Source organism: Pipistrellus hanaki (assembly GCF_964339955.1).
Source record: "Pipistrellus hanaki genome assembly, chromosome: X".
Classification (NCBI taxonomy): domain Eukaryota; kingdom Metazoa; phylum Chordata; class Mammalia; order Chiroptera; family Vespertilionidae; genus Pipistrellus; species Pipistrellus hanaki.
Window position 1 is genome coordinate 47461240 of NC_140524.1, and position 60948 is coordinate 47522187.

General features: G+C 42.1%; 2 protein-coding genes across 2 annotated transcripts; one reads left to right on the top strand and one right to left on the bottom strand.

Annotated features, from left to right (window-relative positions):
* Positions 1 to 10398: 10398 nt before the first annotated feature.
* LOC311615232 (large ribosomal subunit protein eL32-like) lies at positions 10399 to 12583 on the top strand. The gene has a single exon (XM_084870550.1). It carries the CDS (start codon positions 10614 to 10616, stop codon positions 10983 to 10985), a length of 372 nt encoding a protein of 123 aa, XP_084726676.1. The 5' UTR covers positions 10399 to 10613; the 3' UTR covers positions 10986 to 12583.
* Positions 12584 to 17725: 5142 nt separating this feature from the next.
* PRPS1 (phosphoribosyl pyrophosphate synthetase 1) lies at positions 17726 to 60731 on the bottom strand. The gene is made up of 7 exons (XM_084870501.1): positions 60456 to 60731; positions 34534 to 34717; positions 31622 to 31720; positions 29146 to 29270; positions 25024 to 25197; positions 20143 to 20302; positions 17726 to 18823 (listed from the first exon to the last, which is right to left on the bottom strand). The coding sequence occupies exons 1-7, from the start codon at positions 60575 to 60577 to the stop codon at positions 18731 to 18733; spliced, it is 957 nt and encodes a 318-aa protein (XP_084726627.1). The 5' UTR covers positions 60578 to 60731; the 3' UTR covers positions 17726 to 18730.
* Positions 60732 to 60948: the final 217 nt, after the last annotated feature.

Sequence of the window (60948 nt, forward strand, 5' to 3'; positions counted from 1 at the left end):
TTCCTTTTTACACTTCCCATCTACTTTTAATGTTCAGAATAGATCATGTCTATTGTTTTATGTGTGAATTCACTGACACTTTCCTCTGGCCCCTCCACTCTGATGTTTAGCTTATTCATTGAGTTTTTGCATTTCCAATTATCTCTTTATATCTCTACTAGTGGCTCAGTGCATGAAATTTGTGCACATTGAAAAGAGATTAATTAGAGTAAACATTTTAATATTGCTATTTGCCCTTTCTCTATAATAGAAGTGTCAGAGATGAAAGAAAATTAGTAAAATGTTTATGAAAATCTTCCTCCTGTCAGAGTCTGGAGCACACCATGGGACCCAAAGTCAAGTCCCCACCCACCCACGTGCGCCTCAAAATTGTACAAGACCCAGACCCAGCTGCCTCCCTCCCCCCTGCATTGAGCTAGATCCAGACCCAACTGGTCCCATCTTTGTCAAGCCCCGCCAGGTGCGGGGGGTCGGCCCAGCACTGGGGCGGGGGCGTGACCTGAGGTCCCCAACCCGGGCTGGGGTCGGGGGCACACCTTGAGCCCCCCCCCCATCAAGCCCCGCAGGGCAGGAGGTGTGGCCTCAGGTCCCCCCGCCAGGCACCAGGGCAGAAGGCTGGGCCTCAGGGCCCCTGTCTAGCCCTGCCGGGCTGGAGGCATGGTCTGAGGTCCCCCATCCAGCCCTGCTGGGTGTGTGTGTGGGGGTGCAGCCTGAGGTCCACCGGCTTGGTGCCAAGGCAGGTGGCACGACCTGAGGTTTCCTCAGCCTGGCACCGGGGTGGGGGCGTGGCCTGAGGTCCCCCATCAAGCCCTAATGGGTGGAGGGCATGGCCTGAGGTAGCTTGGCCTGGTGCCAGGGTGTGGGACAGGGCCTGAGGTTCCCTGTCAAGCCCCACCGGGGGGGAGGGATCGCAGCCTCAGGTCCCTGCTGATTGCTAGTTAAGGCTTGTTACAGGAACTCAGCCTCCACTGTGGGTGCAGCCATCTTGTGTTATGAAAACACCCCCATCACCACAGCTGCCTCCTCTGTCAATTAGCATATTCCCTCTTTCTTATATAGGATTTCCTTGTTGAGACTTTTTATTTTTTTCCATTTCTTTCAAGCATGTTCATATTTGTTCATTGACACATTCTTATGATGATGGCTGCTTTAAAATAATCTCTTATTCTGGTGTTGGCATCTATTGATGATCTTTTTCCCAATCATTTTGAGATCTTCCTGGATCTTGGGAAAGAGTTTTTTGTTGTTGTTGGTTTGTTTTTATTTTTTATTTTTGCAGCTTGGATATTTGGAGTATTATGAGATCCTGGATCTTCTTTAAACCTTCTGTTTTAACCATCCTCTTCAGACACATTGCTGGTGGAAGAAAGGGGGCATGGCCTCATAACAGCCATATAAGATGGAAGTCCAGAGTCCCCACTCAGCCTTGGTTGACACCCAGAGGTCAAGCAAGGGTGAGTCCAGGCTCCCCATCAGAGTCCTACTGAAAGGGGTGGGATGTACCTCCACTGACACTATGGGGTGAGAGGCCTCTTTACCACCTATTGGTAATGAAAGCCCCAGCCCTATGCTAGGCTTTTTCTGAATCCACTCTAGTGGAGATTCTTGGAACCTCCTTACAGCTTAGTGAGAGTGGACATCGTGGCTTCCCACTAGGTCTTTGCTGGCATGGGGCAGGCAGGGCAGGCTTTCTTTCTGGTGTTTGGTTGCCATAGAATGATTATTGTCTATATGTTTTCTGTCTTTTTAAGGGTTTGTGGTTTTTTTTTGTTTTGTTTGTTTGTTTTTTTGCCAAAACCAGTTTGGCTCAGTGGTAGAGCGTCAGTCTAGGTTCGATTCCAGTCAAGGGCATGTACATCAGTTGCGGGCACATCCCCGGTAGGCAGCTGGTCGATGTTTCTCTCTCATCGACGTTTCTAGCTCTCTATCTCTCTCCCTTCCTCTCTGTAAGAAATCAATAAAATATATTTTTTTTAAAAAGGTGGGGTTTTTTTTGTTTGTTTGTTTTTACTGCTCCATTACCTAGAGAGAGGTGGATTTTGTTAGGGCCTTTTTGTCTGTGTCCATTGGCATTTCTGGGTGGCCTGTCTTTCTAGCACCCAGTCCAGGATATATAAGGCAAAAAGAAAATCCAGGGAACTCACTGCTATGCTGTTTCTCAGGTCCTTAGAACCCTAGCTGGTCTGCCTTCCTCACTCCATCTATCTTTTTTTAAAAAGACATAATGTCCAGTGTTGCTATTTGACATCACGTATCATTTTTTATCACCACTTATCCTCCCTATTCCCTTCTCCACTTCCACCCTTCCCCTCACAATTACCACACTGTTGCTCGTGTCCATGAGTTCTTTATTTTCTTTTTTGCTCAATCTCTCCACTCCCCTCACCAGAGCTATTAGCCTGCTTTCTATCTATGAGTCTGTTTCTATTTTGCTTGTTAGTTCAGTTTGTTAATTAGATTCCACATATGAGTGAGATAATATGATACTTGTCTTCCTCTGACTCACTTATTTCACTTAGCATAATATTCTCCAGGTCCATCCAGGCTGTCACAAAGGGTAAATTTTTCGTCCTTTTCATGGCAGAGCAGTATTCTATTATGTAAATATACCATAACTGTTTTATCCATTCATCTACTGATGGACATTTGATCTGCTTCAAAATATTGGTTATTGTAAATAACTGCAATGAACATAAAGGGGTGCATATATTCTTTCACATTAGTGTTTTAGTTTTCTTCAGATAAATGCCCAGAAGTGGAATCTCTGGGTCATAAGGCAGCTCCATTTTTAATTTTGTGAGGAAACTCCAGTGTTTTCCACAATGGCTGCACCAATCTGCATTCCCAGCAACAGTGCATGAAAGTTCCCCTTTCTCCACATTCTTTCCAACACTTGTAATTTGTTGATTTATTGTATACTAGAGGCCAGGTGCACGAAATTCATTCACTGGGGGGGGTGTCTCTCAGACCAGCCTGCCCCCCTCTCACAGCCCAGGAGCCTTGAGAAGATGTCCTACTGACGGCTTAGGCCTGCTCCTCTGCAGGTGGCAACTGGGCTGATCAGGGGAAGGTGCCACCCCCATCGCCCCACTACCAGCCGCCACAGCTGCCAAGGTGTTTTCATCAACACATACTCAAGTCCCTTCACCACAAAAAAATGACAACTTTCTTTAGGCATTTTCAAGATGTCTCTTTCATAGGATATGACATTTCTTCTTTTTTTTTTATCCTCACATGAGGATATTTTCCCATTGATTTTTAGAGAGTGTGGAAGAGAGAGGGAAAGACCGAGAGAAACATCAATGTGAGAGGAACACTTTGATTGGTTGCCTCCTGCATGAGCCCTAAGAGAGAGATATGTATATTGACAATATTACAGATGTCCCTCATTTCTCTCCTTTTATCCTCTTTTGTCCAGCCCCCATCCACCCAGGCCTTCACCACGTTATTGTATATGTCCATGGACTATGGATATCCTATATAATAAAGAGCTAATATGCAAATGGTTGTCATGCCCTCATGCTATAATGGCTCAGACACACAACACTGGGGAGAGAGGAATGGGGACCAGCTAGACACAAATGAGCTCATGAGGAATGGGGACCAGCCAGGCTACAGCCTGGGAGAGGGACAAGCCACCCAACCCCCGAGAGTCCCGGGCACCAGTGGCCGTGCCTGCATCTGCACCTGCAGCCCGGGAGAGGGACAAGCTGCCCACCCTGTGGTCCCAGGCACCAGTGGCTGCACCTGCATCTATGGCCCAGGAGAGGGACAAGCTGCCTGCCCCGCAGTCCCCGGTGCCTGCGGCTGTGGCCTGAGTGAAGCCACCAGCCCTCAGTCCCCTGTGGCTTCCACCAGCCTGGGTGAAGCCGGCCCCGGTCCTGGGTGCCTGTGACCAGTCAGAGGAGGGAATCCTGGGTCCTGGATGTGGGCTGAGGCAGAGGCGGTTAAGGGCAATCAGGCCAGCAGGGTAGCAGTTAGGGGTAATCAGGCAGGCAGGTAGAGGTGGTTAGGAGCAATCAGGCAGGCAAGACAGGCAAGTGGTTAGGAGCCAATGGTCCCGGATTGCAAGAAGCAGTCGGACATCCCCCGAGGGTTCCCGGATTGGAGAGGGTGCAGGCTAGGCTGAGAGACCCCCCACCCCCGCCGTGCACAAATTTTGTGCACCGGGTCTCTAGTAAGTAAGTTCCTTGGTTTATTTCTTCTTGTCCCCCCAACCACCACCCTGAGATATGTCAGTCTGTTCCATGCCTCTAAGTCTCAGAACTTATTTTATTGGTCAATTCATCTTGTTCATTAGATTCCACAGATAAGTGAGATAATGTGATATTTGCCTTTCTCTGTTTGGCTTATTTAACTTAGCATAATAATCTCCAAGTCCATCCATGCTGGCCCAAAGGCTAAGAGATCCTTCTTTTTCACAGCTGCATAGTATTCCATTGTGTAAATGAACCAGTTTTTTTTTTTGTTTTTTTTTTTTAAATCTATTCATCTACTGATGGGCACTTGCACTGTTTCCAAATATTAGCTAGTGTAAATAACGCTGCTATAAACATAGGGGTGTATATATTCTAATTGGTGTTTTGGGGTTTTTAGGATATGTTCCCAGAAGTGGGATCACTGGGTCAAACAGCAGTTCCATTTTTAATTTTTTGAGAAAATTCCATACTGTTTTCCATAGTGACTGCGTTAGTCTGCATTCCCACCAACAGTGCACTAAGGTTTCTTTTTCTCCACATCCTCACCAGCACATGTTTGTTGATTTATCAATGATAGCCATTCTGGCAGGTATGAGGTATCTCATTATAGTTTTAATTTGCATTTCTTTGATGATTAGTTGAGCATCTTTTCATATGTATATTAGCCATCTGTATGTCCTCTTTGGAGAAGTGTCTATTCAGGTCTTTTGCCCTTTTTTTTTTTTTTTTTTTTTTTTTTTTGTGTGTGTGTGTGTGTGTGTGTGTGTGGTTGAGTTTTATAAGTTCTTTATAAATTTTGGATATTAACCCCTTCTCAGATGTATTATTGACAAATATGTTCTCCCATTTAGTAGGTTGTCTTTCCATTTTGTTGATGGTTTCCTTTGCTGTGCAAAAACATTCTAGTTTGATATAGTATCATTTTATTTTTTCTTTTGTTTCCTCTTGCTTGAGGTATTATATTAGAAGAAAAATATTGCTGAGAAATGTCCAAGATTTTACTGCCTATGTTTTCTTCTGATATTTTTATGGTTTTGAGTGATTAATTAGAGTAAACATTTGATACCCTGTGTTTTTCTTTCTTAAATCTGGAAACTCTACTCAGGATTCCTATTACAAGTTGAGGCAGTGAAGATGACTTAGGAATTTTGGATGAATTTTCAACCACAAGGAGTGGAACACTTAGAAGGTTCTGTGTAACCTCTATTAACTCAGAAAATTTTTAAGGGAATTAAGCTGCATAGACAATTTGCTTTCACATTTCTGTTCATCAAAATTTTACTGAGCTTCTAGAACTTTGGCAAGCTTCCCTTTCCATGTATTTGCCAGTGACATTGAGTTTATGCTAATGAGGCCCTCTGCTGTCTGCAGAGAGAAGGACAATGCCTTAAATCTAGAGGTTATAGCAAATTTCTCAACAACACAAGATGGTTGGGAGTTCATAAACTACATTCAATTATGAGAGTGGCTAGCTGACCCCCAAACTTTGGAGAGCTGTAATGCCTTAATTATGTTTATCTTTAAGATACTATTTTGCCCTAACCAGTTTGGCTCAGTGGATAGAGCATAGGCCTGCAGACTCAAGGATCCCAGGTGGTTCAATTCTGGTCAAGGGCATGTACCTTGGTTACGAGCACATCCCCAGTAGGGAATGTGCAAGAGGCAGCTTATTGATGTTTCTCTCTCATCGATGTTTCTAACTCTTTCCCTCTCCCTTCCTCTCTGTAAAAAATCAATTATATGTATATGTGTATATATATATATATATATATATATATATATATATATATATATATATATATATAATTTCCTTCTCTTCTCACAATAATGTGTGATAACATAGTTTGAAAATGAAGGTAATATCAAATCACATTTTGGATATTTAGTGACAAACTCTCCCCTTAATCCCTAAATTCAGGTACTGGGAACCACCTTCTCATTTCACTGAGGCAGGCCTGGGCAAAGGCAGCTGATACCATTTTCCAGAGAAAGGAAAGGATTCATAGGGGCCAAGCTAGGACATGAAGTTATATTAGCCTAGGACTCTTCAGGAACTTTACTCCACCAAAGTAAGAGGAAAGTAGAATTGTGTTTGAGCTAGGGGCCATGAAGAGAGGATGGCTTTCCTATCAGCATTGCTTTCTGCTCCATGTAGTCCTTCATTAATAAAAGTCCTCAGTAGGGGCATAAATGAAGACAGTGGAAGCTGACCTTGTTCCTGAGCAAGGGAAGGAAATCTGTCAAAAGGAAACACGTTGCATATTCCCAGAAGCCCTGAGCAGGACACTAAAGCACAGCTACTCTCCCCACTGAAGTTTTTCTCAACCTCCCTCCAACCCATAGGCTAAAGTTACAATTGATACAACTCCTTGTTCCCCTGCAGGTAGGAAAGAAGAGAACAAAGACTGAGTGCCAGGACAATTTACAATAGATAAAATCTGGAAACATCCCAAGTGCCCATCAGTAGATGAATGGATAAAGAAGCTTTGATACATTTATACAATGGAATACTATGCAGCAGTAAAAAAGAAGAATTTCTTACCCTTTGAGACAGCATAAAGGGACCTGGAGAGTATCATGCTAAGTGAAATAAGTCAGTCAGAGAAAAACAAATATCACATGATGGTGCTCATATGTGGAATATAAATAACAAAATAAACTGATGAACTAAGTGGATCCAGAGACTTGGAACCATGGAAGACATTGGGGAATCTCAGAAGGAATGTGGGGGAGGATGGCTAGGTGGGAAGTAATTAACCAAAGGCCTTGTGTGCATATATGCATAACCCATGGACACAGACAATAGGGTGCTGAAAGCCTGAAGGGGGGGTGTAGAAAGGGCAGGGGCAGGCTGGAGGGAGTCAATGGGGGAAAGGAGAGACATATGTAATACTTTCAACAATAAAGAATTATTAAAAAAAAAAAAAAAAAAGATTGAGTGCCAGGAACTGTATCAGGTACTTTACATAATTTATATCAGGGGTCCTCAAACTTTTTAAAGTGGGGGCCAGATCACGGTCCCTCAGAGAGCTGGAGGGCCGGACTATATGAACTACTAATTCCTACTGTAACACCTCGGCTGCGCTCACTGCCCAAAAAACCTGGCGGGCCGGATCAGACTCCTCTGTGGGCCGCATGTGGCCCGCGGGCAGTAGTTTGAAGACCCCTGATTTATATCATTTAATATTCACAAGGGTCCTAATACTAGTAACAGTAATTCCTACCATTGATTGAGGGTTGGCTTATATACCCAGCACCATTTAAACAGCTCACATGAGCCTGGCTGGTATAGCTCAATGGTTGAGCACTGACCCAGAAACCAAAAGGCCGCCAGTTCAATTCCGTCAGGGCACATGCTGGGTTGTGGACTCAATCCCCTGTGGGGGGCATGTAGGAGGCAGCAGATTGTTTCTATCTCTATCCTTATCCCTTCCTCTCTAAAAAATCAGTTAGAAACATATTTTTAAAAAAAGAGAGAATCACTTGAATTTAAAGACTTAATAAAAATAACTAAATGAACAAAAAACAGTTCACATGAGTGTTAATTTAATCTTCATGACAAAACCACAAGGTTGGTACTATTGTCCCTTTTCCTAGAGGGTCCCATCAGCTGATCGATGATTCTCTCTCATCGATGATAGAATTGGAATTTGTACTCGGTTTGACTCCAAAGCCCATGCTCTCAGTCACTACACTGTACTTTTTAAAAAATATATTTTATTGAATTTTTACAGAAAGGAAGGAAGAGGGATAGAAAGTTAGAAACATCGATGAGAAAGAAACATCGATCAGCTGCCTCCTGTACACCCCCTACTGGGGATGTGCCCGCAACCAAGGTACATGCCCTTGACCAGAATCGAACCTGAGACCCTTGAGTCCGCAGGCCGATGCTCTATCCACTGAGCTAAACCGGTTAGGTCACTACACTGTACTTTTGGTAAACAATGGAGCCCAAATTTGAACCCGGGTGTCAAGGAATTACAAGCCTAAGGTGCCTAGGCAAGAAAATCAAATTGATAGTTTTTTGCCAACAACCACAGGCCTATGCTCAACACACGAGAGAGAGCTTTAAGCCAGTCAGAATAGGTTGCAAGCTTTCAATGTCCTTCTTTTAAGAGGTAGAAACTATTCTAGTGTGGGGAGTTGTGGCTGAAGGTTGTGAAAAGGGACTTCTGGGGTGCTGGTAATGTTGTTTTTGGATCTCAGTCTATGCATGCTTGTGAAATTTTATTGAGCTATAATTATCAAATATGCACTTTCTTGTGTGTTTTATGTCAATATAAAGTTTTGGGGGGTTTTTTGTTTGTTTTCAAAAGCATTTTGAGTCTGGGAAGATGGAGTAGTCGTACTTTTTCCTTTTCCTTCTACTAAATACCACAGAAAACTCTGGACAGTATATATGAAATAACCATAGAAGACCCTAAAAAGTAGAAAGAAAGCAGACTAAAACAGGGGTTGTGGAGCCAAGAAACAATATGATGGTGAGTTCCCTGGGTTTCCTTCTTGCCTCATATATTCCAGACTTGGTTGAAGTGGCTGACAATCTGGAAATACCAATGAATGCAGACAGAAAAAAAACTTCAGCAAAAGTTGTCTCTCTCTAGGAAAGGCACAGCCTAGGAAGACAGAAAACTATAGATATTAATTTCTCTGCTGTAACGAAACACTACAGGAAAAACTATGATCCCACTCCTGCCAGCAAAGGTGCTGGTGGGGAGAAGATACTTCAATTTCAGGCTGAAAAGACACCCTGCCCCCCAGCTCCCTGCCCTTTACCCCTATCAGGGAATGTTAGAACAGTCCTAGTATGGAGCTGGGACTTTCATCCCTGATGAGTGGTATCAAGGCTTCCCTCAAGGGGTGTCATTGGAGACCTCATGGCAAGCTAGGAGATTTCCACCCCCACTAGGCAGTTACAAGGTGACTTTTCCCTTCCCGGCTGGGTGGTGTCAGATCTAGTGGGGAGCTGAAACCGGTTTGGCTCAGTGGATAGAGCACATGTGTCAAACACAAGGCCCCCGGGCCAAATCCAGCCCGCCAGGCCTTGCAATGTGGCCCGCACCGCGCTGTCATCACTGCACTCCGCTGTCAGTTTATGACAGTTCAGTAAACCATTCGGCCCGCGATTTAGGCTGGATTTTAGATTTTGGCCCCTTCTCTGATTGAGTTCGACACCCCTAGGATAGAGCGTCAGACTGTGGACTGAAAGGTTCCTCCCGGGTTCGATTCCGGTCAAGGGCATATACCTTGGTTGCCTGCACATCCCCAGTAGGGGGTGTGCAAGAGGCAGCTGATAGATGATTCTCTCTCATCGATGTTTATAGATCTAGTGGGGAGCTATGACTTTCATCATCACCCAGCAGTAATGAGGCCATGCCCTCCTCATCCTGTGGTGTCAGGGGAGGCTGTGTGGGGGCAGTAATGAGGAACTCCTATCCCTCCCATCCAGGAAGTATCAGTTGAGGCCTAGTGGAGGCTGGGACTCCCATCTTCTCCTATCAGTAACAGGGAGGTTCCTAACTTGGTTATCAATGGGGACTGAGTGGGTACCTTTAATTTTGGACCCCCAGCTGGTAGTCATGAGGTGGTGCCCCACCCCCTCCTTCCTTGCTGGAGTGGTGTCAGAGGGAACCAGTTAAAACAAAAGGCTTAAATAAGATCCAAAAACATTTGACAGACACTTCATCAAAGAGGATAGAAAGGATGGCAAATAAACACATGAAAAAATTGTTCATCATCAGCCATTAAAGAAATACAAATAAGCTATAATAAGAGATTGCAATATACCTATCAGAATGGCTCAACAAAAACTAAAAACAACAACAACAACAAAACAGCAACACCACCAAAGGCTGGTGAGAAACTGGACCATTCTGGGCTGGTAGGAATATAAAATAGTACAGCCACTGTGAAAATCAGTTTGGCAGTTTCTTGAAATAACTAAGCATGCATCTACCATATAACTCAGCAACTACATTTTTTGGTGTTTATCTCAGAGAAGTAAAAACTTATATTTACACAAAAATCTGTACATCAATGTTCATAGGAGTTTTATTTTTTAATTGATTTGAGAGAGAGCAATGGGGGGAGAGAGAGAGAGAGAGAGGGAGGGAGGGAGGGAGGGAGGGAGGGAAGGAGGGAGGGAGGGAGAGAGAGAGAGAGAGAGAGAGAGAGAGAGAGAGAGAGAGAGAGAGAGAGAGATTGTTCCATCTACTTATGTATTCTTTGGTTGATTCTTATATGTGCCCTGATCAGGGATTGAACCCACAATTTGGCATATCAGGATGACGCGCTAACAAATTAAGCCAGGGCCAGTTTTATTCTTAACAGTCCAAAATTGGCTTCTTCCTCGGCGCTGCCTACGGAAGTGGCAGCCATCTCCTACTTGGCACCATAGCTGCCCTCAGACCCCTCATGAAACCCAAGATTGTCAAAAAGAGGACCAAGAAGTTCATCTGGCACCAGTCAGACAGATATGTCAAAATTAAGCGGAACTGGCGGAAACCCAGAGGCATTGACAATAGAGTGTGGAGAAGATTCAAGGGCCAGTTCTTGATGCCCAACATTGGTTATGGTAGCAACAAGAAAACAAAGCACATGCTGCCCAATGGCTTTCGGAAGTTTCCGGTCCATAACGTCAAGGAGCTTGAAGTGCTGCTGCTGTGCAGCAGATCTCACTGTGCTGAGATTGCTCACAACGTCTCCTCAAAGAAAGGCAAAGCCGCAGTGGAAAGAGCAGCTCAGCTGGCCATCAGTCACCAATCCCAATGCCACACTGCGCAGTGAAGAAAATGAATAGACAGATTGTGTACACATTGAATTTGTGTTAATAAAATCATAAAATTCTGCCATAAAAAAAGTCCAAAACTGGAAACACATATGTCCTTCAGTGAATGAATTATTAAACCAACTGTGGTACATATATACGATGGAATTCTATTCACACTAGAAAGGAACAAACTATTGATATATGCAACTTGGATAAAACTACAGAGAATTAGCCCAGCTGGCGTGGCTCAGTAGTTGAGTGTAGACATACGAACCAGAAAGTCACAGTTCGATTCCTAGTCAGAGCAAGTCTGGGTTTTGGGCTCGATCCCGTTTGGGGCATGCAGCAGACAGCCAGTCAATGGTTCTCTCGCATCATTGATGTTTCTATATATCTCTCCCTCTCCCCTCCTCTCTCTTAAATTATATATATATAAAGAGGGAATTAGATTGAAAAAAAAAGGTAAATCCCCAAAGGCTACATGCTCTGATTCTTGAAATGACAAAATTGTGGAAATAAAGAAGATTAGTAGTTATCAGGGGTTAAAGAGGGAAGAGAGTAGGAGGGAATGCTGTGGCTGTACAAGGGTCAGTGGGGGCTCCTTGGGGTGATGGCACTGCTTTGTCTCTTCTGTATTGATTCTGCAAGATGTTACAATTGGGAGAAGTCAGGTAAAGGGCACATGAGACAACCGTATGCGAATCTGTACATATCTCAAAGTAAGCATTTTAATTTAAATAAAGGCATGGGGACTCTCTGTTCTGTTTTTTGAAGCCCTTGCCCCTCTTTTCATTGAGGCCCTGATTGCCATTCCCTATCTGGGTTACTGATGTAGCCTTCCAAGTCTGACCTTGGACCCTGTTAAACTATTACCGTAGATTTTCTTTGCTTAACCTGCTACCACTCTTGCTTCACTCATGCATACCTTCCAAATACATCAAAATAACCGTCATTGTAATGAAGCATCAGATTATGGGTTAAGGCTTTTTACACAAGTTTCCCAAATTGTCTGTAATGCTATTGTAAACTGTCCACAGTTCAAAAAAAGACCCACATCTCTTCTAGAGCCTTCTTTGTTGGCTTCTATTTATCTTTATCCTTTAGGTAACCTGTAATTCGGATTTTTATGTTATGTGTTTAAAAGCTTTTACCTTTCTTTATTATTCCCTAGTTTTATTCCTGTTCCATAACCTCTCCCACTTTTACTTGTCCTTTGCATTAAAACACCCAGGATACATAAAGCAAGCCCCACCATTTCTTGACTATCTGGAGAGGATGTTTGCAAAAATGTATTGATGACCTTAATCTATCTGCTGACTGCAATGGCTGCTGGTTGAGTCCTACTGGTGAGGTCCCCTAGACTACTTAAACTTAGCATCATCCCTCATATTCCACAGTACCAGCATCCACCAGGAACTCAGGCCAGAAAAAATAGAAACTGTCCTGGTCTACTCTTCCCTCAATTCCTACATCAACACATCACCAAATGCTGTTACATTTTCTTCCAAAATATATTGTATATTGGTCTCTTCACCAGCACTTCTCTTGCCCTTGTTACCCTCATCTCTCACTTGGAAAACTGCAGGGCTTCCTAACTGGTCTGCCTTTCTTCACTCTTGCCCCCACCCAATCCATTTTTCATATTATTGCCAGTCAAGTTAAATACTGTCTCTCCTTTCCGTTCCCTCCACCCTGACAGTGCCCTGCATAAAACTCTTTCTGGCTCATTTGCTCCCATGATAAAGTTGAAACTCCTTAGTTTTACAAGTTGGGTTACCATATCATCCAAATCAGGACACTTAAGAATGAAAGTGGATGCTATTAATAAGTATGCTGGGACAATAGGTGTATGATCACTCTATTTATAAGATCCTTCATGATCTGGTCTCACAGCCCCATCCCTCATCATAGCTCAGATAGCTCAGCCTACCCCCCCCCACACACACACACTCACATTCTAGCCACATTCTTTTGGGTGTCCAGATAAGCACACACTGTTCTGTTTGCCTGAAATACCCTTCTCCCCACTCCATCTTTGGCTAACTTCTAATCAACTGCTTCAAGAGTCAAAATAATTTTCTCAAGGAAGCTTTCCATGACTCCCAACACTGGCTTAGGTGCCCCTTTCCTGTGCTCCCATCAGACCTCGCTCTTCCCTAATCATAGTCCTTATCACACCAAGTTGATGTCCTGTTCCCCATTTAGACAAGAGAACCACAGATTATACTTACACTTTATGGACTTTCCTTCTGCTGAATGAGTAAGAATTGGCCCTCCTGTTGTCACCTGGGCTTCTGGCAATGTAAAGAGGAAGAGGGAACCTGGACTGAGGCTGCTCCTCATGCCACATCTCAAGTCCCAAGCCATTTTTTCCCAGGTGTCCCTACCCTCCTCACTAGTGGCAGTTAGGAAGTAGTGACAGGTCCCATGGGCCAGGGGGTGGATGCAGGAAAGGGATTGGAGGGGAGTGTCCTCAGCCAGGCTTCAACTGCTGGGCAGCCCTCCCCTGGATGCTCCTCCCTTGCTTTGCTGCAGCCCCTTCCACACCTCAAAGTTCCCATCCACTACATCATTAGAGGCTCTACCAGGAACTTTGACAGTGATGACTAAAGTTGGGTGGTGTGCCTCTAGGCTGATTTATATACTGGAGGTCAAAAACCTCTGGTCAAGGTATTGCCCAAGTGAAATCAATTGGTCAATCCTGGCTGCTCTGTTTTGTTTTATATTCAGTCCGTGAATCAAAACCACAAGATGTGAGTTAGCTCATGGAACTATACGGGTGAAGCAACAAGACCCAGCTGCAGCAGTGAGTGAACAGCTGAGGTTGGCTATGGAAACTTGAAGAATATAAGAATTGAACCAGTTGGGGGGGGGGGAAATTGAGGGTGAGGGGAATGGGAGTAAGGCCTATTGTCACACTGCACAGTTTCAGATATTTTTGCTTCAAAATGAGCTTCCCCTCCTTTCATGTTTAATTCTATAGTTGCTAACTGGGCTATTGGAGAAAATATGTTGGGGACAAGAGCTCAAGAAAGAGAAAAGATGGAAGAGCCTAACTTAGGTGGCCAGTGGTGATCCACTGGTTTCCCTTAGGGCTTGGGGCAGTGACATCAGGCTGTCACCAAGGGGCGAACAATAGGCCAATAGTAAAGAGGATCACACCTGCATGGACTCAGGAGGAACAAGGAGTTACCCAGGTTTCTGAGGCTCTGGAGCTGGTAAGGTTACCAAGGGTTGGGATGGAAAAATCTACTCTGCCCCTTTGTCTCTTCTTCCCTTTCACTCCACAAGCAAAAATCCAAGGAAATATCCTCTAGAATAGAGGGCCTATGAAGCTTTTTGGCAAGATCTACTTAAGAACATCAAAGCTAAGGGCATCCAGGCCTCAGAGCAAGAGAGTCTGGGAGAGAGAAATAGAAGGTGGTAGTTAGGAAGTGTCTTCTTTCTCATGGCCCTCAGTGTTAAGACCATCAGTCTTAGGAAGTGTGAGGCAGTAAGGATCTGTCCAGCACCTGAAAGCCCTTTACTTTGCAATCTTGGGGGGCATGTAGAGCAGCAACTGAACAACTGTTACCAAAGGTCTGCTGGATCTAATGAACTTCCTGAAGTTTTAAGGAAAGACCATTACTTCTTCAGATTACTCCTTATATTCCTTACCACATTTCAATTCCACACTCAAAACACATGGTTATCCCGTCCCCCAACTAAATGTGCCCAGATCCTAAAGCATTGTTTGTCTGAATATGCCCATTAACACCTTAGCTCCTCTGCAGTTGTTCCTTCAATCACCTAGACATTAAAAAAGGTGATTCGGAAGAAATGTTTAAACCAAGATTCTATGAAACATTGAGCCCATCATAATTTGGAGAGTAATTTGCTCTACTCTTAAACAAGGAGTCTCAGACTGGTGAAAAAGTTCTTTAAGAGAAAAATATGCCTCAAAACATAGCAAAAAAGTAAATTCTTTAATTCTAGCACCCTTTGACTTTAAACCATGACAAAGGCCACCCGTTTCAAGCAAGTGTCCAGGGGCCAGTGAACAGTTCTCAGGGGCAGGAGACTGCCTAGTGTGTTTTTGAATAATCACCTGGAAAAGGCTGCAAATGATTAACCCTTTGCACTCCGAACCATTCTGGACATTGGCTACCAGCTACTTGACGCTACTTTGCGGCGGAAACTCAATTCCCCGTAATCACTAATAAACTGCAATCTCCCCTGAGAGGGGACATCCAAGTGATATGCTAGAATTCCAATGTCCCCTGAGAGGGGACAGCGGAGTGCAAAGGGTTAATAGGCACATGACTGGTCAATCCTCAATCTGGAAATAAGGTATTCCCACCCTATGGTGGTGTTCATTCTAATCCTCTCTTCTCTCATTTGAAGCTATGAATAGGAGGACTATATAGATGACCCTGGCAACCTTAGTTACTACATGACATAGGACTCCAAAGACACATGGCCCTCCTATAACAGAACCTATTTTGGTCATTTTTATTTGGTCATTATTATGCACTGGGTGCAAAAGCCTTGTCACAGACAATGAAAGCAAATCCCCTGCAGAGGAAGCACAAGGACAAACCAAAGGCAGAGGAACCCATGGCTCCAGGAACCAATCAACTGAAGAAGCAAGCATCTGGCTAAAGGCTGGAGGTTCAGAGGCTGGCTCCATTTCCTCACCAAATGAAAAGAAATGGGTCTTTTCACAAATAGGGCACTTATTCCCTCAGTGGTCTCTATCTGAGTGGTGGGCCCTGGACAATAGTACAGAGATTTCTTACTTCATTCTCACTTTAGGAGTTTGTGGGGGGAAGTGCCACCAAGAAACCAGACTCCTTTCCTGGGCAGTCTTCTCTATCCCCTACAATCAAGAGCTAGACAAAGGGAAATACAATGCTTTCTTATTGAAACTCATGCTTTTCATGATTCTAAGAAACCTCGTGTTATTAGACTACATAATATTAATGGGCAAGTTAAAGAAACCCTTTAGTAGAAAATGCTTCCATTCCAAATTGGAAATGGGACTAACAGCCCCAATTTGAGATGAAATAAATATTTTATTAATGCATTAGCTTGGGGACTTGATGAGCTAAGCTTTGGTCCAACTAATCCCCTCTTCGTTGGTTCTGAGGCTGGGAGGAGGTAAAGGAATGTGAAATAGAACCTGGTGATGCCTTTTGCTTAGGATTAATCACACAGCTATCCTGGGGTAGTTTCAACTGTGCTCTTACTGCAATTCCATTCAGCCCACAAGTTCTGTTCCTGTTACTGTTCCCCAGTGAAGAATCATTTCCTATCCAGGACACTTGAGTCTCTCCCACTGGAGAGAAAAAAAAAAGGAATGACCTTGGAGGTACTTATGGCACTTTGCTGAGTGTCACAAGAAACTGAATAGTGACCTTCCCCCAGGCATAAGGATCAAAGATGAGGACATAAGAACTTTCTTGAATGACCTCAAAACCTCATCCAAGGAACTGGATTACCCAAGGGGGCCCACAGTAGAGGTTTTATGACAAAATTTTCTGACATGGTCAAACTCTAATAAATGAATCCAATACTTCAGGAAATAATCAGCAAGTTATGGCATCAGTGTGCCATACCAGCTTCTCCCAAAGCAAATATTTTTGGGTAAAAGGGTGCTAGAGGGTCATAGGTCACTTTGATCCCTTCTGAACCACTTTTTTTCAAGACTCATTGTAAAATGACTATCCCAATATTCAACATAAAACAAATACAAAGGAAACAAAACCAGAACCAGGATAAAGGAGCACTCTTTATAAAGGTCCAGAAGAATATAGCTCCCCCCCCCCCAAAAAAAAAAGAAGAAAAAAATGCCCTCATGCGGGACCAGTTTGGCTCAGTGGATAGAGCGTCGGCCTGCGGACTGAAAGGTCCGAGGTTTGATTTCCAGGCAAGGGCATGTACCTTGGTTGTGGGCACATCCCCAGTAGGGGGTGTGCAAGAGGCAGCTGATTGATGATTCTCTCTCATCGATGTTTCTAACTCTCTATCCCTCTCTCTTCATCTCTGTGAAAAATCAAAAAAATATATTTTTTTAAAAATGCCCTCATTTGATAATACATAAACTCACTTAAAATTTTGCAGTGCATTATAATTCATTCTTAATTTTTGCACATTTACCTTTGGAAGGGCTGAAATCAAATACCAAATGTGTGTCTCAACTATTTTTTTTAATATATATTTTATTGATTTTTTTACAGAGAGGAAGGGAGAGAGATAGAGAGCTAGAAACGTCGATGAGAGAGAAACATTGACCAGCTGCCTCTTGCCTACCCCTTACCGGGGATGTGCCTGCAACCAAGGTACATGTTCTTGACCGGAATCGAACCTGGGACCTTTCAGTCTGCAGACCGACGCTCTACCACTGAGCCAAACCGATCAGGGCTCTCAACTATTAATGTAGAGAAATTTCACATTTGGCAAAATTGGTTCAAAATAAATTATAGAAGCTATTCTCTTTCAATAAGAAAATACATAATTCCCAGTAATAAGAACTAGAGATCCCACAGGCATTAAACATCCTACAATTGAGGTATAATGCACAGAATTACTATAGACATATAGTTCTAAGTAAACCCTAGACATCTTAAGATCTTACAGCTGAATAAAGTTGCTGGCCAACATCTTCTTTTGGCTTAACAGTACAGCTAATAGTTTGGAAACAAAGAACAAGAACTATCATTGGGCAGCAAGATACCTAAACTAATCCTGTGGCAGAGAGAGTAGTACAGACATGATATAGACCCACAATCACACACAGATACTTTATTAGTTTCCTCTACAAGAGTTAGTAACATCAATCTTTTAACAGAAACCTCAGGTCATTTGAGCGGCCAAACAGATCCAAGGAAATAAGATGAAAATTAAATAATCAAAAGGCAGTACAAAACCACCTAGAACCTTCTACCACAATGATAGTGGGCTGAGATTAAGCTACAGCAAAATAATCTCATGTAAATGTTAAAGAATACACAGCAAAAAGTGAGGTTTGCTTTCCAGAAGACTATGGTACACTGATCATTTGGGCCCAAGAAGGTATTTAATCAGGAAAAGGTCAAGATGGTTGAAGGTCAAACCAAATGGAAATGGAACAGGTACAAAAGAGACTAAGTGACAGCTTCCTAGCAGAGGTTGAGGGATCAGGCTTTTTTCCTCCCAAGAAGCATCTGCTGCACTGTGTGCTGCCTTCCCTCAGGCTCCTACCTGAGAGCTGCCTGCCTTACAGGGAATCAGCAATCAGAGCTGGATTCTGGGCTGCCTAGGGCTCTTATTTAGTATAGACCTTGGGGAACTTGTCACATGTTAAGGGGGGTAGGGAGTTAGTTTGGCTTTGTTCTTTTTATTTTGTTTATTTGGGGGGAGGGAGGTTGGCTCTGTTGCTAGTAGTTCTGAACCTAGGAATCCCAGAAGCATTCACATGAAAAGCAGTCTGAGCTTTCTCAAACACATTCAAACACCCCCACACAACACCCTTCAGTCTGAAATCTTGCAAAAGTTGAGTTATAGTTAAAGCTGCAAGGCCCACAAAATCAAAAAAGCCAGAATGAGACAATGCAGGTAGGAAATCTGAGTAGTCTCAATCTGTCTTTCCCTAATTTTGGAGAAAAGTTAATATTATACCTGGAATGGGATGTAGAAAGCTACTGGAGCAAGCTGGGGCTTCTGCTGAATTTTTCATCAAATACCAAGGGAAAACAAGGGAAGGGGTTCATTTTATTTTTTAAAAGCCTCAGTAGATATTCTATTATAAAGGGACATGGCTGAACAGGTAAGAAACAGATTCCCCATTGTGAGTTCTCCTGATGGCTTCTGCAAGAATCATGGAAATGTCGATCACCTAGAAAGACATGCAAAACACCAAGTTAGTATCATATAGACAGAGATGACTGGCCAATTTGCAGACAATGATGAGAAGTCTAATGCGAGTCCTTCACTGTCCTGTTTCACCTCATGAGCCTGCACCCAGCTATTTTTTATAAAATTTTTTTTTTAAATCCTCACCTGAGGACATGCTTAAGAAAGAGGAAGGGAAGGAGAGAGAGGGCGAGGGCGAGAAACATCAATTTCATATGTGCCCTAAGTGGGGATTGAACCTGCCACCCAGGTATATGTCCTGGACAGGAATTGAACCTATAACCTTTCCATGCATGGGACGATGCTCAACCAACTGAGCCCCTCTGCCCAGGTGATAACATTTTTAATATAACCACATAGTATAGAGTTAAAATGCGAACAGAAGAAAATTTCTGACTCAAACTCACCAAGATGGTGGTAGATTGACATTTAAAAATTTTTTAAGAATGAATATTTAAGCTGGAAAAAAAACCCTTTAAGAATAATATCAACGCTCCAATTCTACATATTTCAGAAAGCTAATATTGTATATATTTTTAATTAAACAAAGGCCTTCTCTTAGTGCAGCAACATCCAAACTAGAGTGGCCTAATAATTACTTGGGGAATTACTTTAAAGTAGTGGTCCCAGAACATCTGGTTTTGTAGATCTGGGATGGAGCAAAGTAATCTGCATATTAAGAACCCTAGGTAATTAACTTAAGTTTGATTCCAGAGCAACTTTGAGAAACACTGGAGTTCTAAGGAATATGCCATCAGTTTGAAGGATTCACATTATGTCTGCAAGGGCCAATAGTTAAGAGTAACACACATACACATACTATAAAACTTGAGTATCATGATCACTGGAAGAGCCTGTTAAAACATGGACTTCTAGCCCTAACTGGTTTTGCTCAATGGATAGAGCATTGGCCTGTGGACTGAAGAGTCCCAGGTTTGATTCCAGTCAAGGGCATGTACTTTGGTTGCGAGCACATCCCCAGTAGGGGGTGTGCAGGAGGCAGCTGATCGATGTTTCTCTCATTGATGTTGCTAACTATCTCTTTCCCTTCCTCTCTGTAAAATCAATAAAATATATTTTAAAACAAACAACAAAAATGTAGACTTCTAGGCTCCATCCTCCAGAGATTCTGAGTCCAGCAATCTGAGTTTTTAAGCATGTGATGTTTTACTTTAGGAACACAGATCCTGATGATAGACTAAGCCCTTAAGAGAAAAGGAGAAACTCTTCTGGTAATTCGACACATATAACCACCTCCTGAATACTTAGTGGAGTTTTGTTTTACAAGAATCTCATCCTCACCTGTATTTTGGAGCAATGCTTCATCTTATCCTCCTGAGGTATGGTATTGGTGACCACTACTGCTTCAAAGCATGCATTGTTAATGCGAGAAATGGCAGGGCCAGAAAAGATTCCGTGAGTCAAGATAGCATAAACCCTGGTGGCTCCGGCTGAAAGAAGTCTATAGGAAAAAGCAGAGTTGATTTTGATTAATCTTACCTGTCACTATAGAACACAGGTGGGGAATGTCTGGCCCGCGAGCCATATAACACCCTGGAAATCATATGGTCTGGCCCTGCCAAAGCATGAGGAATGAGTTAATTAAATGTTTGACCAAATATAGCAGGCTAATTTTTAAGTTGATAATTTTGTATGGCCTGTGAATGAAGTTATAAATATCCAAATGGCCCTTGGCAGAAAAAAAAGGTTTCCCACTCCTGTTGTAAAACCTGATTAAGAAGAAGTGTATTGGAGAAACCAAGATGGCGGCATAGGGTAGACACCCGAATGCAGCCTACCACAACAAATTTGAATTTAGAACTGAAAAACAGGGGAGGCATTGTCCTGAAGTACCGGATGGCTAGCTGAGAGGAGGCTCGGCCATCTAGGAAGGAGAGAGAAGATGCACTGACCATCAGAAACTGTGAAGATATGGAGAACTGTGTGCGCGAAAAGGCGCTGGCTTACTCCTAGCGCACGGAGAGGGAGGGCCAGGCCAAGATTGCTGCTGGCCGAGAGATTGCTGCTGGCTGACTCCCAGTGCGGTGCGTGGAGAGGGCGGGACGGGCTGAGTTCACTACTGGCTTACTCCCGGCGCGTGGAGAGGACGGACAGCTAACACGCAGCTGGCTTTCTTGTTCGAGAGGAAAACAGAATCACCCTATTGGTCTGATAGATGGCCCCAGTCAGGGAGAGGCCAGACTGTCAGGCAGAGGGCAGAGATCTCTCGGAGGTGTGTGAAGCCAGAAGCCATTACTATGGGACTTGGGGAGGAGCCAAAGGGAAAACAAAGATTGTCTGCACCAACCCGAGACTCTGCCCAATCCAAGCTGAGCACAGAAGCTCTCCCAGAGGCTGGCTTTCTCTAAGGAGGACTGGCCGGAATCCAAAGCTTGTCTGTGCCTTTACCAAAGAGGTGCACGCCTGCAACCAATCTTGAGAGACTCACAGAGAACAGGACTTTTCTAAGGCAAGACTGAAAGGGAACCAAAGATTGTCTGCACCACCCAGAGACTCCTCCCCATCCAAGCGGAGTACAGAAGCCCTCCCAGCTGAGATACTGCTGATCCTTACAGCCAATTGGCTTAGAGATCAACACTTCCCAGTGATACCAACAATAAGCAAGGCTTAACAACAAGACTGCACACACAGCCCACAAAGGGCTACACCAAGACTGTCCACCGCAGGTAACTGGAAGGCTGTGCTACTGGGCTCTACCAGAACACCTGGCACACAAAACTATTCCATAAATCAGGAAAACAACTAAAATGCAGACAAGAGGCAGGACACAAAGGAAGGAGATGGAGGAAAAGAAAAGAATGGACATTGAGTTCAAAACTACAGTTATAAGGTTATTCAAGAATATCCTAAAAAAGGCCGATAAAATAAATGAGACCTATGAGGATATGAAAAGGGAGTAACTACAAATAATAAGGAATCAACTAGAAATGAAGAAAACATTGTCTGAAATAAAAAATATTACACAAAGTCCTAAAAACAGACTGGAAGATCGCAAGAATCAAGACAAAGATTTAGAACACAAAGAGCCAGAGGACATTTTTCCACAGAAGCAAGAAGATAAGAGAATCCAGAAAGTTGAAGATAGTGTAAGAAACCTCTGGGACAACTTCAAGTGAACCAACATCAGAATTGTGGGGATCCCAGAAGAAGATAGAGAGCAAAATACTGAAAGAATATTGGAAGAAATAGTGACAGAAAACTTCCCCCACCTGGTGAAAGAAATAGACTTACAAGTCCAGGAAGCACACAGAACCCCAAACAAAAGGAATCCAAAGAAGACCACACCAAGATACATCATAATTAAAATCCCAAGAGCAAAAGACAAAGAGAGAATATTAAAAGCAGCAAGAGAAAAACAGGCAGTTACCTATAAAGGCACACCCATACAATTATCAGCTGATTTCTCAACAGAAACCATGCAGGCCAGACGGGAATGGCAAGAAATATTCAAGATGATGAATAGCAAGAACCTACAGCCAAAAATCCAAAAATACTCTACCCAGCAAAGCTATCACTCAGAATCGAGGGCCAGATAAAGAGCTTCACAAATAAAAAAAAAAGCTAAAGGAGTTCATCTCCGCCAATCCAGAATTATATGAATTGCTGAAAGGGGTTCTTTAGGAAGAGGAAGAAGATAAAGATAAAAATTATGAACAACAAATACATAACTATCAACAAGTGAATCTAAAAACCAAGGGAATTAAAAAATCTGATGAACAATATTAACTGGTGAATATAATAGAATCAGAGGTATGGAAGGGGAGTGGACTGACGATTCTCAGGGAAAAGGGGAGTGGGGGTGCGAGAAGAGACTGATCATAAACTGTGCACCTATGCATGAGGACAATGGGGGATGGGGAAAGGACAGAGGGTGGGGTGGGAACCTGGTGAGGGGGAGCAATGGAGGGGGGGAAAATGAGGAACATTTGTAATAATATGAACAATAAAGATTTAGTAAAAAGAAGAAGAAGAAGAAGAAGTGTATTATTGATCAGCTTGGTTACCATACCACAAACTGGGTGGCTTAAACAGAATTTTTCTCACAGTTCTGGGGGTTGCAAAGTCTACGATCAAGGTGGTAGCAAGACAGGTTTCACTCCGTGGCTGCCTCTCCTTTTTTCTCCCTTCCTTCTGAATCTTGTCCTTTTAGCTTATTAATGACTGCCATCTCGCTGTGTGTTCACATGGCCTCTTTGACCTCCACATACATCAGGGAGGGGGGGTGGAGAGCAAACTCTCTATTCTCTTAAGGACATTAATCCCATCATAAAAATCCTACCCTCGTTACTTCATTCAAACCTAAATACCTCCAAAGGTCTCACACTGGGGGTTTGGTTTTCAATGCATCAGATTTTAGGGAGTTACCTCTCAGTCCATATCAAGGAGAGAGAACTGAAGTGTTCTTCAGTTGGTTGGAGTGTCATTCCATAGACCAAAAGGTGGCAGTTTTAATTACTAGTCAGATGACATACTTAGGTTGTGGGTTCGATCGCTGGTCTAGGCGCATGCAAGAGGTAAGAAATGGATCTCTCTCTCTCTCTCTCAGGTAAGAAATGGATCTCTCTCTCTCTCTCTCTCTCTCTCTTTCCTTCCCTCTCTCCCACCCTTTCCTCTCTCTAAATATCAATTTTTAAAAAAAGGATAGAGAACCAGACTAAGAACTTACTTCAACAGATCTGGATTCTTATAAAAGAACTGTGGTAGACTGCTTCACTTAACAAAAGCCATCACCTTTTCTTGCTGGACACACAGCTGGACTACATTTCCCAGCCTCACTTGCATAGTTAGGTGTGACCATGTGACTTAACTCTGGCTATCAAAATGTGGGTAGCTACAATGTACACTACTTTTTGGAGCTTATAAAAATCTTCCATAGGCCCTGGCTCAGTTGGTTGAGCAATGTTCCTTGCATGAAAAAGATCACTGGTTTATTTCCCAGTCAGGGCACATGCCCAGGCTTCGGGTTCAGTCCCTGGTCAGGGTACGTATGGGGAGGCAACTGATTGATGTTTCTTTCTCTCTCTCTCTCTCTCTCTCTCTCTCTCTCTCTCTCTCTCTCTCTCTCTCTCTCTCTCTCTCTCTCTCTCTCCCCGCTCTACCTTTCTCCCTTTCTAAATAAATAAATAAATAAATTTAATTTCATTACCTGGGTAATCAATCTCTCATGCTCTTTTCCCTTTCTGGCTATCCAAAATGAAAATGTCTTTCAAGGTAATCTTAGAAAGCACATGTTAAAGATGCAGTGCCACATGACTGAAAGAGGAATACTCACCTTGGAATACAACATGAATGAGAAAGAAACTTTATCTTGTTAAGCCACCGACATTTCAGGGAGTTGATCTATTATAGCAATTAGCATTACCTTACTAATACAAAGAGACATAAGCAAGTTTATGAATGTACATTCCAGGATCCAAATCAGAACTCATTGAGCACACAGATATTTTTAAGCACCCATTATATGCCAGGCCCTGTGCAAGGCACACTCAAAGGTAAAAAAATAAATAAAATAAAAAAGTTATGAGAGACAATGCTATCCATAGTGGCTTGGACAATGGGAGCCACTTAAGGTTTCAAAGCTGAAAAGTGATGAGATTTAGCCTTAGCTTTAGAAAGATTAGCAAGTGGGAAGACATTGTGAAAGATTGTCTTGGAAGGTAATAGACTGGTGACTGGTAGCAGAGAGAACAGAAATAAGGCAATTTAGAACAGGCAAGAGATGAGAAGTAATATTGAATAAAGGTAGTAACAGCTTAAAAAGGGAAAGGGAGAGAGAGAGAGAGAGAGAGAGAGAGAGAGAGAGAGAGAGAGAGAGAGAGAGGTGTAAGACCAGGGTTTCTGGTTTAGGTAAAGTATAAATATGTCTATTCCAGCCTGTGGATTTCTACCTGAACTCACTATATACACTTAAAATGTTTAAAAATGGTAAGTTTTTTATTATATACAATTTAGCACAATAACAAGAAAAAAAATAAGGAAAACTGGGGGGAAAGGAATAGTCATCAACTTATACATATTGAAATTCAAGCCTAGGGTGATGAAAAACTCCCAAAGCTAGTTATCATCCCTCCATTCAGTTAAAAAAAAATCAGCAGGCTTAAGACAGTCAAAGAGCTGTCAGCTTTTGACTTCTAACCATAGGCCCCACTACTTGGCACTTACTTGTCAGCTGCATGGCAGATTGTGCCACAAGTGTCAGCCATGTCATCCACTAGAATGGCCACCCGATCCTTCACGTCTCCTACCAGTACCATGCGGTCCACTTCATTGGCCTTCTTCCGTTCTTTATGAATCAAGGCAAAGTCAACATTCAACCGGTCTGCAATGGAGGTAACTCTGCAAAACAGGGTGTCTGCAGTTAAAATCTGGGTGTGTGTGGCTTGTAAGACCAAAAGAAATGGACTAGCCCTGGCCAGGCAACTCAGATGGTTAGAGCATCGTCCCAGTATGGTAATGTTGGGGGTTAAATTCCTAGTCAGGGCACATATAAGAATCAAGCAATGAATGCACAAATAAGTGGAACAACAAATCCATGTTTTTCTTTCTTTCTAAATTCAATAAACAAAAAAAATTAGAAATTCAATAACCTAGCCAGTGTGTCTCAATGGGTGGAGCACTGACCTATGAACTAGGAGGTCATGGTTTGATTCCTGATCAGGCACATGCCCGGATTGTGGGCTTGATCCCCAGTAGGGTCCATATAAGAGGCAGCCGGTCAATGATTCTCATCACTGATATTTCTCTTTCTCTCCCTTCCTCTCTGAAATCAATAAAAATGTATTTAAATTTTTTTTTAAATCAGTAAGTGGACTAAAGAATGGGCTTGTTTTCTGGGGGAGAATACTTCTTGAAACCAAACAGTTCCCAGGGCTGGAAGAAAGCAACTAATTTATTAACATCACAAAATGGGTTTTATAACTAATGCCTCTATAACCTGAGAATAGTTTATAAATGTATCAAACTTAAGTGAATTCATTCTGAGTTACAGTAGTGGGTAGACAATGTCCTCAATGTTCCAAGAAGTAGTGTAATGTTAAGGGACATTCATTTGGTGGATTGCCAGGAATGGAGACTGTTCCAGTTTGACATGTCGATGAGGTGAGAAGCGAACCTGAACCTGGCTGGAGAGTAGTAGTACTCAGCCTGTTCCAGTGCCCAGCCCCTCATCACACTCCCCTCAGTGATCCACAGATTTTCAATGTCAACTATACCTGGATATCAAGCTTGGGAGCTCTTTAATGCTAGAAAGAAAGTCATGTATTAATTAACCAGGCAAACTGGACATCTCAATGTATAGTCAAAGTATCTCCAAATCAAAATTGATCAGATGCTCAAACCTCAGAAGGAAGCTAAGGGAGTGTGGGGGTAAGGAGGAAGAGATCAACTAAAGGACTTGTATGCATGCATATAAGCCTAACCAATGGACACAGACAATAGGGGATACCTTAATCAATAAAGAAAGAAAAAACAGATTCTTTTAAAAAATTACAAGATAATATGCCCTAGCCAGTTTGGCTCAGTGGATAAGAGTGTTGGCCTGTGGACTGAGGGGTCCCGGGTTTGATTCCAGTCAAGGGCACATGCTCAGGTTATAAGCTCAATCCCTAGTGGGAGGCCTGCAGCAGGTAGCCAATCAATGATTCTCTCTCATCACTGATGTTTATATCTCTCTCCCTCTCCCTTCCTCTCTGAAATCAATAAATATATACTAAAAAATAAAATAAAAATTACAAGATAATATAAAACAGACTAAAAAGTAGGATGGAAGACAAATTTGATGACAAAATACCATATCATTCACTCAAACAGAAACCCATTCAGTGCAAATGACAGTGTACTGCTCCACTGTGCCATCCTTTTATCATGTGTGATGAGGCCTGTGCCTTTTATTTTAATATACTATTCCAACCAGATCATTACGTTTTGTTTCCCTGGTGACAACAGTCACATATCTGAGTCTGTGCTAGATATGGGAGAACCTGTGATCATATAATAGAGAACACACAAGGTTTGAACCACAAACTAGGCAACACTTGTACCCTGACCTAAATGAACCACACCCTGTGTTCATTTTACTCTACTCCGTGGGCACACAACTTCAAGACTAACCAATCTGGCCGAAGCCGGTTTGACTCAGTGGTAGAGCATCGGTCTGAGGACTGAAAGGTCCCAGGTTCGATTCTGGTCAAGGGCATGTACATTGGTTGCGGGCACATCCCGTTAGGGCGTGTGCAAGAGGCAGCTGGTCAATGTTTCTCTCTCATCGATGTTTCTAGCTCTCTATCTCTCTCCCTTCCTCTCTGTAAAAAATCAATAATATATATATATATATATATATATATATATATATATATATATATATATATATATATAAAAAAAAAGACTAACCAATCTGGCCCAGTTGGCGTGGCTTGGTGGTTGAGCGTTGACCTATGAGCCAGGAAGTCATGGTTCGATTCCCAGTCAGGGCACATGCCCAGGTTGCAGGCTCAATCCCCAGTGTGGAACGTGCAAGAGGCAGCTGATCAATGGTTTTCTCTTATCATTGATGTTTCTATCTCTCCCTCTTCCTTCCTCTCTGAAATCAATAAAAATATATTTTAAAAAATGACTAACCAATCTGCTTGGAATGATTACTTATCCAAGGCAAATTCATGATCAATTAGCTCAAGTATCCCAAATTGTTAATACAAAAAAAAGCCAACAAAGCATAAAGGGCTAGAAAAAGTCACTCCCTATGTCCCTGAGGGGAAAACTATGAACAAGTCATAAATACACAGGGATCTCTCCCTACTACAAAAATCTAGCCAACACAGAAGGGATAAAGACTCACTTTGAATATAATCCATCACTGTAAGAAAATTATAGCCCGGACAGTGTGGCCCGGTGAAACACAACCTAAATTTTACCTATGAATCAGGAGGTCACAGATTACTGGTCAAGGCACATGCCTGGGTTGTGGGCTCGATCTCTAGTGGGGGGGCATGGAGGAGGCAGCCAATTGATGATTCTCTCTCATCATTGATGTCTCTCTCTCTCTTCCTCTCTGATATCAATAAAAACATATTTTTAAAAAAAGTTATCCTTAGCCGAAACCGGTTTGGCTCAATGGGTCCCAGGTTCGATTCTGGTCAAGGGCATGTACCTTGGTTGCGGGCACATCCCCAGAAGGGAATGTGCAAGCGGCAGCTAATCGATGTTTCTAACTCTCTATCCCTCTCCTTTCCTCTCTGTAAAAAAATAAATAAAATAGTTATCCTTAAAAAAAAAAAAAGAAAGAAAGAAAACCACTCCAAACCATGCAGCAACAAGTCATCTATTAAAGGTAGCTTTTCTATAACCCACTTTGGAAAGAAATTCCTGCTTGATTATTTATTTCAAATGAGACTATTTTCTAAGTCCCATGGCAAGATGTGAAAATAATGCACAAGTATGACAACTACTATTAGGGTGATTTTTAGGTTCTGTCTCTAGTATTACAGATGATAACTGACAATTACATAAGCCTGACAAAGCCATACATCTGGCTGAATAACAGAACTTAAGTTCTCAGCTTATCAGTGCTGTTGAAGTTATTGAAAGAAAGAGCTTGCAAAGAAACAGTCACTGAAGATTTGTATGGCTCTTAGAGAGATCTGAATTAGCTTTTCCTAATCATCTGTGTTTTGTAGCTCTTCATTCTATTTCCACAATAAGAAAAGCATGTGTCACACTTTTGAATGCATTACTAATGAGTGACCCACTAAGGAAATCAAAAGCTCTTAGTCAGCACCATGTGAGCTGTAAAGCTCTGCAACTGGCAATTCCTGGCAGTTTGTTTAAAATGTTAAGATCTTTGGTTTACACAAAATTACCACACTTTATTTTCCTTCCTGCATAATACTTTAATCCAAAGGATCAAAATGGTCTAACCAACAACAGTATTTAGAAGTACATAAAAGCTTCCTAGTTCATTATTATCATGTGGTTTAACAGCAGGTGCCACTCATTAGAAAACCAAATTTTCTCCCCTTTCGCATAGGCATCTAGCAGTGTTGCTAGCCCTGACTGCAAAGTTATTAATGGGTAACAGGGCCACAATACCAGATCCAGAGCCCCTCTATTGTTGCCTTAACTTGCAGATAGTGACTCAGGCCAGGAAGAGGAATAAAACTATACCCAGCTATCAGTACATCCATTCTGAAGTACTTAAAAACTGCCACTTGGATAGAAAAATATTACTTTCTGACAACTATCTGAAAGAGTCTCCCAATACACTGAGAATAATATGAATTTTGACCATACCTCTTAGCTCCCCCCGCATCGGGTGAGACAATAGTGCAGTTCCTCCACTCAGATATATTCTCCTTTATCCACTTCAGGACAGCTGGTTCTGCATACAAATTGTCCACAGGGATATCAAAAAAGCCCTGCAGGAAGGAGCTGGGTTAGTTTTGCTTCATTTTCCTTCTCTTGCATTTATGTATTTATTTTATTTCAATAAATTTAGCATGTAACATTGTGTGAGTCTAAGGTGTACCCTTCTCTTTTATTATAAATGACTAACAAAAGAATAGTGATTTGCCCAAAGAACACCTTACTGCAACATTCAGACTGATTAGAATGTATGCCCAATGTGGGAGACTGTAAAAACAGCCCCTTCAAATCCAGGCTGTGCAAGAGAACCCATCCATAATGGCAAAGTCAACCCTCAGCTAACCCACAACTGACCATAGGCAGGAATGAGCTGTTGAGAAAAATGACCAAGTTCAGTTGGGACCACAACTATCCAGCCAATGTGCATACTTATGAAATGATAAAAATTTATACTGCTTTTTGCTAAGGAGCAAAAGCTAATTGGTAAACCATTTAGAGATGCTATCTTATATAATAAAAGCATAATATGCAAACCTACCGAAAAGTGGAACTATCTGTTGCTATGACACACACTGACCACCAGGGTACAATGCAATAGCTGCTCCCTGGTGGTCAGTGTGCTCCCACAGGGGTACTGTCACTCAGCCAGAAGCCAGATTCAAGGCTGGTGAGTGCAGCCGCAATGGTGGGAGCCTCTCCCACCTCAGCTGCAGGCAGGCAGTAAGGAGCAAGGGGTCTAGGACTGTGAGAGCCCTGGACTGCAGGAGAGATGTCTGACCATAGGCGGACATTCCCAAGGGTTCCAGGACTGGAAGAGGGTGCAGGCTAGGCTGAGGGAAACCCCCTCCCCCCATGCCAGTGCACAAATCTTGTGCACCGGGCCTCTAGTAGTATATAAACTTAGTGGGAGATGTTTATAATAAACTAGAGGCCCAATACATGGATTAGTGTACTGCTAGGGTCCCTCGGCCTAACCTGCACCCTCTTGCAATACAGGACCCCCTTGGGGGATGTCAGACTGTCAGTTTTGGCCTGATCCCCATAGGCCAGGTCAAGGGACCCAACTGGTGCATGAATCCATGCACCAGGCTGGTTTTAGCCCAATCCCCATAGGCCAGGCCAATGAACCCCAGTGGTGTATGGGCCTCTAATATGCATATAAGATCTTTGGTTAATCTCTTCCCAACCTCCCCTCTCCCTTCTGAGATTCATCAGTCTGTTCCATGTTTCCATGCCTGTGTGTTGATTGTCTGCCCCTGGTGGTCATTGCACGTCATAGCTACTGGTCGAAGGGTAGGATGGACGCTTAGGCTTTTATATTTATAGATGATCACAGAGAGTAAATAGAAGCCAAATCTGTGTTCTAATATTAGTTACTACAGAGTACTTGTGTTTCTCTACTAATTTGTCCCTCTTCTATAAAATGGGTATAATCACATGTCTTATGTACCTCACTGGATTGCCATAGCCTCTAATGATAATGATTTGAAAGTCTCTTTAAAAAGTATAAAAAGTATAGACGTAAGGTAGTATTCTGCACCTTTTATTCTGAATTTATGCTAGAAAGTAGGTTCTAATACCTGTGGCTCTAAATGTATTAAAATTTTTTAATGTTTTTTTAATTGATTTTAGAAAGAGAGGGAGAAATATCAATGAAAGAGAAACATCAATTGGTTGCCTCCTACACACCTCCTGGATCAAGCTCACAACCTGAGCATATGCTCTGACTGGGAATCAAACCAGTGTCCTTTTGGTGAAAGGGATGATGCTCAACTAACTGAGTCACACCAGCCAGGGCTCTGTGGCTCTAAATTTAATGATGAAGCCCTGACCAGGTGGCTCAGTTGGTTAGAACATTGTCCCAATACACCAAGGTTGTGGGTTCAGTCCCGAGTCAGGGCACATACAAGAATCGACCAATAAATGCAAAAATAAGTAGAACAACAAATCGATGTTTCTCTCTCAAATCAATAAATAAAAGATAAACTAAATGATGACAGTAAAAACTTCCATTTATTTGGTTTCTGTCAGGAACCAGGCATTATCTTATGAATTTATTTAATAATGTCACTTAATACTCACAATAACAAAGCAGTGTATATTTAGATAAATTAAATAACCTGCCCAATGTTACAAAGCTCATAGGTGTTAGAGCCAGTATTTCCATCTAGGTTTGATCCCTAAGCCTACACTCTCCCGAGAATACATGACTGCCTCCCTTTTCAACCACCCCAAATGACTAAATCCATGAACTAAGGTCAATGTGAGGATGCTTAATATGTTGTCAATGTCTAGCTTATTTGAGCTGTACTTGGGCAGCATTATGCTTCTCTGCAGTCTTCAGCATTATTAGTCCTCTTCTCCCCTTCTAACCTCTAAGGTAATATTTAGCTTCCTTTGATACCTGAATTTGAGAAGCATGAAGGTCCATGGTAATAATATGATCTGCACCTGCTACGGAGAGCATATTTGCAACAAGCTTGGCTGAGATTGGAGCCCGGCTCTAAATGGAGGGGACAAAAGAAAAAATAAGAGTGAATTTGAGAAATAATTCATTTTTCCAAGAAGCAAGTATTTATTGTGTACCTACTATGTTTAAGGCACTGTGCTACCAGGAAATTCAAAGAAAGAGACATGATTACTAATTTTTTAGTATATCACAATCTAGCACAATTAAATGGAACATCACTTTGCTAGCTCAAGATACGTAATAAATGAAAGAAAATGCTTTTCTACCTTTCATTTTCTTAACTTAATGTACAGATTTTCAGCCTTTCCAATATTCAATTTAAATTAGACAATCTTTTTCAAAATATTTTTATTAAAATCACTTAACACATACATACTCAAACCTGTATAATATCCAATATATAACTCTATAGTTAATTTTGTAAATTATACCATTCCCTTACTAATCTGAAGGTCAACCTTCCAGCAATCTCAAACCCTTAAATAATAGGCAAACACACCTGCTGCACTACAAAATGGCCAAGACCATGCCTTCTACTCTGTACTCTGCAGGAGCACTATACTTTATTGGAATTAAAAACACCTGGACTTTTTTTTTTTTTCAGTTTCTCTGCCATTAAAAAAAAAAAAAGTATTTTCATTGTTAAGAGTATTATAGATATCCCCATTCCCTCCCATTTGTCACCCTCTGCCCAGTTCCCATCCCCACACCAGGTCTTCACCACACTATTGTCTGTGTCCATGGGTTATGCATGTATGCATCTAAGTTCTTTGGTTAATCTCTCCCTCTTCCCCCCATTCCTTTTGAGGTCTGTCAGTGTGTTCTATGCTTTCATGTCTCTGGACCTATTTGTTCATCAGTTTATTTTGTTCATTAGATTCCTCATATAAGTGAGATGATGTGATATTTGTCTCTCTCTGACTGGCTTATTTCACTTAGTATAATAATCTCCAGGTGCATTCATGCTGTTTCAAAAGGTAACAGATCCTTCTTTTTTACAGATGGATATGTACCAGTTTTTTTATTATACTTGTCTACTGATGGGCACCTAGACTGTTTCCAGATCTTAGCTATTGTAAGTAATGCTGCTATAGATATAGGGGTGCATATGTGACCTTCTCCAATGCACTGTAAATTTTTGGCATTGATTACAATAAATAAAATAGACCTGGAAAGTTTTATGTATATACCTTATCCTTTAATATACCACATAAATAAGGCTAGGGGTGTGTGTGTGTGTGTGTGTGTGTGTGTGTGTGTGTGTGTAATGAGACCAAGTATTCATGTAACAGACTTCAAGTTTTACGGAAAGGTCACAACTATAACCTTATGAGGGTCCCAAATGATCTACAATAATTTAAAAAATATTCTATTCCATGGGACTGGTGCTTAGTCTTACTGATATAATTAAATAATAGCAGTGAGCTAAATGAAAGTCACAAATGATGACTAGAACAATATACAGTCTACAAATGTGTTGCTTTTTACAAACCAATCACATGACAACTGTTTTAAAGATCAGGTAATGCCTAAGAGAATGTGATTTGAAAAATCCCCTCTAAATAGGAATATAATAATCAACATAATTTGATGAACAAGAATAGATCCAGAGACAAATGGCAGTGTAGGGGGGTTACAGAACAACCAAAGGACTTGTCTGCATGCTATTAGCATAACCAATGGACACAGACACTCGGGCAGTGGGGGCTTGCCCAGCATGGGAATGGCTTGTGGGGGGGGGGCGGTCAAGCGGAGGAAAAGGAGACATATGTAAAACATTAGAGAACAAAAAATTACCCTCTAAATACATATCTGATGGGCAACCCACTTTGGGCCCTCTCCCTGCTGCTCCCTGTTGAAGAATCCATCTATTTCTCAATAAACTTTGTTTCTGCTTTTAAAAAATTAAAAATAAATAAAAAGATATATACCTGATGATTAAGGAATATTTTTGTGACTTTGGGCAAGTGCTCATGATTGCCCTGTTTAAAAACATTTTTTTAAAAAATTTAAAGTCTTTACTGTTTAAAGTCTTACATAAGTCTCCTTTTATAAACATCCTATATATAAAGAGGTAATATGCAAATTGACCATCACTCCAACACACAAGATGGCTGCCCCCATGTAACACAAGATGGCCAGCAGGGGAGGGCAGTTGGGAGCTACCAAGCCTGCAGGGGTGGGCAGTTGGGAGGTCCAGGCCTGTAGGGCAGGGCAGTTGGGGGCGACCAGGCCTGCAGGGGAGGATAGTTGGGGGAGACCCAGGCCTGCAGGGGAGGGCAGTTGGAGGCGATCAGGTCTGTAGCAGAGGGCAGTTAAGAGGTGACCTGGCCAGCAGGGGAGGGTATTTGGGGGCGACCAGGCCTGCAGAGGACAGTTGGGGATGACCAGGCTGGCAGGGGATGGCAGTTGGGGGCAACTAGGCCTGCAGGGGAGGACAGTTGGGATGACCAAGCCAGCCGGGGAAAGCAGTTAGGGGCAATTGGGCAGGCAGGGGAGGGAAGTTAGGTGCAACTAGGCTGGCAGGGAAGTGGTTAGGGGGTGATCAGGCTGGAAGGCAGAAGCAGTTAGGGGCAATCAGGCAGGTAGGCAGGTGAGTGGTTGGGGGCCAATAGTCCTGGGTTATGAGAGTGATGTCCAACTGCCCATTTAGGCCTGATCGCACCAGACATCTCTTGAGGGGTCCCAGATTGGAGAGGATGCAGGCTGAGCTGAGGGACACACATACACACACACACACACACACACACACACACACACACACACACACACCTTGTGCACGAATTTCATGCACCGTGCCTCTAGTTTTTTGTTTTTTTTTTTATCAAAGGAGATTCTGCTCCTACCTTATCCTTCTTATCCTGCCGAGCATAAGGGAAGCATGGGATGACTGCAGTAACTCGGCTGGCTGAAGCAATCTTACAGGCATTAATCATGATCAAAAGCTCCATTAGATTGTCATTAATTTCACCACAGCCACTCTGAACTATGTAGACATCCTCTCCACGGACACTTTCGCCAATTTCAACACTACAAATAGGAATGGACAACAAAAACAATAAATTTTAGAGTACTATACTTCTACAGACAGTAAGGTCTAAAAGCCATAGCTTTTTACCAGTATGCTATGAATGATTTACAACTGCATGTGAACAGTTATTGCCTTGGACTTCTGGAGGGCCCTTTTTGCAGAAGCAGTTTACTGCCTCAGTTTACTCCAGTACACTATACAAATATTACCTATTTTTTATATGGGAAATGGCATGGAAAAAAAAGTACTCACAGGTAATTGAACCATAATTTCAGTAGGCAGCCTATATCTCATTTTAGGTATAAGACATGAATGCAAATTTGATATTCTAGTGGCATCTGTGACTATCACAATCCACATATAACAAAAGTAGAAAGGTCATATAAGGAATGAATTACTTCTGTTCTATAAAGATTCCTTCTATAGAAGACAGTATCACATCTACTATATTGGCCAGTTCACTCATAAAACACTAAATGTTCCATTGTCAATCACTGTGCTAGGTGCTAGGGACACACTGAGAAGAAAACACATTTGGTCTTTACCCTTATTCTATGCTAACTATACTCTGGTCCAATTAGTAAATCTTGTTTTAAAATTTTCCACAGGAAACACTGGCTGTTATGTCTCAGTTGGTTAGGCATCATCCTGTGTATCAAAAGGTTGCTGGTTCGATTCCTCGTCATGGCACATGCCCAGGTTTCAGGCTCGATCCCTAGTTGGGGGCGTGCAGGAGGCAGCCAGGCAATGTTCCTCTTTCACATAGACCACATGTGTCAAACACAAGGCCCGCGGGCCAAATCCAGCCCGCCAGGCCTTGCAATGTGGCCCGCACCGCGCTGTCATCACTGCACTCCACTGTCAGTTTATGACATTGTCAGTTTATGACTGTTCAGTAAACCATTCGGCCCGTGATTTAGGCTGGATTTTAGATTTTGGCCCATTCTCTGATTGAGTTCGACACCCCTAACATAGACGTTTCTCTCTCTCTCTCACTCTCCCTCTCTAAAATCAATAAAACATATTTTAAAATGACAATTCCACAGGAAGTTACTATAATTGTGGGGCTATCATTTACCATAAAATGAAAATTTTAATGTCTACTAGTATACTTGGATCATTAACAATAATAACTTAGAATTAAAAAATAAGCTCAGGTCAGCCTGTGGAATGAAGGATTCTGGGTTCGATTCGGTCAAGGGCATACACCTCAGTTGCAAGCTCAATCCCTGGCCCTGGTCAGAGCACATGTGGGAGGCAACCAATCGATGTGTTTCTCTCACATCCATGTTTCTCTATCTGTCTCTCGCCCTGTCCCTTCCACTCTCTTTAAAAATCAATGGAAAAATATCCTCGGGTGAAGATTAACAAAAACAAACAAAACAAACAAACCAAAAATAAGCTCAGTATTAACAACAACTCAAAACACCATTTTCCCTATTTATTCTTTGGTTGGGGGTGTTTGTGGGTGCGTGCGTGTGTGTGTGTGTGTGTGTGTGTGTGTGTGTGTAGTATGTGTAAACAAGTATAAATCAGAATGGTTGGTAACATTAAGAGAAAAACTTCAATAGGCGAATTCCATTGCCAGAAGGAACTAATACAGGTGTAATTATTATTTAATATTTACTTCTTTCCAATTCAAATAACAATGAAAAGAAGCCCACTTCTTAAAAAGTATGGGGTTAATTTACATAGTAAAGCCAGAAAAATAAAAGCAAATGTTAAAAAAATCAAAACAGAAAGAAATTACAACAGGGATGTTGAAATTCCTGGAAATAAACCCTCTTTAAGCACTAAATTCAATAATTATTTTAGTCTCCTTCCATAATCACAACAAAATTACAACTAAACTACAAAACAATGATCATTGATAACCTCCTGAAGTCTAGCTAAATAGAAGTCTTATAACTAAGGATATGCAAAAGAAGCTACAAGATTGATAGAAGAGGTGAAGACAGGACACTGAATGGATTGGAGGAGCAGGAGGGCGGAGTCCCAGCCCCATGCAAGCCTCCTCAGCACAGGAAGAGAAGTGCTGGGAAGAAAAGTCCCCACAATTTCTGGTTGTGAAAACCAGCAGGGGGAGAAACCAAGATGGCAGCATAGAGTAGACACCCGAATGCAGCCTACCACAACAAATTTGAATTTAGAACTGGAAAACAGGGGAGGCATTGCCCTGAAGCACCAGACGGCTAGCTGAGAGGAGGCTCTGCCATCTAGGAAGGAGAGAGAAGGCATGCAGAACCTCAGGCACTGTGAAGGTACAGACTGAGAACGGTGCGCGCGAAAAGGCGCTGGCTTAATCCGGCCAGCAGAGAGGGAGGGCCGGACTGAGATTGCTGCTGGCTGACTTCCGGTGCGTGGAGAGGGCAGGCCGGGTTGAGTTCACTACTGGCTTACCCCCGGCGCGTGGAAAGGGCAGACAGCCAACGCACAGCTGGCTTTCTTGTTCGAGAGGAAAACAGAATCACCCTATTGGTCTGATAGATGGCCCCAGTCAGGGAGAGGCCAGACTGTCAGGCAGCAGGCAGAGATCTCTCGGAGGTGTGTGAAGCCAGAGGCCATTACTATGGGACTTGGGGAGGAGCCAAAGGGAAAACAAAGATTGTCTGCACCAACCCGAGACTCTGCCCAATCCAAGCTGAGAAAAGAGGCTCTCCCAGAGGCTGGCTTTCTCTAAGAAGGGACTGGCTGAAATCCAAAGTTTGTCTGCGCCTTTACCAAAGAGATGCGCGCCTGCAACCAATCTTGCGAGATTCACAGAGAACAGGACTTTTCTAAGGCAAGACTGAAAGGGAACCAAAGATTGTCTGCACCACCCAGAGACTCCTCCCCATCCAAGTGGAGTACAGAAGCCCTCCCAGCTGAGATACTGCTGATCCTTACAGCCAATTGGCTTAGAGATCAACACTTCCCAGTGATACCAACAATAAGCAAGGCTTAACAACAAGACTGCACACACAGCCGACAAAGGGCTACACCAAGACTGTCCACCGCAGGTAACTGGAAGGCTGTGCTACTGGGCTCTACCAGAACACCTAGCACACAAAACTATTCCATAAATCAGGAAAACAACTAAAATGCAGACAAGAGGCAGGACACAAAGGAAGGAGATGGAGGAAAAGAAAAGAATGGACATTGAGTTCAAAACTACAGTTATAAGGTTATTCAAGAATATCCTAAAAAAGGCCGATAAAATAAATCAGACCTGTGAGGATATGAAAAGGGAGCAACTAGAAATAATAAGGAATCAACTAGAAATGAAGAACACATTGTCTAAAATAAAAAATATTACATAAAGTCCTAAAAACAGACTGGAAGATCGCAAGAATCAAGACAAAGATTTAGAACACAAAGAGCCAGAGGACACTCCTCCACAGAAGCAATAAGATAAGAGAATCCAGAAAGTTGAAGATAGTGTAAGAAACCTCTGGGACAACTTCAAGTGAACCAACATCAGAATTATGGGGATCCCAGAAGAAGAGAGAGAGCAAAATACTGAAAGAATATTGGAAGAAATAGTGACAGAAAACTTCCCCCACCTGGTGAAAGAAATAGACTTACAAGTCCAGGAAGCACACAGAACCCCAAACAAAAGGAATCCAAGGAGGACCACACCAAGACACATCATAATTAAAATCCCAAGAGCAAAAGACAAAGAGAGAATATTAAAAGCAGCAAGAGAAAAACAGGCAGTTACCTATAAAGGAGCGCCCATACGATTGTCTGCTGATTTCTCAACAGAAACCATGCAGGCCCATGCAGGCCAGATGGGAATGGCAAAAAATATTCAAGGTGATGAATAGCAAGAACCTACAGCCAAAAATCCAAAAATACTAGCAAAGCTATCACTCAGAATCGAAGGCCAGATAAAGAGCTTCACAAATGAAAAAAAGCTAAAAATGTTCACCACTGCCAAACCAGAATTATATGAATTGCTGAAGGCGGTTATTTAGGAAGGGGAAGAAGATAAAGATAAAAATTATGATCAACAAATATGTAACTATCAACAAGTGAATCTAAAAGCCAAGGGAATTAAAAAATCTGATGAACAATATTAACTGGTGAATATAATAGAATCAGAGGTATGGAAGGGGAGTGGACTGACGATTCTCGGGGAAAAGGCGAGTGGGGGTGCGGGAAGAGACTGAACAAAAACTGTGCACCTATGGATGAGAACAATGGGGGATGGGGAAAGGACAGAGGGTGGGGTGGGAACCTGGTGAGGGGGAGCAATGGGGGGGAGCAAAAGAGGAACACATTTGTAATAATCTGAACAATAAAGATTTATTTAAAAGAAAGAAAGAAAGAAAGGAAGGAAGGAAGGAAGGAAGGAGGGAGGGAGGGAGGGAGGGAGGGAGGGAGGGAGGGAGGGAAGGAAGGAAGGAAGGAAGGAAGGAAGGAAGGAAGGAAGGAAGGAAGGAAGGAAGAAAGAAAGAAAGAAAGAAAGAAAGAAAGAAAGAAAGAAAGAAAGAAAGAAAGAAAGAAAGAAAGAAAGAAAACCAGCAGGGGTTGTGGCTGAGAAGGTTTGTCCAAGTGAGACTGAGGGCTGCTGGAGTCCCAGGGGGTCCTCTTACAGGCCTGCACATTAATTTACTTGCTGACGGACTCTGAGCTCCAGCACTGGGGCAGCAGCTAGAAAAGCACCAGGGACTAACAGGAACTATCTGGCTTCAAGACAAGGACTTGGAAGGGAAACTTTCTCCAGGACAGAAGTGTGTAAGTAGCCATTGTTCCTTCTCTGAGCCTTCTCCCATCTAGCCTGCAGGCATAGGCAGGTGCCAAGTCTGAGTCTCCACCAACCAGCTAACAAGGTTGGTTTTGTCCCTGGTGATCCCCTGAGATTCTGTCCCATCCAATTTGCAGGCCCACCCAAGCCACTTCCAAGTGCTTTTCATCAATGACACACCCAAAGGGCAGACTTAGCAGACACAAGAATGCCCCACTAATGTGATTCCTGTTCCATACCGTCAGCCACCAAATAGCACCTACACTATAATTATGGCCATTCCTCACAGCAAATCACCTGATGGTCAATCCCTCCCACTGACTTGCCAAAAGCAATCAAAGCTCAAGTTCAATAGGAGGGTACACACAACCCACACAAGGGACACACCTGGAATACCCACTGGCCTAATATGCAAATCGACTGAATGGCAGAATGATCGGTTGCTATGACATGCACTGACCACCAGGGGGTAGGCGCTCAATGCAGGAGCTGACCCCAGCTCGCAGACCTCAGGCAAGCCAAGGCAGGTGCCAGAGAGAGGTGACTAGTGGTGGTGACAGGGGGCAGGGACTCTAGTCTACTATATTAGGCCAATCTACCAATACCAGAAGACATGGCACCTCTACCTAACACATAGAATCAAATACAGGGAGACAAAGAAACATGTCCCCAAATGAAAGAACAAAACAAAACTCCAGAAAAAGAACTAAACAAAATGGAGAAAGCAATCTACCAGATGCACAGTCCAAAACACTGGTTTTAAGGATGTGCAATGAACTTATGGGAAGAATAGATGATCTCATTGAGAACGTCAGCAAACAGACAGGAAACATAAAAATGGAGATAGAGGCCCTGGCTGAGTAGCTCAGTTGGTTACAGCATCATCCCGATACCCAAAGGCTGTGGGTTCAATCCCCAGTCAGAGCACATACAAGAATCAATTAATGAATGCATAAATAAGTGGAACAAATCCATGTTTCTCCCTCTCTCTCTCTCTCTCTCTCTCAAAATAAATATTTTTTTAAATGGACATAGAAAACATTTAAAAAGTCAGAAATGAAGAATACAATAACTGACACATCATAATTAAAATGACAAAAGTTAAAGAGAGAATCTTTTTTTTAATTTTTAGACAGAGAGGAAGTGGAAGAGAGAGAGAAACATCGACTTATACTCTATTTATTTGTATATTCACTGTTTGCTTCTTGTATGTGTTTAAACTGGAGACTGAACCTGCAACCCTGGTATATTGGGAGGATGCTCTAATCAACAGAGCTACCTGTCCAGGGCCAAAAGAATCTTTAAAGCAGCAAGGGAAAAGCAGTTAGTTACCAACAAAGGAACTGCCATAAGACTGTCAGCTGATTTGTCAACAGAAACTTTGCAGGTCAGAAGGGATTGGCACAAAATATTCAAAATGACAAAAAGCCAGGATCTATAACCAAGATTCCTCTAGACCCAGCAAAGTTAGAATCGTTTAGATGGAAGGACAGATAATTTCCAGACAAGAAAAAAGCTAAAGGAGATCAACACCTAACCAGTATTATAAGAATTGTTAAAGGGATTTCTTTACGAGAAAGAATAAAATGATAAAATATATATATATATATATATATATATATATATATATATATATATATATATATATATATATGAATAATAGTCCTGGACAGTTTGCTCAGTGGTTAGAGCAGCGTTTTTCAACCGCTGTTCCGCGGCACACTGATGTTGCCTGGTGTGCCGTAGGTGCAGACAAGACAAGAATTTTATAATTTTTCACTATTTTGTTTACTTAATATTTCATAATAAAGTAATTATAAAATACTTTCTTTGTGTTTATTTGATTCCTATTCAAGAGAATTACTTTATATATAGTCAATATAGGCACAGAGTTAAATTTTTTAACATTTTCTAATGGTGGTGTGCCTCGTGATTTTTTTCATGAAACAAGTGTGCCTTTGCCCAAAAAAGGTTGAAAAACACTGGGTTAGAGCATCAGCCCCTAGACCAAAGGGTTGTGAGTTCAATTTCTGGTCAAGGGCATGTACCTCTGTTGCAGGCTCAAACTTGGCCCAAGTCAGGGTACAAATGGGAGGCAACCAATCAATGTGTCTCTCTCACATGGATGTTTCTCTTTCTCTCTCCCTGCCTCCCACCTCCCATCCACTCTAAAAAAAATAATGGAAAAAATACCCTTGGGTGAAGATTTAAAAAATATGAATACTAAAATGGCAATAACTATATACCTATCAATGATCACTTCAAACATAAATGTGTCAAATGTTCCAATCAAAAGGCATAAAATGTCTGAATGTATATGAAAACAAAACTCATACATATACTGCCTACAAGAAAACCACTTCAGACTGAAAGACACACAGCCTGAAAGTAAAGGGCTAGGAAAAGATATTTTTTTCCTTTTTTTTTTTTTTAATATATTTTATTGATTTTGTACAGAGAGGAAGGGAGAGAGTCAGAAACATCGATGAGAGAGAGTCATCGATCAGCTGCCTCTTGCACACCCCCTACTGGGGATATGCCCGCAACCAAGGTACATGCCCTTGACCAAAATTGAACCCGGGACCCTTCAGTCCCCAAGCCGACGTTCTATCCATTGAGCCAAACCGGTCTCAGCAGGAAAAGATATTTCAGATAAATGGAAACAAAGAAAAAGCAGGGGTAGCAGTACTTAATATCACACAAAATAGACTTTAAAACAAAGCCAAAAACAAGAGACAAAGAAGGACCCTGCAATTCCACTTCTGGGTATTTATCCAAAGAAACACAAAACATTAATCTGAAAAGATATGCATTTCTATGCTCATTGCAACATTATTTACAATAGTCAAGATATGGAAGCAACCAAGTGTCCATTGATAGACAAATGGATAAAGTGGTACAACCTTAAACTAATACAAAATAATACTGAATGTAAACTGTAATTGAAAAATAAAATGTAAAGATATAAATCTTAAAATAAAAAAAAGTGGTACATATATACAATAGAATATTATTCAGCTATAAAAAAGAAAAGAAAAAATCTTGCCATTTGTGGCAACATGGCTGGACCTAGAGGGCATTATCCTAAGGCTGTGGTTTGCAAACTGCGGCTCTCAAGCCACATGCTGCTCTTTGGCCCCTTGAGTGTGGTCTTCCACAAAATACCACAGTCTGGGTGAGTCTATTTTGAAAAAGAGGCATTAAAAGAAGTTTAAGTTTAAAAAATTTGGCTCTCAAAAGAAATTTCAATCGTTGTACTGTTGATATTTGGCTCTGTTGACCAATGAGTTGTAGTATAAAAAGGATAACTACAAAGGAAGGGAAGAAAGGTGGTTGTGGCTACAACATGGCAACAGGAAGAATCCTTGATATAGATGGTTTTATATCTTGGCTGCATCAATGTCAATATCCTGTTGCATCGTAGTTTGGAAAAACTATGCTTCAGAACTTTGGAAAAACTGGGTAATGGTTATACCAGGACTCTCTGTATTACTTTTTACGACTGTGTGTGATTTTACAATTCACACTCTTCCTACTACCTGGAATGCTCTTCTACAACTAGCTCATTCATTTCTCAGGTCTACAATTAAAATATCTTCCCTTAGCCCTGGCTGGTGTAAATCAGTGGTTAGAGTGTCAGCCTGTGCACTGAAGAGTCTCATATTCAATTTCAGGTCAAGGGCACAAATTGGTTGCAGGTTTGATCTCCTGGCCCTCGTCAGGACACATTTGGAAGGCAACCGATCAATGTGTCTTTCTCATATATATGTTTCTCTCTCTCTCCCTTCCTCCCTTCCACTCTAAAAATCAATGAAAAAAATATCCTTGGATGAAGATTAACAAAACATATATACATATCAATAGTTATATCTTTGCTCTGCCCTAGCCGGGTACCTCAGTTGCTTAGAGCATTGTCTATACCAAGGATGTGAGTTTGATCCCCAGTCAGGGCACATATGAGAAGCATAAATAAGTGAAACAACAAACCGATGTCTCTCCCTAAAATCAATAAATTAACATTTAAGGAAAAAATACCAACCAATTGTACTGTATGGACTTTATTTGCATACTAATTGAGCAAACTAAAAACAAACCCCACATTTAAGAGTAATTTGAACACTGGTTAGTTATTTGATATTAAGAGATAACTATTATTTTTAGACAATAAAATGTGGCTACTGAAATATATACGTATATGGGTGATATAGTATCAGGTTTGCTTCAAAATAATTAAATTGTGGGGATGTGTATGGAAGGGAAATAATAGATGAAACAACATTAGCCACAAAATGCCAACTACTGAACTGGGTGATAGGTACATGGAGGACAGGTAGGGTGGGTAGGATCATTATACTATTCTCTCTACTTCTGTATGTTTGGAATGTTTCATAATCAAGCTCAATAAATAAAGTGACACGGTTATTTTTTCATCACCCTGGTTATTCCCTTCAGAACACTTATCACAATTTCTTATCACCCTATTTTTTTAAAATATATTTTATTGATTTTGTACAGAGAGGAAGGGAGAGAGATAGAATTAGAAACATCAATGAGAGAGAGTCATCGATCAGCTGCCTCTTGCACACCCCCTACTGGGGATATGCCCGCAACCAAGGTACATGCCCTTGACCGGAATCGAACCCGGGACCTTTCAGTCCCCAAGCCGACGCTCTATCCATTGAGCCAAACCGGTTTCGGCCTTATCACCCTATTTTTATGCAATTATTTCTTTTCTGTCTCCTCCACCTAAACGCATGCACTATGAAGGCAGGAACTAGATCTGCAATGCTGATCTGTATATCCAGCCAGCTAGTGACAAAGAAATGAATGAATGAATGTCCCCTCAGGACTAGACTGACTCTTGGATCCACTCACTTTAGACAGAATATGAACCTTCTGCAGGCTTTCTTATCACGAAAATTCAGAAAACTTTTATCATCCCTCATATTTCACACTATATGCAAGTGCACCCAATATGTTTCTTCATTTGACAAATCTGCTTATATTACTTTACTGATATTTAATTTTGTTAGAACTATAATCTAATGGACCCAACAGGATGTGATAGCTACAAAGAATTTTATGGTGGGATCCTGAAATAGTGATATTGAGCAACATAATGAATATAGCAATTTTGTGGCCCTAGCTGAGCTGACATCTACTAACCACCAATATCAGCCTAAAGAATTACAACTGTCAGCAGTCTCAATTATGCCAAATGTCAAAATTTATTTTTGAGGACATTCTTCAAAATTCAAATTGATGGGCAGGAGGGAGCAAGGCAGGGCTTTCTAGAAGAGCCTGCATGTTTCTCAAACTGTAGATCCTAGAGTGGCACTGTCCAAAATGGCTGTCATTGACCTTATGTGGTTATTGAACACATGAAATGTGATTAGTGTGACTGAGAAACTAAATTGAGATGTGCTAGAAGTATAAAATACCCACCTTACTGTGAAGATATCTTATCTAATAAAAGAATAATATACAGACTGACCATCACTCCAACACACAAGATGGCCACCCTCTTGTGGTCAAAGATGGCTGGCTCCATGTGGACACAAGATAGCCACCACAAGATGGTCAGCAGGGGAGGGAAGTTGGGAGAGACCAGGTCTACAAGGGAGGGCATTTGTGGGCGATCAAGCCTGCAGAGGAGGGCAGTTAGGGGTGACCGGGCTGGCAGAGGAGGGCAGTTGAGAAGGACCAGGCCTGCAAGGAAGGGCAGTTGGGACGGGACCCAGGTCTGCAGGTGAGGGCAGCTGGGGGGGGGGCATGCCAGCAGGGGAGGGCAGTTAAGGTGACTGGAATAGCAGAGGAGGGCAACTGGGAGGGATCTAGGCCAGCAGGAGAGGGCAGTTAGGGGACCAGGCCTGCAGGGGAGGGCAGTTAGGGCCAACCAGGCTGGCAGCAGAGGGCAGTTAGGGGTGACCATGATGCCAGCAGGGGAGGGCAGTTGGGGGGCACCAGGCCTGTAGGGGAAGGCAGTTGGGGGCAATCAGGCAAGCAGGGGAGGGCAGTTGTGGGGGACCAGGTCAGCAGGAGAGGGCAGTTGTGGGTGGGGGACTAGGTCAGCAGGGAAGGGCAGTTGAGGGGGGGGCAGACCTGCAGGGGAGGGCAGTTAGGGGTGACCGGGCCAGCAAGGGAGGGCAGTTGGGGGGAACCAGGCCAGCAGGGGAGGGCACTTAGGTGCAATTGGGCCAGCAGGGGTACAGTTAGGCATTGATCAGGCTGGCAGAGCAGTGGTTAGGAGGTGATCAGGCTGGTAGTCAGAAGCAGTTAGAGGCAATCAGGCAGGCAGGCAGGCGAGCGGTTGGGAGACAACAGTCCTGGATTGTGAGAGGGATGTCAAACTGCCTGTTTAGGCCTGATCCCTGGGATCCTAATGGGCAGTCGGACATCCCTCAAGGGGTCCCAGATTGGAGAGGGTGAAATCTGGGCTGAGGAACACCCCCCCTGCATGAATTTTGTGCACCAGGCCTCTAATTATATTCAAAAGAAAAAAATATCTAATTTTATATTGACTACATGTTAAAATTTTAATATTTTGGATATATTTGGATAAAGTAATTAAAAATTTTAAGAACTAAAATAAGAATAAATAACATCTCCTGGAGGTGAGTATGTTCAGCAAGGTGCTCATTGTGATAGGCCTAAATAAGAGGCAGCAGTAGTGTAGAGAGACTTCTCCAATTTCCTTTACTAACATAACACTCCATGCCCTTTGAGAAGTCCCAGGCTAAAAAAGTCCCTTCTAGGTTTTATGGTACACAACTCTAGGGTCCTGACCAAGTACTTCAAGTATTTGAGCAACTTCAAAACTCAAGAAAGTTTTAATCCCACCCAGTCATCCCCATACAACTTCCTTGACCAAAATCTCCATTTCTGTGGGGGAGAACAAAAGTCAGGCACATTGATTTCATATAAGAAGTCAACTGTGTCCTTGTTTCAGTCTATGCTCCAGACAGTCACTTGCCAGAGCTAGGGACAGCAGTTTTACAATTGATCCAAGATAATAAATATGCATCAAGGATTGTATAATAATCTATTCTAAAGCTTTCTTATTACCAAGACCAGGAAACAACATACCTCAACTATCAAGAGTCAATATAAAAATACATATCACACTACTTACATTTTCCATTATGCTACTCAGTATCATCATTTAAGTATCCCACCCATAAAATTCTTGGACATTTTTGCCTGGAAGTACCTAAAGAGTTTTATGAAAATAAAAATTACATAATCATCCAGCCAGTGTGACTCAGTGACTGAATGTCGACCTATGAACCAGGAGGTCATGGTTTGATGCCTAGTCAGGGCACATGCCTGGGTTGCAGACTTGATCCCCAGTAGGGGGTGTGTAGGAGGTGGCTGATTAATGATTCTCTCTCATCATTGGTGTTTCTATCTCTTTCTCCCTCTTCCTTCCTCTCTGATATCAATAAAAAATATATTTTTAAAATACTGCATAATCAATTGTATATGCCTTTATCCCTAAGGCTGCCAGAAAGCCAAGGAATACAGTTGAAGTAATACTAAGCTTCTGTAATCCTTTTATGCCACTTTTTTGGCACAATTATTATCATCCTTAGTTCTGTAACGCTTCCGATGTATCTACTTAATGAACCTTTTGTATGCTGACAATCATGAAACACACTTCAAATCTTTTCTTGAAAGCTGGTAAGGTATTAAAATTATCACTGCCAACTTAAACATCAGAGAGTATTTGCTAAATACATAGCTTTAATGGAAATGATTCCTGCCCTAGCCAGTTTGGCTCAGTGGATAAGAGTGTCGGCCTGCAGACTAAAAAGGGTCTCAGGTTCAATTACGGCCAAGGGCACATGCTCGGGTTGTGGGCTTGATTCCCTCCAGTAGGGGACTTGCAGGAAGCAGCCAATCAATGATTCTCTTTCATCATTAATGCTTCTCTCTCTCTCTCTCTCTCTCTCTCTCTCTCTCTCTCTCTCTCTCTCCCTTCCTTTCTGAAATCAACAAAAAATACATTTTAAAAATTATTCCTTTAAATATTATTTTCTAACATCAAATAAGGTTTGAAAATTAATTCTTAAAATATCACCAGCTTATCACCTAACACAATCACTAGTACCTTTTTAAAAAAAAAAAAAAAAATATATATATATATATATATATATATATATATATATATATATATATATATTTTTTTTTTTTTTTTTTTTTTTTTCTGAAACCGGTTTGGCTCAGTGGATAGAGCGTCGGTCTGAGGACTGTAAGGTCCCAGGTTCGATTCCAGTCAAGGGCATGTACATTGGTTTGCGGGCACATCCCCGGTGGGGGTGTGTGTGCAGGAGGCGACTGGTCAATGTTTCTCTCTCATCGATGTTTCTAGCTCTCTATCCCTCTCTCTTCCTCTCTGTAAAAAAAAATCAATAAAATATATTTTTAAAAAATAAAAAATATACATTTTTATTGATTTTTACAGAGAGGAAGAGAGGGATAGAGAGTTAGAGACATTGATGAGAGAGAATCATCGATCAGCTGCCTCTTGGACACCCCCTACTGGGGATATGCCCGCAACCAAGGTACATGCCCTTGACCGGAATCGAACCTGGGACCTTTCAGTCCCCAGGCTTATACTCTATCCACTGAGCAAAACCGGTTTTGGCAGTAGTAGTACCTTTTTTTAATTGATTGATTTGGGGTGGGGGAGAGAAACATCATTCTGTTGTTCCATCCATTCATGCTTCATTGGTTGATTCTTTTTTTTTTAAATATATGTGCTGCCAAAAAGAGCATGGTTGATTCTTATATGTGCCCTGACTGGGGACCAAACGTGCAACCTTGGTGAATGTGGACAATGCTCTAACCAACTGAGATACCCTGACAGGGTTCTATAATAGTACCATTTTTGTGTCATTATATCATCTGATAATAATCAACCGACAGTTAAGCCACTTCTCAAAGCCAAATTAAGGACTAAAATTTCCCCTTAAGCATAGAAGGATGTTATGACCAGAAATGTATCTAATAACTTGAAAAAGTTATTTAACTATATTCAAAATAAATTGATACAAAGAAACAAGGACACTGACTTGTTTTACTATGCATAATTCTAATTTCATTAGTCAAGACCAATCTCTCCCTCCATAAGTATTATAGGGTAAAGCCGAAACTGGTTTGGCTAGTGGATAGAGCATCGACCTGTGGACTGAAGGGTCCCGGGTTCGATTCCAGTAAAGGACATGTACCTTGGTTGTGGGCACATCCCCAATGGGGGGTATGCAAGAAGCAGCTGATCGATGTTTCTCTCTCATTGATGTTTCTGACTTTCTATCCCTTTCCCTTCCTCTTTGTAAAAAATCAATAAAATATATATATTTTAAAAAGTATTATAGGGTACAGACTTTCATAAAGCCTTAAAAAGCCCACAAATTACACTCAAATTATACAGCTTGGTCAATAAATAGTTCATTGAATCCTCAAAAAAAATCTTATTATTTTTATGGTTTCCTCTAATAAGTTAGGTAGTGATTGATAGTACAACAGTTGTGCCTAAAATCTATTTGCACTTAACATAATCTAGGGTGCACAAATCTATGGTCCAAGTGAAAAGACCTGGTTTAGCAATTTATTTTATTTTAGAGAGGAAGTGAGAGAAAAACATCAATGTGAGAGAGAAACATCAATCAGTTACCTCCCGCACATATCCTAACCAGGGATTGAACCGGCAACCTGGGTATGTGCCCTGACCAGGAATCAAACCCACCACCTGGAATACAGGATGACACTCCAACCAAATGAGCCACATCAATCAGGGCCTGGTTTAACAGTTTAAAGGATAATATGCTTTGTTTCCCTCTACCTAATGATCTGTTTTCCAAATGGCTTTGGATCAATCCTTCTTCCAATTGTTCTGAAAAGGCCAGATGACTGTCGATCCAATTAGAAAACTAGCTTCTCCTTCAGCCTTTCTTTCCTTTACATCAGATATAAGTGCATCCAAAGAACACAGGATGTTAAACACAAAGTGCCCTAACCGGTTTGGCTCAGTGGATAGAGCATCAGCCCGTGGACTGAAGGGTCTCAGGTTCAATTCCAGTAAAGGGCATGGACCTTGGTTGCAGACACATCCCCAGTAGTATGTGTGCAGGAGGCAGCTGATCGATGTTTCTCTCTCATCGATTTTTCTAACTATCTATTCCTCTTCCTTCCTCTCTGTAAAAAAAAATCAATAAAATATATTTAAAAAAAAAAAAGAAAGAAGAAGAAGCACAAAGAGAAAATAAAGTAATCTAAAATGCGGTGGTATTTAAAAAAATCTCAAGAATTTAGACAGAGATTTTGGCATATGCCAAATACATAAATTAACTATGCCAAAGATATAGTTCTAAGGAAAAATTTAGGCAACCAAAATTAAGAATTTTCCCCTCTTTGCTTACCCAGAATAACTAAATAAACCAAAGTTTGTTGAGAATCGAGTCAAAAATTTTAGTATATATAAAAGTTTTAAAATTTAGATGAGATATTTTATCAGAAAAAAACTTAAAGAACAATACCCAGAATTGGGCAACTTACTTCACCTCTAAATCTCAGTTCCCTCATTCATAAAATGGGGATAGTGAGAGTAACTACTCAGGTAATGGAAGCTAAAGAGAAAATAAACAAATGGGACTACATCAAAATAAAAAGTTTTTTTACAGCAGAAGAAACCATCAACAAAACAACAAGAAAGCCCACTGTATGGGAGAACATATTTCCAAATGTTATCACTGATAACGGTTTAATCTCCAACATCTACAGACAGCTTATACAACTTAATAAAAGGAAGATAAATGAGCCAATTAAAAAATGGGCAATGGACTTAAATAGAATGTTTTCAAAAGAAGACAGAAGGAAGGCCAAGAGACACATGAAAACATGCTCAAAGTCACTAATTATCTGAGAGATGCAAATCAAAACGACAATGCGGTACCATCTCACACCTGTCAGAATGGCCAACATCAACAAATCAACAAATGACAAGTGTTGGTGAGGTTGGGGAGAAAGAGGAACCCTGGTGCACTGCCGGTGGGAATACAGACTGGTGCAACCACTGTGGAAAACACAGTATGGAGTTTCCTCAAAAAACTGAAAATGGAACTCCCATTTGACCCAGTAATCCCACTCCTAGGAATATATCCCAATAAACTAAAAACACCAAACAGAAAAGATATGTGCACCCCTATGTTCATAGCAGCACAATTTACAATAGCTAGGATTTGGAAACAGCCTACGTGCCCATCAGCAGATGATTGGATCCAAAAACAATGGTACATCTACACAATGGAATACTATGCTGCCATAAAAAGGGAGGGATTCTTATCATTTGCAGCAACCTGGATGAAACTGGAAAACATCATGCTGAGTGAAATAAGCTAATCAATGAAAGAGAAACACAACATGACCTCACTCATTTATGGATAATGAAGAACATTATAAACTGATGAACCAAAAGATAGATATAGAGACGGTAAAACAACAAGCAGACTGTCAAATTATAGCGGGGAGGTTAGGAAGATCTGGGGGAGATAAGAGATCAACTGAAGGACTTGTATACCTGCATATAAGTACAACCAATGGACACAAAACTCTGGGGAGGGAGGGCATGTATGGGAGGAGGGAGCAATGGTAAGATATGTACACAGATAATAATTTAATAATAATAAAAAAAGAAAGAAAATCAATGGTGGAAATGTCTCTGAAGAAAAAGATGTGGCCCTAACTGGTTTGGCTTGGTGGATAGAGCGTCAGCCTGCAGACTGAGAGTCACAGGTTCGATTCCGGCCAAGGGCATGTACCTTGGTTGCTGGGACATCCCCAGTGGGGGGCGTGCAGGAGACAGCTGATCGTTGTTTCTCTATCATGGATGTTTCTAACTCTTTATTCCTCTCCCTCTCTGTAAAAAATCAATAAAATATATTTAAAAATAAATAAATAAGAAGTGCACAAAATGCTTAGCACTGGAACTAGCATATCTTAAGTACACACTATACAATAACTATTATTAATATTGTTATTACTACTGGTGAGAGTGGAAATTAGTCCAACTTTTCTGGAGGGCAATTTGGCAATAGGCATTCAAAAGCCTAAAAATGGTATATACCTTTAACCTGGTAATTCACCTTTCAGAAGTTTATTCTAAGAAAATAATCAGAAATAGTCATAGAGCCCAGCTGGCCTGGCTCAGTGGTTGAGAGTCCACCTATGAACCAGGAGGTAATGGCTCGATTCCCAGGTCGTGTTTCGATCCCCAGTAGGGGGCATGCAGGAGGCCAATCGATGATTCTCTCTCATTATTTGTTCCTATTTCTCTCTCCCGCTCCCTTCCTCTCTGAAATCAATAAAATATATATATATATTTTTATATATATAAAAGAGGTCAACAGGTTGATTCCTAGTCAGGGCACATGACCAGATTTAAGGTTTCATCCCTAGTAGGGAGCATGCAGGAGGCAGCTGATTGATGTTTCTATATCTCTACCCCTTTCCTTTCCTCTTTCTCTAAAATTAATAAAACCATGTTGTTGTTGTTTTTTAGCCCTAGCTGGTTTGGTTCAGTGGATAGAGCATTGGCCTTAGGACCCAAGGGTCCTGGGATTGATTCTAGTCAAGGGGTAAAGGGCACATACCTTGGTTGCCTAGGCCCTGGTCAAGGCTTGTGTAAGAAGCAACTAATCAATGTGCTTTTTTTTCACATCAATATTTCTCTTTTCCCTCTCTCTTCCACTTTCTCTAACAATCAATTAAAAAATATCCTCAGTGAGGGTTAAAAAACACACAAAAACATATGTTTTTAAAAGAGAGAAAAAAAGAAGTGGTCAAAGATTTACATTCAATGGTTTTCATATTAAAAGCATTAGATAAAAAAAAAATTGGAAATACCTAATAGGGACTTGTTTAGCTAAAATTATGGTAAAACCCTAAAACAAGCTATATTGTTTAAAATCTGTTTAAGTCCGGTTAAGTGTAGGTAGAGTGTCAGCCCACACATTGAAGGGTCGGGGGGAGGGAGAGGCATTGATTTTTGGTGAAGGACCCTGGGAGGTGTGGAAAGCAACCAATCTGCATATCTCTCATGTTGATGTTTCTTTTACTTTCTCTCCCCCTCCCTCCCTTCCATTCTTTCTAAAAATCAATCAATCAGTAAAAGTTTTTTAAAACCATATAGACTAGAGAGAAACCAAGATGGCAGCATAGGTAAGCACCTAAACTGCTACCTCGCAAAACAATTTCAAAACTACAACTGAAAGATAGAACAGACATCATCCAGAACCATAGGAAAGTTGGCTGAGTGGAAATTCTACAACTAGAAAGAAAGAGAAAAGCTCACAAAGAATCAGAAGAGATGCAGAGGGCTGAGGTATAGAGACACATGTGCAGAGAGGAAGGATGGCTCAGTGCCTGGCTGGCTTTCTCTGGCGAGAGAGAGAAGGAAGCTCCCGACTGCACTGAACCCCAGTTCAGGCTGAAACCCCGTGGACCCAAGCTCATACAGGGGGAGTCTAGACTGTCAGGTAGAGAGACAGGCATACGGAGACTTGGAGACTGGGGGAGCCATGGCAGGCAGGGGTCTGGAGGCGCGTGCACAAATGCATGAAGAGAGAATTGACTGCTGAGGTTGCCTCTGGCTTTCCCTAGAGGGAGGGAGTGGGAAGCTCCTGACTGCACTGAACCAAGTTCCAGGCGAGCCCCTGGGGACCAAGGCTCTTAAGGGGTTAATCTGGACTTTCAGGCGGAAACTCAGGGGAGCCGCGAAAGGCAGAGGTCTGGAGGCATGTGCACAAGTGCGCACAGAGAGGACTGATGGCTGGGTGTGCCACTGGCTTTCTCTAGCTGGAGGGAACAGGAAGCTCCCAACTGCGCTGAACTCCAGTTTTGGGCGAGAATCTGAGAATCTAGATTCATTGGGGAAGAAACTGGACTGTCTGGAAACAGGTGAAACTGGAGGGTGGCTTTCTCTCAGAGGTGCTTGCAGCGATTACCAAGGGACACTGAGACCCAGGGGCCTCATAGGGCAGGGCTGACAGGAAGTCAACTGTCTGATCAGCCCTGAGACTTCACCCCATCCAAGCTCGGCACAGAGGCTTTTGCAATTTTGTAAGTCTGGTCCTATGAAGCTGTCTCCAGCACAGAAGTTCTCCCAGCGTAGACACAGCTGATACAGCCAATTGGCCTGGAGGTCAATTCCTCCCAGTGATACCAACAATAATCAAGACTTAACTACAACAAGATTGTACACGCAGACCACAAACAGGTGCACCAAGAGTGTCCACCTAAGGTAACTGGGGAGGCTGATACATTGGGCCATACAGGAAACCTAGCACACAAAGCTCCCTACCAACTCAGGGAAGCAGCAAAAATGCGGAGACAAGAAGAAACCAAGATGGCGGCATAGGTAAACACCTAACTGCAGCCTCACAAAACAATTTCAATAAAATACAACTAAAATACAAAATGGACATTACCCAGAACTACAGGAAAGTCGACTGACTGTAAATTCTACAACGAGAAGGAAAGAGAAAACCAGAAGAAAATCAGAGGAGCTGTAAAAGCCTAAGGTACGGAGACACAGTGTGGTGCGTGCGTGGGGAGAGGACGGAGTTGGAGAGGAGTGCCTGGCTGGTGTTCCCTAGCAGGAAGGAGATAAAGCTCCGGACTGTGCTGAACTCCAGTTCCGACTGCACTGAACCCCAGTTCTGGGCGAGACCCTGGAGACCCAGACACATAAGGAGGGAGTCTGGGCTGTAAGGCCGAACCTCAGGGGAGCAGCAAAAGGCAGTCCCGGAGGCATGTACATTACGCTCAGAGAATGGACTATTGACTCTGCTGCTAGATTGCCCTAGCGGGAAGGAGACAAAAGATACAGACTGTGCTGAGCCCCAATTCCAACTGCACTGAACCCCAGTTCTAGGGCAGACCCCGGGGACCCAGGCTCATACAGAGGGAGCCTGGGCTGTAAGGCGGAAACTCAGGGGAGCCGTGAAAGGAAGACCCGGAGGCGAGCACATTGCATGCAGAAAATGGAGGGTTGACTGTGCCGCTGGATTGCCCTAGCGGGAAGGAGACAAAAGCTCCAGACTGCTCTGAACCCTACTTCCAATCCCACTTCCAACAGAACTGAACCCCAGTTCCGGGCTCATTGGGGGAGAGCCTAGACTGTTGGGTAGCGGGTGAAACTCGAGGGCACCTTTCTCTCAGAGGTGCTTGCAGAGAGTACCAAAGGACACTGAGGAACACTGAGACTCAGGAGCCTCATAGTACAGGACTGATGGAAGCCAAGGCTGTAGGCTCCACCCTGAAACTCCACCCCATCCAAGATGAACACAGAGACTTTTAAGGCTACCAACTCAGGGAAGCTGCGAAAATGCCGAGACAAGGAAACAGATCACAAACGAAAGAAATGGAGGGGGAAAAAGCGACTGGATATAGAGTTCAAAACCACGCTTATAATGTTTATCAAGAATTTCCTAGAAAAGGCTGATAAAATAAATGAGACCTATGCGGATGTGAAAAGGGATCAATTAGAAATAATAAGGGATCAACTAGAAATAAAGAATACATTGTCTGAAATAAAAAATATTATAGAGTCCTAAAAACAGAATGGAAGATCGCAAGAATCAAGTCAAAGATTTGGAACATAAAGAGCCAGAAGACACTCCTCCACAGAAGCAAGAAGACAAGAGAATCCAGAAAATTGAAGATAATGTAAGAAACCTCTGGGACAACTTCAAGCGAACCAACATCAGAATTATGGGGATCCCAGAAGAAGAGAGAGAGCAAGATACCGAAAACATACTGAAAGAAATAGTGACAGAAAACTGCCCCCACCTGGTGAAAGAATTAGACTTACAAGTCCAGGAAGTGCACAGAACTCCAAACAAAAGGAATCCAAAGAGGACCACATCAAGACACATCATAATTAAAATTCCAAGAGCAAAAGACAAAGAGAGAATATTAAAAGCAGCAAGAGCAAAGCAGGCAGTTACCTATAAAGGAGCACCTATACGAATGTCAGCTGATTTCTCAACAGAAACCATGCAGGCCAGACGGGAATGGCAAGAAATATTCAAGGCGATGAATAGCAAGAACTTACAGCCAAAAATACTCTACCCAGCAAAGCTATCATTCAGAATCGAAGACCAGATAAAGAGCTTCACAAATAAAAAAAAGCTAAAGGAGTTCATCACTGCCAAACCAGAATTATATGAATTGCTGAAGGGGGTTCTTTAGAAAGAGGAAGAAAATAAAGATAAAAATTATGAAAAACAAATACATAACTATCAAAAAGTGAATCTAAAAACCAAGGGAATTAAAAAATTTGATGAACAATATTAACTGGTGAATATAATAGAATCAGAGGTATGGAAGGGGAGTGAACTGATGATTCTCAGGGAAAAGGGGAGTGGGGGGTGTGGGAAGAGACTGAACATAGACTGTGCACCTATGGGTGAGGACAATGGGGGGTTGGGAAAGGGCAGAGGGTGGGATGGGAACCTGGTGGAGCAAAGGAGGGGGGGAAAATGAGGAACATTTGTAATAATATGAACAATAAAGAGTTATTAAAGAAAAACAAGGAAAAAAAAACAAGAAAAAAATGCGGAGACAAATGAAAAAAAATGGAGGAAAACAAACAACTGGATATAGAATTCAAAACCCCGGTTATAAGGTTTTTCAAGAATTTCCTAGAAAAGGCCAATAAATTTAGTGATACCCAAGAGGATATGAAAAAGGACCAACTAGAAATTAAACATACACTGACTGAAATGAAAAATATTATAAAGAGACCCAATAGCAGACTCTAGGAACCCAAGAATCAAGTCAAAGATTTGAAATACAAAGAAGCAAAAAACACTCAACTGGGAAAGCAAGAAGAAAAAAGAATCCAAAAAAGTTGAAGATAGTATAAGAAGCCTCTGGGACAACTTCAAGAATACCAACATCAGACTTATGGGGGTGCCAGAAGAGGAGAGAGAGCAAGATACTGAAAACCTATTTGAGAAATAATGACAGAAAATGTCCCCCACCTGGTGACAGAAATAGACTTACAAGTCCAGGAAGCACACAGAACCCCAAACAAAAGGAATCCAAAGAAAACCACACCAAGACACATCATTATTAAAATGCCAAGGGCAAAAGACAAAGAGAGAATCTTAAAAGCAGCAAGAGAAAAACAGTTAATTACTTACAAGGGAGCACCCAAATGATTGTCAGCTGATTTCTCAACAGACACTATGCAGGCCAGACGGGAATGGCAAGAAATATTTAAAGTGATGAATAGCAAGAAACTAAAACCAAGATTACTCTACCCAGCAAAGTTATCATTCAGAATGGAAGGTCAGATAAAGAGCGTCACAGATAAGAAAAAGCTAAAGGAGTTCATCACCACAAACCATTATTATATGAAATGCTGAAAGGCATTCTTTAAGAAGAGGAAGATGAAAAAAGTTAAGATAAAAATTATGAACAACAAATACATATCTATCAACTAGTGATTCTAAAAATCAAGTGAATTAAAAATCTGATGAACAGAATAAACTGGTGAATATAATAGAGTCAGGGTCATAGAAAGGGAGTGGACTGATAATTATCAGGGGAAAGGGGTGTGGGGGTGCGGGAAGAGCCTGGACAGAAATGGTACACCTATGGATGAAGACAGTGGGGGACAGGTAAGGACAGAGGGTGGGATGGAAACCGGGTGGAGGGGAGCTATGGGGGGGGAGGAGAAACAATTTTAATAATATGTACAATAAATATTTATTAAATTAAAATAGATAAGTAAAAGAAAAAATAAAACCATGTAGACTAATTATTAAGGGGAGAAACTATTCAAAATATATTGCAAAATGGCCGGGACCAGTTTGGCTCAGTGGATAGAGTGTCCCGGGTTTGATTCCGGGCAAGGGCATGTACCTTGGTTGCGGGCACATCCCCAGTAGGGGGTGTGCAAGAGGCAGCTGATCGATGATTCTCTCTCATCGATGTTTCTAACTCTCTATCCCTCTCTCTTCCTCTCTGTGAAAAATCAATAAAATATATTAAAAAATATATACTGCAAAATGAAGAAAGCTAAAATAATGTGTCTTATATTTTTGGAAAAAAGTATATAAACACACATACAAACATTTGGAAGGCCATACATCAAAATGTCTTGGATGGCAGAATTTGGGGGGGATTTCTTTTTACCCCTCATTCTTTTCTATATTATATTTCACATTTTCCGCAATAACATCATCACCCCTTCTTACCAACATTTATTGTGTTGAATGGACAAAGACATAAAAACTTCAGTCCTCTTTCAAACCTCACAATAATTCTATGGGTAGATACCACTTTACAGTTCAAATTATGGAGACAAAAAAAGGCTAAGGATTCAAATCCAGGTTCTCTGAGTCAAGGTCCTAAGTTTTAACCTCTCTTAACTATTTGTGTGTGCTATACCATATGCATATTTCTTTAATAACTGGACAGTAATAGATGATTCTGACTTCAAAAGAAAAGCCATTCTGCTTAAGAGAGCATCAACCCCTGAAATTCTGCCAAACTGCAGAAAATAGCAAAACTCCAGTCTCATTTCAGGATGGGCTCTGCAGTTCCCTATCTGATAAACCACAGCACCCACTGAGCTGCCCTGTCTATGACCTTTAGATTCTAAGAGTCACACAGGGCTGCAGCTATCATTTCTGTAGTACAGAAAAGCCAAAGTCTGGTTAGGAGGGGAAAGCTCCATAGGCAAAGTACTTGATTATGTTCAACTAGGGGCCCAACACATGAAATCACACGAGACCTAAGACCCAGAGTCCTGCGGTTCGGCAGGACCCTGAAAGAGTCCCGTGACTGCTACCGCTGCCACCACTGCTGCGGGAGGTGGAACCCAGAAACTCACCCATGCCTCCAGAGTCAAGTCCCTGCCCACCCATGTGTGCCTCGCTGTAGATGCAGCCCTGCTTACCCCGCACGCTTGCAGCCTCCTGCTGATCGATCCTTAGGTGTGATGGTGTGATGACCACAGGCCTTTTATATAATAGATGAGGATTTCAGAACATCCAAGGAACCAAAAAGCTAATGATTAAGCCAGAAACTAAGACACCTAACCAGTCAGCAACTTTTCACAGTGGGCTTAATTTTATCCAAGCATGTTACTGTCCAGTTGTTTAAAAATGAAATCAAGCTTACACTTCATAAAAGAAGATTGAGATTGCTGATAAACTCAGATAAATCAATCAGTTGGAAAATAAATTGCTCACCCCCTCTCCTCTCCCAATATAGTCTCAAGCTCTGGTGTGTTGCACCACACAGAGGGTGAATAAAGTTTTTGTATTTTTCCTATAAGCATACTAAAAGGATTCAGTAACCACAGTCCTATAAGGGGACCAACCCCCCCCCCAAAAAAAAAAAAAAACCAAAAAAAAATCCTCTAAATTAAAATCATTCCTGTCCCCTAGCTATACTGCCATTTTCAAAGTCTGGTCATGTTTTGTCTTCTTTATTTAATACAGCCCATGAGTCATAATGGTGTGGTCAAAGCTAAAGACAGCAGCTTGACTAGCCTCTTTTGACTAAGGTATTGCCTGGTTATACCTTAGTCAAAAGAGGCTAGTATCAATGGATGGTATCAATGTTTGCACTATTATTTGCATCACAACCAGTGGCATAATTAAACATTCAGAAGGAGGCTGTCCAGTACAGATGAATGCTTTTATCAGCAGGTTCTACAAAGTATAACAAGAGTTACACTTTGGTAATAAGTTTAAATAAAGAAAATTGGAAATGAAAGCCTTTAGGAAAACATGCTGAAAACAATCTTAACTTATTTAACTAATCATTAGGTTTGGTGTAAACTTTCCCCTTAACAGATGACTAAGATTGTGAACACTGCTCTTATTTGATCAACAAGGTAACAACAAAACATAAAGTAGGCCTATTAGAACCACAGGATTCTACATTTAGGTGGAAGGAATATGGAAAGGCCCAGACACACCAAGTTATCTCTAAGATGTCCTCAAGGTGAAGGAGGGTGGAAGTGTGTGTGGGGGAGGGGACAAGTTTAATTAGCAAGGCAATGAAAAAAAATCAAGACACTATGTGATCCAGGTCTTTGATTCCATTATTATCTTTCCTCAATTATCTTAACATTCAAAACTGTTGACTTAATTTCCCACACAGCAGCAAGAGAAGTGGACCCATTCAGGATAGACTTCACTATTAAAATATATGCTTTTGTATTATCTGTATCAGTAGCTGCATTTGGGGAAGGTCAAGAATTCTAGGATTAAGATTCCCTAAGATTTTCTGGATGGCTCAAGCTAAAATGCAATGAGGATGCAGAGTTAATGCATCATTGCCTGATCAACTAGATTTAACATAAGTATGGCTCTAAGATTCTAAACATGCGATTCTAAAGTTGTGAAAGCCAAGACTTGCCAACCTACGGAAGTCCTCAGTAATAATTTTGGCGCCCTCAGCACTTGTTAAATTTCCCTCAATAACAAGCCCAACCTAGTTTGTAATTGATAAGCTGCTTCTTAGATTCTAGAAACACCAGGAGGGCTCAGTACTCAGTACGTTCTCCCACGCAAGCTGGTCCAAGAGGAACTTGTCCAGTCTGATGGCTCAACAGCGAAGCGACAAAGCCACGTGTCCCAACAGCCGAGGCTAGGCGTTTTTCCCCTCTCATCGCTTTAGGCAGCCACTATCCCCAGGCTGGGTCCTCCAACCCTAGCCTTCAAACCCAGAAGCTTCGCCTCAAGCTCAATCTTGGCTCCACCCCACCACCACGGTGAGAACCAATGTGACACCCCTCACCCACCGCGAGAGGTAAAATAACGGAAACAGTCTGTAGAGCACACTAGCCTCCCCCCCCCCCCCCCCCGCAAAGCCCTGTCCCTCAGCACTCACGCGGCAGCCCCATTCCTCCTACTCTCCGCCGCCCACATATCACCCTGCAGCTCCGACAGGTGAGACTGTCGGGATCCCCACTGCACCCTTACCAGGTCTCCTGGTTGCTGAATTTCTTAGTCACCACCTTGCCTAGCTCCAGGCCGAGGCGGTCAGCAATTTTCTGGGACAAGTCCTGGTGGGAGCTCCCGCTGAAGATTTTGATATTCGGCATCTTGGCCAACTACCCCGGGCGCTCTTTGCTCGGCGATCACTGCTGCTGCAAGTCCTGAACCAAAGTCAGCCCAGAGACTCGGTACTAAAAGCTTCGCGTTGCTACTCCGCCATCTTACGTTCCCGCCGGGCGCGCGGCTCTAAATTGCCCGGTGCCTAGGAGGCGGGGCCAACACGGAAGTCTCCGCCCCGCTCTCTCCGATTAGTTGAGAAGCAGCGAGGGGCGTGTCCCCGCTGTAGCTCGGCCCACAATCAGCGAGCTCAGGTATTAGATGGAGGCCGTGAAAGGGGAGAGGCTAGAATAGCCCCATCCCTTGTAGCTAGGCAGTGGGGGGGAAGCTGGTCAAAGAGTGCTGAAACGTTAGGCGCTCT

Coding starts and splice junctions, on each gene's coding strand:
- PRPS1 (XM_084870501.1), bottom strand. CDS start 60,577: ATGCCGAATATCAAAATCTTCAGCGGGAGCTCCCACCAGGACTTGTCC. Junction 25,198..29,145: donor GATGCGGGGGGAGCTAAGAG/GTATGGTCAAAA, acceptor CCTGTTTTGCAG/AGTTACCTCCATTGCAGACC. Junction 20,303..25,023: donor ATCTGCCATGCAGCTGACAA/GTAAGTGCCAAG, acceptor TTTTTCCTATAG/ACTTCTTTCAGCCGGAGCCA.
- LOC311615232 (XM_084870550.1), top strand. CDS start 10,614: ATGAAACCCAAGATTGTCAAAAAGAGGACCAAGAAGTTCATCTGGCAC.